Consider the following 65,116-nt stretch of genomic DNA (forward strand, 5'->3'; position numbering starts at 1 on the left):
ATGTGGTTTTACTGCTATTTCAACATTTAGAGTCATCACCAGAAAAATAACACCAGAAAAATAACTTATTTGACAATTTTCACCTGTTTCAAGTACATTTTCACTTTAAATAAGTAGGAAAATCTGCCAGTGGGACAAGATTTATCTTCTCATTACAAGCAATAAAATCTTGTTCCACTGGCAGATTTTTCTACTTATTTCAAGTGAAAATCTACTTGAAACAGGTGAAAATTGTTTTTTTTTCCAATGATGAGTCTTGTTTTAAGTGTAATGAGATTTTTTTTACTAAAATGAGACATTTTAACTAGAAATAAGACAAATATTCTTGTTAAGATTGTGAGTTTTTGCAGTGATCCATTTTACTTATCCTGTGAAGGACAGAGTCATATTGATAAGTTCAGAAACTGTTTTTTATTGTTGTGTTTTGATGTATTTGATGTAAGCCCAGTGGATATTTAAAGCTTACAGAAGGCTGCATTTAACTGCTGCTATGTCATTCCTGCAGTATTTCTGCAGGTGTTTTGGTCACTGCTATTATTTGTAATATATTATATTATATATATTATTATATATTATATTTTACAACTTGAGTACAGCGTGTAACCCAGACGTCCCTCTCCTCCTCCAGGTACAGTCTGGGTTCTCTGGGGGACACGGTGGAGCTGAAAGTGGACCTGCTGTTCCTGTTCCAGAGTCTGCAGGCGGTGTCGGGCGGCGCTGGGCGAGGTCACAGCCTCGTGGACCTACGGTGGGCGACGCTCTTCTCCAGCGAGGAGGAACCGGGTCAAAAGCCCTCGGTGGGGGTCGTCGGGGACACGGAGGGGCCGGCCGGGCCCCTGCCGGCCCTGGACCTGGGCCTGGTCCTGGGCTGCAGTCGGGGGGGACGGGGGGTTCCGTGTGGCGCTGGCGGCGTCCAGCTCTCCCACACACCCTTCATGGTTCTCTACTACAGATGAACGGAGACTTTTCAACCCCCAACCCCATCCTGCCCCTCCCCCTGACAGAAAAGACAAACTTAGGCTACGTCCAGACTGGTACCGTCTCATTCTGTCACATGAAACCTTCGTTAGCCGTCCCAACACTCGTCGTCTGGAAGTCCAGCGAGTGAATGGTGTCGGTTTTTGGCGGGCCGGTGTCGTGCCAAAAAGTGATTTCCTGCCAGAATCAGATTTCTTCTGATTTCTGGCCGCGGGAGCGCGCACAGCAGCCCGTTGAGCAATAGCGCTAAAACGTCAGATTTTCAGATTATGAAGCTCAAGAATGAGATCAAGTCATATTTAGGCAGAAACAACTTTTCATTAACTGTTTTTGGCCTTCAATCAATTTTTGGCAGGTGAAAATGCCTATTTTGTGTTGTAATGGTCCTTTAAAAGAGTTAAAAGCAATCCTGTGAGCTCTAGTGTTTATATTATGAAGCTCAAGAATGAGATCAAATCATATTTAGGCAGAAACAACTTTTCATTAACTGTATTTGGCCTTCAATCAATTTTTGGCAGGTAAAAATACCCATTTTCAGGGGAGAAATCAGATTCTGGCAGGCAATCACTTTTTGGCACGACACCGGGATAGTTGACCGTGTTCATGGTGGAAAATGCAGCAGTTGCTTATAATCTGGTCCAAGACCAGAAGCATTTAGAAAACAGGACATCATTTGCTCTTCCGGGTCCCAGTGTCCATGAACTACGTTTAGAGCTCAAGCCTTGATGATGCTGATCATCAGGGGCCGGATTCACCAATATGTTCTTAAGAATGATCTTAAAAGATGTCTTAAGATCTAAAATTAAGAAGTTTATAAGAAAGTTCTTAAGTGAAATTCCTCAATATTTTCTTAAGAACCGTCTTAAGAACTGTCATTTCTTACGAATTTCTTATTTTTCCTACTTAAGAACTTCTTAAAATATGTCATTGCACGCGCCAACAAACAACATTTATAACCGTCAGTCACTCACTAAACATGGAGAAGGAGAAAAAGATGCAGGAACTTTTCGAGGTTATGGTGGATGAGATTAATGTGTGAAAAAAAAAATACTATTGGGGAAAATTAATAATTAACTACCACGCTAACTAACATGCTAACAAACAGTTAACAGGGTCTTTGAGTAATTAATTACAAAGTATATCCTCAAACTATGACCTACTAGTCTAAACTTGTCTAAAATGTGTTGAAAAAGGTGATATTAGATAATTACCTTTTCACAGAAGACATTTTAAGAGAGGTCAAGGTTCTCTTAAAGTTAAGAAAAAAGTCAAGAACAAATTTGAGAACTTTTATTTCAAGAATACCATTTATTCTTAAGTTTTTTCTTAAGAAGAAACTTAAGAAGAAAGTTGAGAAAATACTTAGAACTTTTTTTGGAGAATATGACTTCTTCTCTTTTTTCTTCTTAAGAAAAAAATGACACTTAAGATTTTTTTTCTTAAGAATGTTTTGTGAATCCGGCCCCTGATCCGGCTTCATAAAACCAGTCTGCAGTAATTAATCCATGGAGCCGTGCTCACGGTGCCCACATGTTATCGTTGTTAAACTGAAACCACACCAGCGTGGACGTAGCCTCGCCAGGAATTGATGCACTTTGTGAAATCTATTAATTTATAAATGTTTTTCATGCTATATTTGTAAATATATATATATATATAAATGTGTAAATACTGAAAGTTTAGTGTCATTCTTTGTTTATTAAAGCTCACCTCGACGGAGGCTTGTGACAAGTGAGTGTCTTTATTTAGTCCAGTTTGTTCAGCTGTGTTACTTATTTCAGATATGTGCCATTTATTTGCACTTTTACAGTTGCTGGGAGAAGCTGACGGAGTGGGGGATAAAGACACCTGAACAAATAGAGCTTTGACATGTTCCTTAACGAAGTTAAACTTCGACTTCTCTGTCAGGGATCGTGGTTGGATCGATGAGACGGCTTTAAAGTACTCAAGTCTCCACTAACACTTGGCCAAAGGCGGTATTTATTAATTAAAGTGTAACCTCAGAGTGTTTCGTCTGCAACTCAAATGCTGGAATCAATAACCAACACCAAGGCAATATGATAAAATAGCACATTTATTAAAAAGAGACAGCATTAATCAGCATTTCCCAACTTTGCAGAAATATGCCACATCTGAGTCAGAAGATCAGGGGTCTCGCTAATATTTCTCATTCCATCAGCCGCTGCCTTCAGCCCTCAAAAGAGCAGGGACGGATCCAGCACACGTGGACCCACAGCATGACAGGACGCACCAAAGCTCACACTCACCGTCTCACGACCACGCGGGGTCTGCTGCCGTGGCGACGGATGAGCCGGAGGATGGTTTGCTGCTCAAATATGTCTCAGTTTGAATAAATCTTCAATCATCTTCAGTTACTTCAGGGGAGGGAGGGGGTAAAAGTACTGTAAATACTTTATTAAGCACTATTTGCGTGTTTTGGCAAAGGAAAGGGGATTTGTGCTAAATCTGATGACTTTTTTTTGTCTTATTAAGAGGGTAAAGGGGGGGAAAAAACAAAATGAAGGCCTATAAGGCGCTGTGTAAGAAATCGGTCAAATTTAGATGAAATGATGGCAAGTCTTTGGTTCTTACATGTGGGGTAGAAAAAACAAAACACCACACTTGCACACAACATAGATCTTCATTCCAATCAGTTCTATTGATGGACAGAGTTCAGGAGGGATTACAGTAATTAAAAAAAACAACAAAAATACAAACAAAACAGTATCTAATTCTTGCAGACCTTTCAAAAGCCGGGGTCAGCGCCAGAACTTTTACTCTTGAGAGCCATTCGATTTGAAATAAAAGGAAAAATGTTTAAAAAAAAAAAAAAAAAAAAAAAAAAAATCAACAAAAAACAAACCCCAAAACGGTCTGCTTTGACGTATACGATTAAGAAAAAAGAGCAATCAAGGCAAATGAGGATGAAGAACAATGTATTCAATAAATCAAGGCAGCAAAGACAAAAAAAAGGAAAAAAAAAACATCAGAAAACACGAGGCAGTGCAAAATGTCACACCAACATCACCTTTTTAAAACTCATTACAGATCCTGAGGAAATAAACTTGCACAAATCAAGCAGATTATAAAACATCTCCAGATTAGCCCCACTCTGATTTAACTTATATATAATAAAAATGGAAGATCTCATAGTTTTCAGACAGAGATCTCATTTATTTGACTTTGTGACGGCCAGCAACTATGGCTACTTTTATATTTAAAAAAAAAAAAAAAAAAAAAAAAAAGAGAAGAAAAAGAGACTTACTCTGTACCTCTGCATCTCTCTCCAGAGAGAAAGGCCACACAGTCTTTCATGTGAGGATATTTAAAAAAACCCAAACAGCTTGGCTACAACACAAAACTGATGAAAGCAAAACTGATGTCACATGAAATCTTTTTTTTTTTTTTTTTTTAGTTTTTTCTTTTTTAATACCACATATACATACACACGCAACTGTTTAGACTTGTAGAGGGGCGGGTGGTCATGCTTTGGTACTTCACTAATTTTTGCATCTATTCAGACCAAAGCAAGGAGGTGCTTATGACTTTAATATGAGTTGTGTTTACAGGGGAAAAAAAAAAAAAAGAAAAAAAAGGCTGAACTCATAAAGTTACAAAAATATTTTCTGGCACAAATGTCTTGCAAAATGTCAAACTGGAAAAGGAGAGTCAAGTAGAGAGGAAGGTTTTCCACAGCACTTGAATGATCAGGTTTGTTTTTCCAGGTACTGTTGTTGTGAAAGTCCCCAGAACTGAGGGACGGGCGGGACCGGGGACGTTAAGACGCGTTTGTGAAACAGGCAAAATTTGAAAAATCCTCATCGGAGTATAGAGCTAAGCACTTAAGGGAGGCAACCTTGATATAGACACAGCGGGTTTCACAAACCCTCGATCAACACACGAGGGACAAAGATGTTTTCACTCCAGATGCAGAAGTCTTTCACCATCCGAAATCTTTGTCTAAAATTAAAAAACAAAATGCACAGCTGAAAAGAGTGAGACAGAACAGAAGAAAAATGCTAAACTGAAGGTAAATTTCTCATTTTCTACTTGGACTAAGGTTGTGCTTTCTGACCTTTAGCTGCATGTGGACGAACATGTGGCACAGACAAAACAGCTGGGGAGGGTTGTGGAACATGTGCATTAACCGGCTAACCGTTTATTTCATTACTGTTGAAGTGGAGCAGAGCATGAGAGAGCAGAAGTCACGGCCCATCGCAGTCGACACACTAATGCGTGGTTTTCTTTAACTCAAACACTCATTAAAGATAAAAATAAAATAAAAAAAACAGGAGAAAAAAATGATTAACTCATTTTTGGGATATCAAAGACAAAACTATACAATCACTAAATCATAAGTCTGTTAACTTTTCAATAAAAATGGACTTTTCCACCTGATGCAGCGCGTCTACCTCCAACCACAGAAGCCAACAGAAAATGTAATTCATGAGCCATTCCTCTAATAATCAGGCAAACGAGTTTTCCATTTTTATACTAAAATAAAAAGGCATTCTTTGGTGAAACAAGAAGGCAAGCTTGCAAGAAAAAAAAAAAAAAAAAAAAAAAGTATGAATCTTAAAAAAAAAAAAAAAAGGGGAAAAAAAAGAAGGCAGAAATCTTTTAAAATACAGTAATACAATGATCCTTACTGGAGAGTAAGCATTTCACAGCACAAATGTTGCCTCCCTCTAAATACAAATGTGAATTACAAAATGGATCCATCCTCAGAAGGAAAGACTAAAAATGGCTTTAAACCTGTTGTAGTTGTTGTTATGGTCCTGAATCGTTATGAGGAAACGACGCCAGAGGCTTTTCCTGATCCCCACACATACCAACGCATCTGTGACGCCCGACCAACTGTACGTTTGATCTAAGGTGACCCGACGGACGACCCGCCAGCCACAGAGCTTCTGTTTTTGTTTTTTAAACCATTTTACGTTAAGCCGGCAGCGGCACGCCAACGAGACGCCAACAGATCTGACGGAAAAGAAAGACAAACGTGTCCAAAATGAGAGGAACAAAAGTTTCAAAACGGAAAATGCTTTCATTACCCATGAACTCACACGTGGTTTCTTTAACCCATTTCAGAGCAGCACCATGTTCAATCTAAAGTGAGCGTTTCTGACCAAATGCTGAGCAGGAGTGTTGAATAGAGAGAGTGCTTCCTTGCTACACCCAGTTAAAAAAAAATAAAGGAAAAAAAAAAAAAGGTTTTCTATAAAACACGGGCCCTGACCAATCCCTCCTGAGCATCTCTTAGCTGCAGAAATGTTGTTTCAACTCATAAACGCGGGCATCTGTAAATGGTGCCCAGCCTCCGAGTGGAAATGACTAACAATGTTCAAAAAGGGTCAGCAGAGGTGGATGCGAAACACATTCAAAGAAGCCCACAGCACACACTTCAAACATCTTTTTCTCACAACAGCAGCGTTTGTTTCATCTGGCAGTGGCTTTCCAAAGAGTACGCGGCTGTTTTTCCTCCTGCGTTGTCCTGATTCTGCCCGAGCCGTCAGCCGTCTCACCGTGGTGTTTGCTGTAACCCGTCCTGCTGTTGCCACCTTGAACCTCTTCTGCCCCCGTTCTCCCCCGCTCTCTCAAAGTCAAAGTTCCCCCTCAAAGTCCGTCTCAAAGCTCCTGGCGACCCCTCTACAGCTGTCAGTTGGAGCTCACAGCCGGCAGAGGCAGAACAGTGTGGGGATAAAGACCCCGAACGCCACCAGGATGGGGAACATGAGGCTGCTGTTGTCAGCGGCGTAAGGGTTCGGTGTTCGTGGGCCCGACTGGACCCGGGGCTTAGAGGCCGCCGAGACCTTTTTCTTCCCGCCTTCCTCGCCTCCTTCAGGTTCTTCTTCATCTACCTCCTCTTCCTCTGGTTTCTCCAAACCAGGGTGTGGCTGCAGCTTTGGCACGTCTGAAAAGCAAAAATGTTTAAAAAAGGTAAAACAACACCAATAGTTTTAGTTAACTCTCATATTCTTCAGCTACAATAATGTACTCAATACAGGACTGTCTCAGAAAATTAGAATATTGTGATAAAGTTCTTTATTTTCTGTAATGCAATTAAAAAAACAAAAATGTCATACATTCTGGATTCATTAAAAAAATCAACTGAAATATTGCAAGCCTTTTATTATTTTAATATTGCTGATTATGGCTTACAGTTTAAGATTCCCAGAATATTCTAATTTTTTGAGATAGGATATTTGAGTTTTCTTAAACTGTAAGCCATGATCAGCAATATTAAAATAATAAAAGGCTTGCAATATTTCAGTTGATTTGTAATGAATCCAGAATGTATGACATTTTTGCATTACAGAAAATAAAGGACTTTACCACAATATTCTAATTTTCTGAGACAGTCCTGTATATTGTGAGCTGGAAGGTGTGTTTGTGATGCAGCACTCACCTTCTAAAGTCCCCTTCATAACATAGAGAGCGCAGACCTTGGGGTTGTCATAGTAACCCTGAAACGATGAACGGTATCGGTCATCAGTGCCAAATGTAAGAAAACTGAGCCTTTACTGACTTTACTGTGGTAGAGGGAGCTCTGTGTGTGTGTGTGTGTGTGTGTGTGTGTGTGTGTGTGTGTGTGTGTGTGTGTCTCTCTCTCTCTCTCTCTCTCTCTCTCTCTCTCTTGTGGCTCAAGTGCACATCAGCGTACTACTAATGATAATACATTTTATTTATAACCCACTTTTCATTTAAAACAAATCTCAAAGTGCTACAGGATTAAAAAGCACGAACACACATACATAGAAATGAAAATGCGCACATATGCAAGTAAAGGCCTTCTTGAAGGGATCGGTCTTCAAGGCCTTTTTACAGCAGCTACAGCCTGTGGGGCCTTCACATCTTCAGGGAGGGAGTTCACTAGGTTTGGGGCGGAAAGCTCCATCTCTCATAGTCTGCAACTTAGGCCCCGTTTACACGTAGCAAAAACGGTGGCGTTTTCAGAAACGTCACCACACTGCAAAAACTCAGTCTTAACAAGAATATTTGTCTTATTTCTAGTTAAAAGTTTCATTTTTAGTAAAAAAATAAAAAAAAAAACTCATTACGCTTAAAACAAGACTCATCACTGGAAAAAAGTGAAAATTTACTTGAAACAGGTGAAAATTGTCAAATAAGTTATTTATCTGGTAATGACTCTTGTTTTAAGTGTAATGAGATTTTTTGAAAAAAATGAGACATTTTAACTTGAAATAAGACAAATATTCCTGGTAGGATTTTGAGTTTTTGCACTGTGTTTACAATTTGTTTGGTCAACAGTCACAGTCAATATTTTCTTGTATTTTACCCGTTTTATATTCTAAAGTCGCACTTAAAAGTAACTCCACTTCTCTGTCACTCCAAACTAAAGACTCTCGTTCATCTTGGAAGTAACCGGAAGTTACTCGTGTCATTTGTTGATGTTTTTTCCAGGATTCTGATTGGGTAGCATGACTTTATCTTCTCGTTACACTGCCCCCTGTAGGTTTGGCTGGAGATTTTGAAAACGATCTTGTATAATTGATGGAATTTTTCAAAACGTAGAGGGGGAAATATCCGTTTTTGTAAATACCCGGCTACGTGTAAAAGTGGCCTTAGAACTGGGGGTGTGCAGGAGGTCGCCGTTTTCAGAGTGGAGGTTTTGACATGACCGTTGTTGCCTGATAGCAGTAGTTGATGTAGTCTGTAGTTTTGTCACTTCCTTCCCTATACGTTCAACAACACTCGCCACAATTTCCCTGCTGTCAGCACTATTTCCATAGCCGTTGTTGAGCTATCATTGAGTATTAAAATGTGGTTTCTGATAAAAGTGAAATGAAGCAGTATTTTCAGGTGACTGATTAAAAAAAAAAAAAAAAGGGACAAAATGCACGTGGAAGGAAGACTGCACAGGACCTGGCGTAACATTTGAGCCCATCCCAGAAGCAGAAACGAAAGTGCTTCTTCCTCAGAAGAGGCTCAGAGGAAACGGTCCAGGAAGAGATCAGAACACACACAACCTCCCAGGCTGGTTTTAAACTCTGCATACGGTGAACCGCACACGATGAGTAGTATTACAACAGAAAAAATGGATGAAAGCAAGAAAATAACTACAATAAACTCACTGGGGGACAAAGAAAGGATATAATTTCTCTGTAACGTGAAAGTTTCCGACTCGGAATACCTTTAGGGCTGCAACGATTCCTCGAGCAACTCCTAATCCGCATCTGTTTAAACGCATTGGTTCCGAATGTGAAGTTTCACCATTTAAAAAGGTGGCGTTTGAGAACATTTCTTATTTTATTTTGATATTTTATTTATTATTATTTCTCAGGAAATGTTAAGTTTGATTGTATTTATTTTTATTGGAAAATGTAACACCATTTACTATTTGGCATAATATGTAAATGAATGTAAATTATTTGTATGATGTGTTGTTTTTTATTGTATATTTATAATTGGACATTAATTAAGCAAAAGTAAGTTTTATCAGATTAATCGATGGAATATTCAATAAAATAATTGATTACCAATATTCGATAGCTGCAGCCCTAAATATCTTATAACATCATTTAAGATGAGGAATAAAACTCTTAAAAAGAAAAAAACCCCATAGAAATGTGATCTTGATTTCAGAAATGTAGCTAACAAACAAATAACTTTCTAAGAACGATTGTTGAATTGATTGCCAGGTGCAGCAAGACTGATCATTTTAGATAATCCGCAAATCACAGTCAGTCAGTCCATAAATAGACAAACACACAAGCAAATAAAAGCTACAAAAGTACCAAACCACATTGTGATACTGCTAATACGGTCCACATCTGGTGACAAAGAGCGTCAAAGAGAAGCACCGATGCCGGTTCATTTGTAGGAAATACATTTGAAGTTTTTAATGACACGTTTGCTGCTGCAGGTTCATGTGAGAGGATGCTGAACAAAAGAATGACTGGAGTTCATCTCAGTTATTTCGTGCTCATCTGTCTGATGCACACGGCTCTGACGACTCTACTTGGTCATGATATCTTGTATTATTGCCATCAAGTTCTTCTCTACCTCAGTGGTGCTGAATTACAATAAATCCTCAGTGAATCAGGATTCTTTTAAAAACAAAAACAAGCCGATTTCATCGTTATCTAAACACTCAAATACTTCAGGACACGGTGGAGTTTTCGGTCGTAAACGTAATTGTGAGACCTAAGAGGATTTTGACAGCAGGTGCAGCAACTGCCGACAGAAACAAAAGTAACATTTATTTATAGAGCACCTTTCACAGACAACGTGCTTTACAATAAAAACCAGATAGCAATAGATGAAAACAATGAGGAAAAAAACTGCATAAAACCTCACTAACATCTGAATATAAATGTTTTCAGCTGTTTTTCTTAACTGTCATCTGAGACTGTAAAACAAGAGGTGGCAGAGCGTTCCAGTCTCAGTGCCTCCATCCCAAAAGCCCGACCAGACCAGCAGCAATCTCTGCTCAGATGAGCTCAAAAAAGGACAGTAAGAGCACACAAGGCCCAGAGACATACGGGGGGGACCATACCATTTAGAGCTTTTAACGTTATAATGAGAATGTTATAACCAGTACTGGAGTTGAGGGAGGAATGAGGGGGGGATGGCATCCCCCCTGAAATAAAAACGGTCAAAATCATCCCCCCTGTAAAACTGCCATCCCCCCTTTCCATCCATTATGTCATTTCATCAATGAATGTGGTTTTACTGCTATTTCAACATTTAGAGTCACCACCAGAAAAATAACTTATTTGACAATTTTCACCTGTTTTAAGTAAATTTTCACTTGAAATAAGTAGAAAAATCTGCCAGTGGGACAAGATTTATCTTCTTATTACAAGCAAATAATCTTGTTCCACTGACAGATTTTTCTACTAATTTCAAGTGAAAATCTACTTGAAACAGGTGAAAATTGTTGTTTTTTTCCAGTGATGAGTCTTGTTTTAAGTGTAATGAGATTGTTTTACTAAAATTAGATTTTAACTAGAAATAAGACAAATATTCTTGTTAAGATTTTGAGATTTTGCAGTGATCTATTTTACTTATCCTGTGAAGGACAGAGTCATATTGATACGTTCATAAAACAGTTTTTTATTGTTGTGTTGATGTATTTGATGTAAGCCCAGTGGATATTTAAAGCTTACAGAAGGCTGCATTTAACTGCTGCTATGTCATTCCTGCAGTATTTCTGCAGGTGTTTTGGTCAGTGCTATTATTTGTAATATATATTATTTGTGATCAGTACAAATTATCTGTCCCCATATGATAAAATCCACCACCCCCACTGATTTTTTTTTACAACTCGAGTACTGATTATAACTGGTCCTAAAACGGACCAGAAGCCAGGGGAAGAGTTTTTAAAAATCAGAGTAAAGCGGCCTCTCTTCCTGGAGCTGAATAAAAAGTGTGCAGCAGCAGCGTTTTGAACAGACTGTAGCTAATTCAGGGAACTTTAGTACAGACAGGTAAAAAGAGAATCACAGTCATCCGGCCTTGAAGAAACAAAAGCATGAATAATCATCCTCATATCCGCTTCAGAAACATGTTTTCATTCTGCAACGTTTCCTAGTTGGAAAAAAGCTGAGCGTGGTTATCCAAGGACAGAACTTTCCAGAATGACCCCAAGCTTACGCAAACTAGATTTTATAAATGCTCCAACAGACCCAAAGAGTGTAAAATAAACTGATGCTGCCCCTCAAACTGCAACATTATTAAAGCTCTCCATGCTGCATTTAGTGTAGAGTGGGTGAACCCTGCCATCTAGCTGCGTAGCTGATAACTACCGACCTCTGCAGGACTTGTGCAGCCTACTTTAGATGCAGAGGAATATTAAGAGGAAGGACTGAATTAATTTAAGAGATGTGAGACATGGCACTGCAGATCTTGGAGCAGCTACAGACCGGCTCAGAACCAGATTTGATTGGTCGTTTGAGTGCCAGCGCTTTTGTGCCCCAGTTAATAAGGCGCAGCATCTGCATGTGGTCAAGCGGCCGTATGTGAGAATCACATGGTGGATTAACTTTGTGGGACATACTGATGGAGAGTTAACGATCTCCAACAACTCAAGCCTCATTTTTTAAAATCCAGTGAGTTTTAAAGCCCTCAGAGACATTTGTGATGCAATGCTGCAAAAGTTCATCACGGCCAACTGACCAACTCTCTCCGTGCTGGTAACCATGCCGACAGCGTTCTTGGCAGGAGATGCCCATAAAGTGGCGGTGCAAGTTAAGCTTTCTAATAATGTGTTCAATAGAAGGAAGAGGAACATTTATCATCAACAGATCTCACACATAAGCATGTGAGAATCAGTGTTGGAGCAGAAAACACTCAGTATCGTCATTGAAACTTTACTTTATACATACAGGACTGTCTCAGAAAATTAGAATATTGTGATAAAGTTCTTTATTTTCTGTAATGCAATTAAAAAAAACTAAAATGTCATACATTCTGGATTAATTACAAATCAACTGAAAGATTGCAAGCCTTTTATTATTTTAATATTGCTGATTATGGTTTACAGTTTAAGATTAAGATTCCAAGAACATTACATTTTTTTGAGATAGGATATTTGAGTTTTCTTAAGCTGTAAGCTTAAGAAAACTGATTAAAATAATAAAAATAAATAAAAAGGCTTGCAATATTTCAGTTGATTTGTAATTAATCCAGAATGTATGACATTTTTGCATTACAGAAAATAAAGGATTTTATCACAATATTCTAATTTTCTGAGACAGTCCTGTATTCCTTACGAGTTGTTCTGATAGTATTGGAAATACTCACAGATACAGCTGAAACAAAAAAGGTATCTGGAAGTATTTACTTCTATGCACCGTCTGATACCCTATTTTTCTTTTCTTTTTTTTATTTAAAAAACAGAATCCAAATTAAATTTTTCTTTGTTGATCTTAAAAAAAAAAAAAACACAGCACAGTGTGCTAACTAACAGAGGAGCAGGCATTTACAGCTTTATGATGGACATTTGGAGCTCCGAGATAAAAATGTCTTTATTTTACACTTTTGTGGCTGCAATTTAAGCTTAATTCCTGTAGTATTTAATTTAAAATATATTATTTATATAGAAAAACGACCGTGCATGCTCAAACTCAGTCCTGTTGAAAATGTTAAGATCACCGATCCACGGAACTAGTTTTTGGAGTTTGAGAGGAGGTTTGACAGCCACCAAGCTGCACACACACACAGATTCCCTGCAGGGATTCAAACCAGACACTTTCTTACTGGGAGGTGACATCACCAACCACGACACTACTGTTCTGCTCATAATGAAAACCACATTGAAGACATCCCATTACCAGATGAATTTAGTTTGGGGGATAAGACATTTCCAGATAAGACACTCCAAAACATGAATGCCAGCATTTCCTGGCCAAAGTCCCAGTGAGCAGCAGTTCTATCTAAGAGCACTAAAAGTGACAGGAGAGGCCTCTTAGTGACAGCGTAGTTAAACGCTGCTGCACGTGATGAGTAAACGTGCAGATTTCACAAGGAACAGAAACTGTTGCGCCCCATTTCTTTGCTCTGTATGCGGAGCTAATTGCAGATTCATGTTTTAGTGATACACAAGGGCAACATTAATAATCCTGATCGGTCAGAAAGAGAGAATATACAGGACTGTCTCAGAAAATTAGAATATTGTGATAAAGTTCTTTATTTTCTGTAATGCAATTAAAAAAAACAAAAATGTCATACATTCTGGATTCATTACAAATCAACTGAAATATTGCAAGCCTTTTATTATTTTAATATTGCTGATTATGGCTTACATTTTAAGATTCCCAGAATATTCAAATTTTTTTAGATAGGATATTTGAGTTTTCTTAAGCTGTAAGCCATGATCAGCAATATTAAAATAATAAAAGGCTTGCAATATTTCAGTTGATATGTAATGAATCCAGAATGTATGACATTTTTGCAACATTTTTGTTAGAAAATCACAATATTCTAATTTTCTGAGACAGTCCTGTAATTATATTTACCAAAAATACAATTTTCTTTACAGTATTTAAATATATAATATGTATCCATATAAATATGATATCCCTCAATCGTTCCTTCAGATCCACTGATGGTGGCGATGCATGAGGAGAAATTTACTCCCATCCCCATCTCTCCTTTAATGCTGTGTTTGGGACATTTGGGGCAGCAACATTTAAGGTGTGGTCGGGCGTCTCCAAGCCAATGAGATGACTGAAGATTACAGCCCAGCGTACATTTTATTAGGGGGGGGGGGGGGGGGGGCCCTGCTACCTGCCCCCCAAACAGAATCACCCACTTCCCCAACGAAGGTCCAGCTAAATCCCTCTAACAACCATCCTGTCATGCCTCCGCACTTATGTATCCATACCTCCAAGACCAGTTACGATACCCAGAAAATTCAAAAACTACCGGAAGTGAAAGAGGCCATGAACAGGGTTAGATGGGGGGGAGCGGTGGAGACGGTTGAAGGGAAACACTGAAAGGAAAAACTGTAAAGCAGAGAAATAGAGCTTTGGGTGCATTTATGAGTCTTTACAGCACCACCAGGACTCCTGAAGTGCAATCACAGACGAAATTTACCAGCATGTCACACGTTTTTACAGCCTATGGTCACACATTTGTAACGTTAGGTTCTCACTTCCATTACTCCTCAAAGGTTGGTGCAAATCAAAAATGTAAAAAGGATTTCTGAATGCAGTAAACAGAGAGCTTCTCAAACATGTACCGTACGAATCACATCATGGTGATAATCAGGCCTCTCAAAAAAAAAAAAACAAGCATGTTTTTGGTTTTGTGTTTACAATTTTCTCTGCCGTCTGTGTCGCTCACAGTGAAGCTCTGTCCCGATAAGCTCAGAAAGACGCATGTGCTCACAGGTGAAACGCTCACCAGCAGACGGAGAAAATATGAGGCATAAACCACCTGAAGAACAGAAACTCAAATACCTGAACTTTAAGCTTTTATTAAGCTGCTATATTAACCCCGTGTATTTAAAAGAAACATGAACGTCATTATCCCTTTAAGAAGTGTCACGAGTTCCCACCAACTTTCAACTAAAGCTAATTGCAACCCTAACAATGATTGCTTTCATTAAAAGAAAGAAAAACAGTGCTTGTGTCAGTGTGCATCTGATGACGATTTATAAAAATAATTTGTTCTAAGTCACAGATCAAATTACTTTGACTTTCTGTAGATGATCTGAAAAAAAAGTCAAATATTTAACCTTACCAAGTTTTTCAGGGACAGTATTTCTCAACTGCTGCTGCAGATACTTTAAGACAGCACATTATTTCATAGAGACATTGAGTTATGTTTAATGCAGCTTGTTTGTTTCACACTGTTGCAAGTCACTTTGGTTAAAAGCGCCTGATAGATGTGATTTAATAAGCAAATAAAAAACAAAAACCGTTGGGACAGCAACTGAACATCCAGTTTGTTCAGGTTAGACACAATGAGCACCTGTTTTGATAAGCTCTGACGGGGGTGTGTCACTAAACAAAGAACATGGAATGACAACAGATAACGTATCTACCAACGGCAACGTAAAAAAAAATGAGCACAACTCACCTTTACAAACTCCACCGTGAGCTTGCCGTTGAAAGTGGACACCTCTCCCTGCACGCTCAGCTTCCCTCGTCTAATAGAGAAGGGCACGATTTCATCGTGAGCAGTACTGTGACCCACTTGATCAAAGATATCCAGGTCCCTTACCACTACGTGGCCATTAAGGCGGACATCAAACACCTAGAGGGACACATTTCCAAATTAATAGTCAGAAAAGCAGCTGGATTAACACCCAATGCAGTGGCATCTTGATGCAATGTAAGGCAAAGTTGAACACGGCATGTGCTTCAAAGAGCAAGTGTAGTTTTCATATCATGTGAATTTGAAGTCTGAATAACTTTAAATTATGAAAAATAAAAAGTGACAGCATTTCCATTCACATTTAGCTGTAGAAATATGCAGAAACCTTTATCAAATATACAGAATATGCTTCAATAAATTGGGATCGGTTCAGAAAGAAGGTTAAACAAACTGAGTTAATGCTTTCATAACTCGGTTTAATTTGAGAGTTCATTTAAAACGAATATACAGGACTGTCTCAGAAAATTATAATATTGTGATAAAGTTCTTTATTTTCTGTAATGCAATTAAAAAAAAACAAAAATGTCATACATTCTGGATTCATTACAAATCAATTGAAATATTGCAAGCCTTTTATTATTTTAATATTGCTGATTATGGCTAAAAGTTTAAGATTAAGATTCCCAGAATATTCTAATTTTTTTAGATAGGATATTTGAGTTTTCTTAAGATATAAGCCATAATCAACAATATTAAAATAATAAAAGGCTTGCAATATTTCAGTTGATTTGTAATGAATCTAGAATGTACGACATTTTTGTTTTTGTAATTGCATTACAGAAAATCACAATATTCTAATTTTCTGAGACAGTCCTGTATGGCAAAGTTGTACACGGCATGTGCTTAAAAGAGCAAGCGTAGTTTTCATATCATATGTGAATTTGAGGTCTGAATAACTTTAAATGATGAAAAATAAAAAAATACAGCATTTCCATTCACATTTAACTGTAGAAAAATGCAGAAACCTTTATCAAATATACAGAAAATATGCTTCACTTGAAAAAAAAAAAAAAGAAAAAAGAAATCGGGATTGGTTCAGAAAGAAGGTTAAACAAACTGAGTTAATGCTTTCATAACTCAGATACTTTAACTTGAAAATAGTTGGTACTGAAATGAAGTAATACTCCAAGGCTGCAGAAGCATAAAGACAGCCCCATCTAACTAAATATTCTGGTTTTAGAGTGCATGTGTATATTTTTTCATGCTTTATGTATTTAAAAGTAGTTAAATTATAATAGCAGCCATTCCCAAGGTACCTTGGGAGGCCATTTTTATGAGGTTAAGAAAAGAGCTCACAAATCTCAACATGAGAAAGTTTACGGTTTGAAATCTGGGGCTGGGTAGGTTTTCTCAGCTCAGAGTACATTGTTAACATACTTAAGTTAAGATTCATGTCCACCAAAACTGAGTTTCGCTGATTTCAGGTTCAAAATAAATCAAAGTTTGCACATAGCCTGCTTTCTGAAACGAACAACCCCATATTAAATAAATGGCATACCTTTTGCTGCGACTGTGCAAAGTAAACCTCTGAAAATTTCAGGACTAATATATAGTCTCCTTCATCACGAATGGGAATATCGTATCCAAAAGTGTCTTCATTATAGCGCTCTGTCTGGTACAAGATCTGGTCCTCTGGACTGGAGCGTAGTATCGGCAGACGCACCCCATAATCAGATGCTACAAAGGAGAAAAAGCTCAATTAGAACTTGTGTTCACATTGGCCTAGAATGACCTTGAGATTACCTGCAGTAATTGAACATTTACACCCCAACATCTGTGTTTTGTGCTGTCCATTTGCATGCTACAAGAAGAGTCTGTGTTTAAGTATAATGTGCAGATATTAATCCCTGGATGTGTCATCGAGGTCTTGCGTTTTATCAAAAGATTACCATTTAATTAACATAACATTTGAATAGGGAAATGCCTGATCGTACACGCTACACCTGAACTCGAGTTTTAACATTTTAACAGGTGACAAAAGCTGAAGCTGACATTAATGCCTAATGCTTGAGTTGTCATGGTAAGAGGAAACTAAACAGTAGCTTTGCAGCATCAAGACTAGTGTTTGAGCTTGATGAAAGATAGTAGCAGCATCATGCAATAAGAAACTTTCTATCTCATCCATCTCAGTGTTGCTCCCCTGCTGCTTTGGACCTTAATCTCTATGTGAAACTTAATGTTGACTGATTTCTTTATTTTTATCTGCCAAAAATATAATTAGTCTATACGACACAGATACAAGCTTAAGTTATTCTATAATATCACACCATCTACTGCAGCTGCCACATTTACCCTGGGAAAGAGGCAGAAGAGGCGACCTAGTGCATTCTTTCAAAAAAAGACCCGTCTGAAAATCATTGACCAAGATGGACATTAACGCAGGATTTTAGATCATCCCATGACCTCTGTGTTTGCGGAAATAGAGTATGTGTTTGCGGTGGACTTTTTTAAACTTTACAAATTCCAGGCTGGATTATCATCACAGATGTCTCCCATAATTATTACAAATGAGATCCTGAGATAAAAATAGAGTCCATTGTGAATATTGTGTACGTAGCTTACACGATTTCTTAAACATTCCCACAACCAATGACCTTTCCCTGAAGCTGAGGGAAAACCGGTAAATGATTACACGTTTACAATTCAGCTTACAATAAACCCATCTCTGTAACTCGTGGCTCAGGTTGATCTCTTCTTCACCTGCTTCCTTTGCATGCTGAGAGGCGGGGCTTCACCTGCTTCCTTTTTTGCTATTATCAAATTTGCTTTTTTTTTAGTTTGTTCCCCCCCCCCCGAAGTTCTACGCTTAACCCATTTTTGTATTTGCGCGGTATGGTACAGTATGGCAGCATGGTATGGCGCACTTCCTGTTCAGCTCAAAAACAAAATTTACAGCTTAATCAAAGTGGCAATGAAGATAACTGAGACCCCTCCCATATCTTACATTCTGAGTACGAGTCCCTGCCTTCCAGGAAACAGTTCAGAGCCAGTAAATGTAAGAGCAATCGTTACAAGCTCTCTTTTCTCCCCACCTCCCTGTCCTTATTAACTAAACTTCTTGTCCTCCCTTTCGAGGGTAGAGTCCCCACCGAGACAGGTAGGGGACAGGAGCAGATTTGATCTGCTGTAACTGCTGCTGACTGATCCAGTAGTAGTCAGTCCTTGTTTTTATGTCTTTACTACTATGCTGCTAATGAGGAAATAGCTTGTTTTTATTCTTGCTCTTTTCGTACTTTACCAAATAATGAAATGAGGTTCCAGGATAGATGCAATTTTTGCCTATAGGGTATGTGCAATGTCGTTCACTGCTGCTTGGTTTCTTACTAATTTTATTCTGGTATTGAGTCTGATATCTAAAGCTGTCTGTATGTGTTGATTTTATGCAGTACTCGAGTTGAGGGGGGATGAGGGGGGATGGCATCCCCCCCTGAAATAAATACGGTCAAAATCATCCCCCCATCCATCCCTTATGTCATTTCATCAATGAATGTGGTTTTACTGCTATTTCAACATTTAGAGTCATCACCAGAAAAATAACACCAGAAAAATAACTTATTTGACAATTTTCACCTGTTTCAAGTACATTTTCGCTTGAAATAAGTAGGAAAATCTGCCAGTGGGACAATATTTATCTTCTCATTACAAGCAAAAAAAATCTTGTTCCACTGGCAGATTTTTCTACTTATTTCGAGTGAAAATCTACTTGAAACAGGTGAAAATGGTTGTTTTTTTCCAGTGATGAGTCTTGTTTTAAGTGTAATGAGATTTTATTTACTAAAATGAGACATTTTAACTAGAAATAAGACAAATATTCTTGTTAAGATTGTGAGTTTTTGCAGTGATCCATTTTACTTATCCTGTGAAGGACAGAGTCATATTGATAAGTTCAGAAAACTGTTTTTTATTGTTGTGTTTTGATGTATTTGATGTAAGCCCAGTGGATATTTAAAGCTTACAGAAGCCTGCATTTAACTGCTGCTATGTCATTCCTGCAGTATTTCTGCAGGTGTTTTGGTCAGTGCTATTATTTGTAATATATTATATTATTTGTAATCAATATAATATGACATATCTGTCCCCATATGATAAAATCCACCATCCCCCCTGATTTTTTTTTTTTTTTTTTTACAACTCGAGTACTGGCTATATGCATGTATTTGATTCCTAAAACTAATTTCCCTAGTGGACATTAAAGTATAACTTTACTTTTGCTTCACCTGCTTCCTGTGCAGGCTGAGGGGCGGGGCTGCAGCCCTCTGTGCTGACTCCTCGTTAGATTGTGGGAGATGCGGAAGAACCAGCGTGCTGATGTTTCCGTTTGAAGCGTGTGGTTATTCTGAATGCTGATTTATGTGATGCACAGACATGCAGCACATCCCATAAGTGCAGCCCTTACCTTTCCCCAGTTTCCCCTCCAGCGGGTCCTTTTTGAAGTGAATGCCGTGCACGTCCACATGCGACTCCCCGCCGGCGTTCACGGCCCAGATGACCCGCTCTGCGAGGCCGGTCTCCCCGCCGTCCGCCTGCAGCAGCCCCAGCGCCGCTGCGAGCAGCCCGGCCACCAGCCGCGCCGCGACCCGCTGCATCTCCGCTCCGCCGCCAAAGCCCTCTGCAACACGAACAGCGGGGACTTAGTGAATAAAAATAAAAAAGAGACACAGCCAGCGTGTCTCAGTGACAAGAAACGTGATACCCTGAAGTGTAAAGGCTGATTTATGGTTCCACGTTAAACCGACGCCGTAGGTTCTTCCCCGCTGCTGCGATACGTCAACGTCGCCGCCATATTGGATGTGGCAAGACTGCGCTGAAAACTAATACAAGTAAACTGACTTATTTTCATAAAGCGCCTTTCTACAAAGACATTTACGTTTTACGTTGCATTTATTCATTCACACACGCACTAATATACTTGGGAAACAGTTAGGCACCAAATATAATATATTTAATTTTCTCAGATGGTAAAAATAAGAACTTTATTGATCCCAGGTAGGAGTAATTCATCCCCCCCCCCCCCCCCCCTCATAAAAATAAGAAAAATAGATAAACATATTTTCTCATCAACAAAGCATATTTTACATTAACATATTTAAAATTTTTCAAGTAACAAAATAACATATTTGAACCATTTTTCAGATTTTTTCAGTTATTTTATTGCCTGAAAAATGGTGCAAATATGTTATTTTGTTATTTGAAAAATGTAAAATATGTTTTGTTGATGAGAAAATATGTTTCTCTATTTTTCTTATTTTTGTGAGGGGATATGAGGACAGGACTGTCTCAGAAAATTAGAATATTGTGATTTTCCGTAATGCAATTACAAAAACTAAAATGTCATACATTCTGGATTCATTACAAATCAACTGAAATATTGCAAGCCTTTTATTATTTTAATATTGCTGATTATGGTTTACAGCTTAAGAAGAAATATCCTATCTCAAAAAATTTGAATATTCTGGGAATCTTAATCTTAAACTGTAAACCATAATCAGCAATATTAAAATAATAAAAGGCCTGCAATATTTCAGTTGATTTGTAATGAATCCAGAATGTATGACATTTGTTTTTGTTTTTTTTTAAATTGCATTACAGAAAATAAGGAATTTATCACAATATTTTAATTTTCTGAGACAGTCCTGTATATTGTTTTTCGCCACTACCTTGTTCTCTATAGCTGATATAACATGAATTACTCCTGTGTGGGATCAATAAAGTTCTTATTTTTGCCATCTGAGAAAATTAAATATATTATATTTGGTGCCTAAACTGTTTCCCAAGTATATTAGTGCGTGTGTGAATGAATAAATGAGACGTAAAACGTAAATTTCTTTGTAGAAAGGCGCTTTATGAAAATAAGTAGGGCTGGGGATCGATTCAAATATCAAGAATCGATTCGATTCCGATTCTTAAGATTCAGAATTGATTATCAAGATTTGATTCGATCCGATTCGATTCCGATATTGATTTTGGTTAGTGTTATTAAAACTGTTTTTTGAGCTGTTGCATGAATTATATGACTGTAGTTATGCAACATATTACTACTAGTATTATATTGAGATTAAACAGCAAGTATTGGCAGCTAATGATGCTGTAAGGACCAATCAGCTCCCAGAATGCTGATAGAACTGCTTTCAGAAACATCGTGGGTCAGAATTATCAAACAGATCCAGGGAGGAAACAGACGGATGAAATCGGTTTTATTTTTTCCCACATTCCGTTTTTATTTGTTCCATTTTCGGTCTATTTTGGTTTTTAATTTTTGAGCATTTGGTTTTTAGCATTTTTTGCAAATGTAACCCCAAGACAGTATATAAAGTAATGAAATATAGACAATTTATGCAATTATAACCTAACACTTTAATGTTTTCATACCTTTAAACATATTTAAAGGCAAAAACATGGCACCAGTTCATCTCGTGTCCAACAAAACCTTCCTTTTTTGGGAATAAACAAAAAAAAATAACCAAAAGTTGTAATGTAATGATGAAAAAAAAAATACATAAATAAATAAAATAAAAAAAAAAATCGATCTTTAGACATATGAATCGATTTTTAGGAATTAATATGAGAATCGATTTAGAATTGGGAAATCGATTTTTTCAACACAGGCCTCATTTACTTGTATTAGTTTACAGCGCAGTCTTGCCACATCCAATATGGCGGCGACGTTGACGTATCGCAGCAGCTCCATGCGGCGTCTACGTATATAACGTCTATGAGGTACGCGTCGACGCGCACCCTACGCCGTAGCCTCTGCGTCGGTGTAACGCGGAACCAAAAATCAGCCTTTAGCCGCAGCGGCTAACACCGGGCAGCGTTTTTCACACTAATGCAAGGCGCGGGCACAGTTAAGTCATATTATAAGTGCACCCTTTTTACGACACACATCAGCTCGAGAAAATAACGGCAGGTGCAGAGTAATTATCCTTAAATAAGGTCGGGTTGTTAGCCTGACAGCTAACTTACCTGTCTGACCAGAAAACCCTGCTCAATGAGAACGTTTCCTACCTGCTTTTTCACACAAATACCGTCAGCCAATGGCTTGTCGGTGATGTGTCAGCCCGTATTTACACCTGCCCAGTCAGATCGGGACGCGGGGGGATGTGTTTGAGGCTGCAGTCCGCTGACTTTCATTCAATGTTTTCACATTTCTTCTGCCACTTTGCAGGGGGCGGGACATGCGGCGCTACCTAACCTGACAGCCCCCCCCCGGCCGATGATTGACAGCCGCCCCGACCAATGGGGGACGTACTGGTCAAAACGTCACTCTTCACATCACCGACCAATCACGTTCTGCCTTGTTTCAACTGAGGGAGAAGAATCATTTCCTTGAACTTTTTAAACGAATGTATTTTATCAAATTTTTTCGTCTGAAGATATCTGCCGTTATTCCTACTGCTGCAATCAGACGTGGATCAACTAAAACTGAAATTAAATTCGTTAATAACCCCAGAGGTTAACAGAAAAGGGGTTAATCCAACAATATAGAAACAAAAATGAGTACATAATTTTTTTGCAAACTGAGTTGGTTAAAGTGAATAATGTGGGCATACCTGTTTAATCCAGATCTTTCTGGGGAGTGTTTGACTAATCATTTACAGCTTTTCACGAATTGCATTTGCTTAATTATCATACTCTCCAATTATGACTTTATTATACTATATGCTTCATTATCTCTCTCACTATATATACATATTTATATGAAGTACATATAGTTCATAGAGCATCACTACACGTGTTCTTTAAGAAAGTATCACATCCCCCTTTTTTTCTGTTATGGTATGACCCGGGTGTTGTCCAATCAGGAGTGTCCAACGCAACACACGCACAGTGTGCTTGAGAATTAACCAGAAAAAAAAAATACAAAGAAAAAACCAAAATGAGTGAAGATTGTTATCATTGCAATTACTCAAAATGAATGCAGTTATCATGTTTCCACAAAGTAGATGTTTTTTCAAAAGCATACTGTATGTGCAAATATCACTAAGGTCCATGTGTGCATGTGTTTGCAACAATCCCAAAATAGTTTTTTGGTTGTAAGCATCCTCTTGCATTTCACATTTTAATAATAACTTAATTTACACTTTTTTTTACATTTTACTTTTTTTTTTTAAATTTAACAGGAAGGTGGCTGCATTTAGGGGAAATTCTTCTTTGTACCTTTATAGAGTGTACCTTTATAGAATATTTTATGTCATGTGATATTACTTGAAACATCTCTACTAGAAAAAGCCATCATTCAAATCTTTCGGTCCACACAGGAACACAGCAGGGTTGCAATAGCCGGCCATTTGCATCTAGAGTCCTGTGCAATGACAGATCTGCAGTGTTGGTGCAGGTAATTGCTCAGCTTGCAGTTTTTTCAGCGACACACATGAATAATATATATTAAAGGGGGTTTGTCCTTAACACATGCAGTGGCAGCACTTTGTGCCATATTAGTATTCTGACATAATCTTTTGTAGTGACACACATTTTCTGCAATCCTCCACAGCAACTAAAAGCAACAATAAAACAACTCAAATTTAGACTTTTATTTATTTATTTTTTACAATTAACTTGGTGAAATAAATATTCTATTCATTTATTTTTGGGGAGAAAATGCAAATGTGCATACTAAATTGAATAAAAGTCTGTCTTTGGCATGCATAAAAATGTCTTTGACAGCACAGACATGTGGAACATCGTCCCACACACTCACCGGCGGCTTCATTAGGTACCTGTACACCTCACCAGTACAGAGGGAAAGATTCAACGAGGCGCTGATCTCACTGTCATGTTTAAGAAACCAGTTTGAGATGATCTGAGTTGTGTGACATGGCATATCATCCTGCTGGAAGTAGTTTGTAGTTTTCAGAGGATAAAGGGATGGGCATGGAGAGCAACAACAGTGAGGCAGGCTGCAACATTTAAACTTTACTCAACTTTGTGCCAAGAAAATATCCCCCACACCCTCACACCACCACTAACCTGCACTGCTACTGTAAAATGCCAAGCTTTCATGTCGTCTCGGCCAAATTCCAGATAGTTTTTAGCTGACGGGAATGACACCCATGGCTGGAGCCCATTTGCTTTGGTGTTTGTTGTCTTATGCACTTATAGGCAGTACTTGAGTTGTAAAAGAAAAATCAGGGGGGGATGGTGGATTTTATCATATGAGGACAGATAATTTGTGCTGATTACAAATAATATAATATATTATAAATAATAGCACTGACCAAAACACCTGCAGAAATACTGCAGGAATGACATAGCAGCAGTTAAATGCAGCCTTCTGTAAGCTTTAAATATCCACTGGGCTTACATCAAATACATCAAAACACAAAAATAAAAAACAGTTTTCTGAACTTATCAATATGACTCTGTCCTTCACAGGATAAGTAATAATGGATCACTGCAAAAACTCAAAATCTTAACAAGAATATTTGTCTTATTTCTAGTTAAAATGTCTCATTTTAGTAAAAAAAATCTCATTACACTTAAAACAAGACTCATCACTGGAAAAAAAACAACAATTTCCACCTGTTTCAAGTAGATTTTCACTTGAAATAAGTAGAAAAATCTGCAAGTGGAACAAGATTTTTTTGCTTGTAAGAAGATAAATCTTGTCCCACTGGCAGATTTTCCTACTTATTTCAAGTGAAAATTAACTTGAAACAGGTGAAAATGGTCAAATAAGTTATTTTTCTGCTGTTATTTTTCTGGTGATGACTCTAAATGTTGAAATAGCAGTAAAACCACATTCATTGATGAAATGACATAAGGGATGGAAAGGGGGGATGGCAGTTTTACAGGGGGGATGATTTTGACTGTTTTTATTTCAGGGGGGGATGCCATCCCCCCTCATCCTCCCTCATCCCCCCCTCAACTCCAGTACTGTATATAGGTTGTGTTAGCAGATATCAGATAGCAGTCATCTGCATATTTTGGGTTTTACCAGTGTTATTGTCGCCTTTCTATCATCTAGAGCCAGTTTGGTCTTTCTCATCTGACATCTTTTTAACAGCATATCCCGTAAACTCGAGGAATGGTTGTGCATTCAAAATCCCAGTAGATCATTCATTTCTGACAGCCCCGTCACAACTACAGTGACATATGAAGTCACAGTTCTTGCTCCTTCTGATGCTCAGTGTGAACTGAACTGAACTGAACTGAACTGAACTGAACTGGCTCATTAGATATTTGCATCAGCGTGCACTTGAAAAGGCACAGCTAATGAAGTGACCAGTGAGTGAATACAATCATAACAACAGCACACAGTACAGATACAACATAGTTAGATCCACTGTAAGTACAAATCATATTTGTCATTCCTTCTGTGTATCTTCATGTAGAGTAAACAGATTTTTTAGTACTTTCAGGTTTGGGTAGTTATACGTGTAAGCACTGAAAGACTTAAGGTCTGGTGATTCATTAATGCTACAAGCCTTGCTCGTCAGTGTCAGTGAGCACTTTGGGTTTATGGATATAGACTTTAAGAGGGCTGAACATCTTCCTTCAGTAAATACTCTGTTGCCCTTGATATGGAGTGAACAGTACTCGAGTTGTAAAAAGAAATCAGGGGGGATGGTGGATTTTATCATATGGGGACAGATAATTTGTGCTGATTACAAATAATATAATATATTACAAATAATAGCAGTGACCAAAACACCTGCAGAAATACTGCAGGAATGACATAGCAGCAGTTAAATGCAGCCTTCTGTAAGCTTTAAATATCCACTGGGCTTACATCAAATACATCAAAACACAACAATAAAAAACAGTTTTCTGAAGTAAGTAAAATGGATCACTGCAAAAACTCAAAATCCCAACAAGAATATTTGTCTTATTTCTAGTCAAAATGTCTCATTTTAGTAAAATAAATCTCATTACACTTAAAACAAGACTCATCACTGGAAAAAACAACAATTTTCACTTGTTTCAAGTAGATTTTCACTTAAAATAAGTAGAAAAATCTGCCAGTGGAACAAGATTTTTTTGCTTGTAATGAGAAGATACATTTTGTCCCACTGGCAGATTTTTCTACTTATTTCAAGTGAAAATGTACTTGAAACAGGTAAAAATGTTCAAATAAGTTATTTTTCTGGTGTTATTTTACTGGTGATGACTCTAAATGTTGAAATAGCAGTAAAACCACATTCATTGATGAAATGACATAAGGGATGGAAAGGGGGGATGGCAGTTTTACAGGGGGGATGATTTTAACTGTTTTTTTTTGCAGGGGGGGGTGCCATCCCCCCTCATCCCCCCTCAACTCGAGTACTGGGAGTGAACAACAAATAGGAAAATCATTTCAGAGGTTTTTTTCTTTGCTGCAGGTCAGACAGTGACGCTTTTCATTGGACTGGACGGTGAAAACGTACACACGGACGGTCACACATTTACATTACATTTGTGATATTTCCACACGGTTTCCTCTGTGATGCACAGCTGTCACACAGAGGCGCTTCCATATACGACTTCTAGCACGTACGATGTGAGTATATAGTGAAACATTCAACAGTGTTGATCTTTTACATCTTTCCTACATCGAGTCTCTTATTTTGACGCTGTTTAACAACAAAAACAACATTTTGCAAGACGCTTAATGAAACTGTGTCGAGGATGAGACGGGACATCAATAGTTGATCCACACAGGAAGTTCGTTTGTGAGCATTAAAGTGCAAAAAAGAAAACAGAAACAGAAATAATGCAGTCCTTACCCATGCTACAGAAAATTCTGCCTCAGTTAAACAAGAGATTCTTTTTTTTTGTTTGTTTAGGAAGAACAGTTATTGATGTAAAGTAAGAGGTGACTCCTTGCTCCATGACATTCAATGGGTTTTAATTCCAGTGTCGTTTAGACGTGGATGGCTCAGAGGATCTTGGTTTGTCCTTGGCTGTATGTGGTTTTGAGTGAAGAAGGACATCACTTCACATTCAGGAACGATCATTTTCATGATCTTAGCGAGACATCATTCTTACAAACTCTGTTGAAAGAGAGGTGAAAGATGATGAATACGTCAGTGTGCTATTCTCCACAGCAAATCTCAAGTATAGTCAAAAGGTTTGTACAATATAGCAGATGGAAATACATTTCCTTGTAAACAGTATGAATGCAAGCAGTACTCGAGTTGTAGAAAAAAGTCAGGGGGGATGGTGGATTTTATCATATGGGGACAGATAATTTGTGCTGATTACAAATAATATAATATATTACAAATAATAGCACTGACGAAAACACCTGCAGAAATACTGCAGGAATGACATAGCAGCAGTTAAATGCAGCCTTCTGTAAGCTTTAAATATCCACTGGGCTTAGATCAAATACATCAAAACACAACAATAAAAAACAGTTTTCTGAACTTATCAATATGAATATATATAAAATGTCTCATTTTAGTAAAAAAATCTCATTACACTTAAAACAAGACTCATCACTGGAAAAAACAACAATTTTCACCTGTTTCAAGTAGATTTTCACTTGAAATAAGTAGAAAAATCTGCCAGTGGAACAAGATTTCTTTGCTTGTAATAAGAAGATAAATCTTGTCCCACTGGCAGATTTTCCTACTTATTTCAAGTGAAAATTTACTTGAAACAGGTGAAAATTGTCAAATAAGTTATTTTTCTGGTGATGACTCTAAATGTTGAAATAGCAGTAAAACCACATTCATTGATGAAATGACATAAGGGATGGGATAGGGGGGGTTGGCAGTTTTACTGGGTGGATGATTTGGACCGTTTTTATTTATTTTATATATACCTGAACGCAAGGTATATATATATATATATATATATATATATATATATATATATATATATATATATATATATATATATATATATATATATATATATATATATATATATATATATTTTTTTTTTTTTTTTTTTTTTTTTTTTTTTTTTTTTCTGTTGGGAGGTATTACTTGTTGGCCTGTCCAGTACCTGCACTCTCTACTCTCAACCATGCCTCTGTAATCTTTGCAGACTGGGATTTTGTATTCTCCACAAATGCATCGATGTCTCCAGAAAAGATGTGGCATTAAGGGGTAGTTGTTGGTCTAAAGTCTCACTGCACTACTTGTCTGCTACCTTCGCCAAAGGCACTGAAACAACTCCACACCATCACAGAGCCTGGCGTTTGGACGTGTTGCTGGTAGTCTGTTATGCCTTTGAGGAGTACAATGCCCACATTAATTTGACCACACCTCACTTTTCCACTGTGTAACTTTCCATCCAAGCCCAGAAACTTTAATGCCACTTCTCATCAAAGCTAACAAAAGGCTTTTTTTTTTTTTTTACATCTAAGTATTAGGTGGCATTTGCAGGGCCTTGGGAAGATAATCTGACCTGAGAGTGCTACAAGGGAACAAGTTTTCTTACTTTCTCAATCAGGGGCGTAATGCATATTATCCCAACCAGGGGGCCACTTATCATCAACTGTAGCTCCATACTATAATACTATTTAAATGTTTCACTAATGTGCAACATACCGTGTGTGCAGTCTGCCCTCAGACTGCACACAAATACATTGTTAGTTAGTTAATATTTAGTTAGTTAATATTTATTTCGGTCAATCACAAACATAAAAATCAACAAACAAGATAACACAGGTTTTTCCCTGGTCAACATTGTGATTATTTTGACCGAAAAAGTCTGGGCTTGAAGCATAAAGCTTATCTTGCCCACCTTTTAACATGATAGAATATACAAAAAGAACAAATGAAGTATCATAAGTCTACACAAAATAATAATAATAATAGTAATAATAATAATAATGATAATAATAATGATAGCTCTGAAAACAGAAAGTGAAAAGATGCTAAGGAAACCGACAAAACCAATTTAAGTTGTCATTTTATCTCATGCATGTGTGTATTTTTCTTTGTTTGCTTATTGTGCTCCTATACATGTGTCCATTACCTTTGCTTTGATTAATATCTTGTATGCTTTTATTGAGTTTGCTAGTTTAAGGTCGTTGTGTAATGAGTTCCACAGTTTTACTCCTAAAACGGATATACATCTGCCCTTTGTATTTGTTCAAGGCTTGTTGAATTGTTTAACAATGTCATTAACTGTAGAAGAAGAAATCTTCTAATCCCTTTAAGTTTTCTCTCTGAGGAACAATTTTTCCAAACATTGCAATGATTTTTTTTCATGCATTTGTTATTAAGGGGGAGATCCTCTCCCCATCTTTGCTGCTCACACTCTCAGGTTTTCACGTTGATTTGTCCCTTATATCAACTTTAAAATCACTTTTAGCATCACCTGTTTGAAATGACATCCATTGTTAACTATTTTTTTCTTCAACCTACTTAATAGTGCTAATTTGCCCTGAGACAGAAAGATGGGTGTATGATAAAAAATACAATAAAGCTGCTGAGAAAAAGGCATCAAGTATCTTGGGTTCATACTGTCTGCAAAGACACACAAGTCTATGGGCAGAAATATGTGCCACTAGAAACTGAATTAGAATAATTTATATTTGAATTTGAATTGTTCAACTTGAATAATTACATAAAAAAACTGAATCTGAATCACATAATTTGAATTTGTATTGTTTAATTTGAATCATTGCATTGAAAAACTCACAATTCTCACAATTCAAATTCAGTTCTTGCAATTCAATTTCAATTCTACTGTGCCAGACATCCGGGTCTTCCGGAGGAACAGCAATCGAGTGCAGATACATAGAACTCCTTTTTACGTAGCCTACTATAACCTCTATTTTCTTTCAACGATATAAACGACCAATGGGAGCTAGATATTTCGAAATAAGATATTTTCTCCAATCTGTGTAAAAAGCGCAATTGAAATTGAATTGTGAGAACTGAATGTAGATTCAGTTTTTCAATGCAATGATTCAAATTAAACAATACAAATTCAAATTATGTGATTCAGATTCAGTTTTTTAATGCAATTATTCAAGTTGAGCAATTCAAATTCAAATATAAATTATTCAAATTCAGTTTCTAGTGGCACATATTTCTGCCCATACAAGTCAAAGTGAATTTCAGCATCTGTGGTATTTATCGTTTTTTTTATTTACATTTTCTCTTATCGTCCCTTTCTTTTTCTGATTTCGGGTTGGAATTTGGGAAAGCTCTCACCTTCAAAGTCAACAAGTCCATCACCATTCAAGTCAACTTCTCTTAGGATATCTTCCACTTCTTTAAGCCCAACCTGGAAAAACACAACGAACAAAAAAAATCCCATCAGCAGTTGCAAGAGCAGCCCCATTGATCGCTCTCTCCAATCAAACTCTTACTTGGTGGCCCAGCAGCTTCCTCATTGCATCTCGGAGCTCAGATGTGCTAATGGCACCATCTCCGTTTGTGTCAAACTGAGAACAACGAACAAGAGAGAAACAATGAAAAATTACACAGAAAGGACTGTAAAAAAAACTATTTATGATCCAAATTTCAATACAGACACCCTTACCTCCCTAAAGGCCTCTTTTAACTCCTTTATTCCAATCATGTCTGCAGTTTCAGCGAGGAGTTTGGGGCCCATTAACTCCACAAAGTCCTCAAAGTCAACATGACCTCCCACTTCAGGGAAAAAGATTTTTGAAAAAAAAAAGAACTTCAGAAAAGGTCTTGGACACAGTTACGCACATGGCATGTAAATGTGTACGCTTACGGTTCATGTTTATCTGCTGACCCAGTTCAATCAGCTCCATCTCGGTGGGCATGTACCCCATCGTTCTCATGCAGTTCCCCAGATCTTTGCAGCTGATGAAGCCGTCTTTGTCTTTGTCGAACTCTTTGAAAGCATCCCGCAGCTCTGTTAGAACAGCCATTACTCTATTAGTTACTGATCTGCATGGCTCTTCTTGTACCTACATTTTGACACACTTAGTGGATTTCATTTCACATTGATTATGGAAACCACTTTCATATGGAGGATTTTTTGTGCCAAAATTAAATAAATAAATACATCATTAATTAATTAAAATGGGAATGAAATATATATAACCAATGAGGTGTTTGGAATCCGCACACTGAGTTTGACGAGTGAAACTGACAGTTTTACATTTCATGATTCACACGCAGCAACACAAAATCATTAATTAAATGTGTCATTAATTAATTAAATGCTGAAATAATATATATTTTTTTAACTTAAAATGAGTTGTATTTCAATTAATTAAAGACATATTTAATTCTAATTTTAATTAATTAATGACACATTTAATTAATTAATGATATATTTCATTCCCATTTTAATTAATTAATGATGTATTTATTTATTTAATTTTGGCACAAAAAATCCTCCATACTTTCATACTTGGTGGAGGTATTTTAAAATACATTTTCTTCGACAAATTGACTTTATTAAGCAACAAAACATCAAGAACCAAGGAAAGAAGGTCTTACCATCCATTTCCTCTGGACGCAGCTCTCTGTCCTGTAAAGACATGACATGTATTGATCAGTACCAACTGGAATTTTCAGCACATAAACTAAGAGTAAATATCATTTAACATGTTTTTTTCTGCTTATGAGCTGTGTGGAAACATACGCTAACAAAGCTGTGACTCAAGTGGTGCCCGCATTTAAACCAGTTATCCAGCTCTTCTGAAATCCTCGGCCGTCTCGTGGCCGCAAGCTAAAAGTACAACATGATGACAATCACAAAACTTTAAAGGATAAACAGGCTTATAATCCTATCACGCAGGACTGGGAACTGTAACTCTGGAGTTCCCAGAAGAATGCAACTGTTTCCAGATTTATTTTTCTCCCCTTGCTTGCTTGGAATGAATGCAACCTTTAAAGGGCAGGAGGAGAGAGAGGCAGACACATCCCAGAGCCTGAGGGGTTAACAGCAGGAGCATAAACACAGAGTGCTGACGTCAGGCCAGGAGAACCATTGAACCAGGACCACTGACGCAGAAAACACACTTGTCAGTCCATCACTGCTGTTTCAGCCGTCCACCTGCTGGCATTCTGTTGCACCTTTGGTTTTGTGGTCTTTCATTTATTTGTTGTGTATACAGGACTGTCTCAGAAAATTTGAATATTGTGATGAAGTTCTTTATTTTCTGTAATGCAATTAAAAAAACAACAATGTCATACATTCTGGATTCATTACAAATCAACTGAAATATTGCAAGCCTTTTATTATTTTAATATTGCTGATTATGGCTTACAGTTTAAGATTAAGATTCCCAGAATATTCTAATTTTTTGAGATAGGATATTTGAGTTTTCAAATAGCATAACTGCGGATGCTGCACCGATCCGTCTGTCAATCTCCCGCTCCATCAATCCCTCACTCGTGAACAAGACCCCGAGATACTTGAACTCCTCCACCTGAGGCAGGACTTCCCCACCCACCCGGAGAAGGCACGCCACCCTTTCCCGATGGAGAACCATGGCCTCAGTTTTGGAGGTGCTGATTCTCATCCCTGCCGCGTCGCACTCTGCCGCAAACCGCCCCAGCACATACTATTATTATTATTATTATTATTATTATTATTATTATTATTAATAATAATATTAAACACTTTAACCAGACTAGTCAAATATATACGCTCAAATTAATTTACAAGGTCATGTGTTTATTAGCTACCTAAAGAATACAAAACATTCTTAAAATGTCTCAAAAGAAAAATCAAAATGACAAACAAAAATAACTACTGAAAAAGAAAGTCTCTCTGCTTGGTTTCACCCAATAATTAAATCAATGACATCACCAATGTTATAAAGTTATAAAATGTTAGGTCAGACCTCCCGAACGTTATACCTGACTCAGAGAAAGGACAAGAACAAACAGTAAGTATAATAAATACAATACAATACAATAACCTGAAACTAAATAAACATATTTTAAACTAACATTGTGTGTTTGCTTTTATTTACCTAATGCTTTGTTATTGTGTTCAATGTTCCCACAAACAACAATAGTTGGTGAAGCAATTCCAAACAATAACAGATTAAAGAACTGCACAGCTAACAATGTAATGTGAGGGATGAAGTGACAAGTGGTGATTAAATAGATCACCTACTTTGTCACAATTGCCCTTCATCAGCATGCATTAGTGACTTGTTGGAGAGTCACTTACAACTGCTGCTTCACCAGCATCAGCAATTACACTGGCAGGTCCCCGCTTGAATCGGGACACTTTTGTAAAACAGTCCTTAAAGTCTCCAAGAGTATTTTATTTTCTAAATAAATGTCAAATAAACATTTTTCTGTACGGTGGCCAACAAGGGCCAAACGCACTGCAACGGCCTAATGCGTCTCAGTTAAGGAAAACGGCTTCAAGTACAGAAACTATTCAAATTCACAAACTCAAAATGAGGTACAAAGAGGAACGTGGTGCAAATGAAAAAACGTGCTGCAAAAAACAAAGACAAATGCAGCATCATCAAACGCGCTGCAAATAGAGAAACGATGCAAAGCACAAAACGATATAAAACAAGAAACCATCTTCAAAAGAAAAAACGCTTCATAACCGGTCACTACAACCGGAAGTGCTCCAAACCTGCAGGGGGCGCTCTCGGCCGAGACCGAACAGCTGACTGAATCACAGTGTTTACATCCATTATTATTGAATTTTATAATTTCCCTTTGCCCGTTCCTTTTTATTTAACAATTTCCAGTACATACAGTGAAGGGAAAAGTATTTGCCCCCTTACAGATTTCTTTTTTCCTTCTGTCTTTGACACACTGAAATGTTTCAGAGCCTTAACCAAATTCTAGTATCACACAAAGATAACCTGAGGAGACAGAAAATGCAGTTGACACATATCTTTCTGGAAAGGGTTATAAATCCTTTAAAAAGCTTTGGGGCTCCAGCCAACCAGTGAAGGGCTTTATCCACAAATGAAGAATGGAGCAGTGGTGAACCTTCCCAGGAATGGCCGGCCTCCCAAAATGACTCCTGGAGCACATTGATGACTCACCCAGGAGGACACAAAAGAACCCAGAACGTCTACAGAACTGCAGGCCTCAATATCCTCAGTTAAGGTCAGTGTTCAAGAGTCAAATAACAAGACTGAGCAGAAATGGCATCCATGGGGAAAGTCCCAAGGAGAAAAACCACCGGTGACCAAAAAGAACGCAAAAATCCATCTCACATCCGCCCAAAAAAACTTCTTGATTACCAAGACTTTGGAAAAATATGTGGATAGATGGGACAAAACTGGAACTGTGTTGGAAGGTGGCATAAAGGGCCAATCCCAATACACCCCCTACTTTCTACCATTAGCCCTCACTCACTACCACTAGCCCTAAAAATGAGTAGGGCCCTTGTAATCTTCCCTGGGGATTGGGACACCACTTGCTACGTCACTGCGTGGTTTACGTTCGGGTACGTAAGCGACTGCGTAGTTACGTTTGCACAAACGTCACACCATATCAGGAAGCCCAGAGCTAAAAGCTGTTTTAATTTCACCTGTAGCGCTGTTAATATGCCACTTTATTAAGTTTTAATATTTTTTCAGGCGTAAAAATAACTGTTAAGATCCCCAACCTGGGCTCAGTTTATCCAAATAACGCCTGTTAAGAAATTTGATCCGATGTTTTCGGGGGATATCAAGAGCCGCCGGCTCGGGGGCTGATTTATGGTTCTGCGTTAAATCGACGCAGAACCATAAATCAGCCTTTATTCTTGCGAGATCTGAAAAGACTTCGCAACAACGAGCAAACGAGTGATTATGTACATTCACTGAGTGAATATTATGAAAGTAAAATATATATTTCTCGCTAGAAATGTAATCAAAACGCATTTTTATGCAGAAACTAACTCAAAACATTGATTTTATTCACTAAAAAATAAGAAATGTCCGCCATGTTTTTTTGTTTGATTCAGTCTGCAAATGATGACGTAAAGCATTCTGGGAAATTTCTCTGGCCCTCGGTCAGCAAGTCAGCATCTGAAATCCCTCGCTCTGTAGGGTTAGATTGATTCACACTAACCCTCGTTATGTCCACTAGCCCTAGATGCAAAGAGGAATTGGGACACCACTACCCTCACGGGAACGCGCAAAATTTAGGGGTAGTGCTGAAAAGTAGGGATAGGGGGTGAATTGGGACTGGCCCTAAGACTAGCACAGCATTCCAGCAAAGAGCATCGTGTGATGGTCTGGAGCTTCTTTGCTACTTCGGGACCAGGACAACTTGCTGTAATTGAATGAATTCAACTCTGGGAAATTGTGAAAGACAATGTCTGACCATCAGCTCACGACCTTCATCTCAAGTGCGGTTGGATTAGCAGGACAATTATCTGAAGCACACCAGACAAGCCACCTTTGAATAGTTACAAAAAAAAGTTAAGTCAAAATCTGGACTGAAATCCGATGGAGATGCCTTATTATGACCTTAAATAGGCTCCTCATGCTCAAAAAGATTCTAGTGGTTCAAATAAAACAATTCTGCCAGGAAGAGGGGGGCAGCATTCCTCCACAGTGATGTGAAACACTCATTGCTAGTTATCAGAAATACTTTACTGCAGTTGTTGTGGCCACGGGTAGAAGTTAGAACCACCAGTCATTTCAATTTAATAAATCTAATCCCATTAAAAACTGCATTTGTGTTTACTGAGGTTATCTTTTTTTGGGGTTAAAATGTGTTGGATGATTTAAAACATGTTAGTGTGACTATAAAGGAAAATAGAATACGTGCAAGGGGGTGAAATGTATTTTTACAGCACTGTAGGGAAGAAAAAAAGTGAATATTCATACAGAAATTAAAATAACACTAGACACCATCCAGGTGTATTTTAATAAATGGGATACTACAGAAACTCAAGTCTCTGCTTACTTCTGAGCCAGAGCAGCTCTGCACCAAACTGTGAGAATCAAAACAATTCCACGTCTCCTGCCCACTGCTAGTCCAGCAATAACAGGCTTAGATGTCATACATTTGTTTAAATGACTCCAATTGATGAATGGCTTGAGTTTTGCTTGTGAAGGCATCAGTGTTTCAACGGTTATATTGGGTTTAGTGGATGCCAAACATCATCACTCATCTGCTGAGAATCCTCAGTACAAGTAGCCAGCACTTCCTTGGTTTTGTAGTCGTTCCAGATTCTTGACATCATTTTGTCCAATTCCTTTTCTGAATTAGTGCTCTGATGGACTGAAGTGCTCTGATGTGTCAGTGATAAGTTGCTCAGCAACCTTATTATTATTGACTTCACCACACCAGCAAGTCACAACATACTAACTAAATCACTGGGTCATACTGAAAATACCAAGGATCTACCGGCTCATGACCTGTGCCTCCGTTCAGTTAGACCACCTTAGCACTGTATCAGGGCCTCCACTTCCTGTCTGAAACACGCACATGCACTCACAGTATCCCATAAATCTGGACCGATGACAGATTTTTAGACTTAAAGGAGCTTGAGGCAGGATTTATGAAAAAAATTCGTATACGTTTTAAGTTTTCTAGTAATAATGTCAGATGAAGCGTTCCAAACCAAAAAGAGTGAGCCCTCTAGCGTATCTCTCCGTTGCCTTGAACAGGCTGTGTGCTGCAAAATGCGCTGCAATTCTGGACCGGAATTTCCCGCGCTGTCCTGCGGATGTGACGTCACATGACGCTGCATGCGCGTTCTCCCCGTTCTCCCGTGCCGGCTTCGCTGTTGGCTGCAGTACCACGACGGTTGTCGTGGCGCTAATGAGTCTCATTTCTTATTCTTGCCTCAAGCTCCTTTAAAGGAGCATGAAGCTCCTCTTAAGAAATGAGACTCTCTAGCGCCACCCTTCAACACGACGGCCGTTGGGGGTACTGCAGCCAGCAGTGAAGCCGGCACGGGAGAACGGGGAGAACGTGCATGTAGCGTCATGTGACGTCACATCCGCAGGACAGCGCGGGAAATTCCAGCCCGGAATTGCAGCACATTTTGCAGCACACAGCCTGTTCAAAGCAACGGAGAGATACACTAGAGGGCTCATTCTTTTGGGTTTGGAACGCTTCATCTGACATTATTACTAGAAAACTTAAAACGTATACACATTTTTTTCATAAATCCTGCCTCAATCCTGCCTCATGCTCCTTTAAGTAGCTTTAAACGAAGCAGGGGCGTCAATTGGGTATGGCAAGGTACGGCAGCCGCCGCATCTTGGCTTCAGGGGAAAATGTAAAGATAGATAGATAGATAGATAGATAGATAGATAGATAGATAGATAGATAGATAGATAGATAGATAGATAGATAGATAGATAGATAGATAGATAGATAGATAGATAGATAGTTAGATAGATAGATAGATTTATTATAGTACCCTTGGGTAAATTTGGTTCACAGTGAGTGCCTCCTCATACAATACAATCTAAAACCATCCACTCAACAACAAAGGATAAGATAAAGTGACAACAGTGCTTTGGCTAAAAGAACAAAGAACAAGAAGGACGGCCCCAAGATAGGAATCAAAATAAGTTAAAACATCACTATTTCACTATTTAAAACATCACAAACTTGGGCACATCTTTACCCAAGTTTGTGTAAATGTTTGTTTTTTCAATACATTTATGGAATTACTCTGTGTCTATTTGTATTGATTATTCTATTATTTAATACATATAAAATAACTACAAATGCAAATCAGAACAACATGATTGATTTCACTAGGTGTTATCTTTCCCAACACTTATCACCCCATATCTTGAAATGTGATGTCCCAGCGTCCCTGACGAAAATCATCAATCTCGTTGTTAGCGCGCTTTGCAGTGTTACTAACTTACAAAAATGAAAAGGAAGCAGGTAACCCGGCAATTTTTTTTCGTCAAGTGATAACTCTGCTGTCCATGGTGCAGAAAACGGATGCGTATTGCGTAATCAACACGTTAAAGTGTAGTGTTCGTAGTTATGTTAGCAGGATGTGAGTGAGACTGCATTTGAAAAATGACCACGCAGATAAGCTACATAGCAGACTTCTGTGATGAGTATTTACTGGGCATGTGACTCGTAACCTTGCCATACCTTAGCTTTGACTGAATTGACGCCACTGAAACGAAGTAACAAAGCAGTGTTTTATCAGAGTTTATGAGTTGGTGATCACTTCAGACACACAGGTAAATGTTCTCATGCAGACATAACCCAATACCTACATTCTCCCCTTTAAAGGCACTTATTCCTCTTATTCAAATTACCAAGGTAATCAGTAAATATTTGTGTAAATAAGGATGCATTATATAGATGGTATTGTTATTAGTTTGTTGGCTACTCCATGCAGGTCACGTGAGAGCTTCTCACAGGTTGTAAACAGAGCAGATTTATTTATTTTCATTAAAACTTTTCTCGGAATTCTGAGATAATGAACTTGTTAATTCAGAAAAACAGAGCAGATTTTTTTTTTCTCAAGTGAATGCAATATGCTTCCGTAACTTTGAAAGTCCACATCTTTTTGGAAAGAAAAAAATATTTTTAAAAATTTTTTTTTTATAAATAGTATGTAAACTTTTGGTTGCAAATCTGCCCTCTCAATTCTGTGATACAATTTTGTTTCCTATACTTACCATATAAGTATTAAACATGGGTGTTCTACAGGTGTGTGTACAAGACAAACAGTGACTACGTTTACATGCAGTCAAAATTCGGATTATTGCTAATATTCCGGTTACTGAAACATTTGGAATATTCCGTTTACATGGTAATTAATCATTTGGGATATCTGGATCAAACCAGCGACGCACGGAGAACGTGATGACGCAATTACCGTCATTTCTGCTTCTTCTTCCTGTATCCAAATTCAAAACAAATGCTGCTTCGCGCAACTTTTCTCTCACCTTCTTGTAAATCTGGCTATCCCGGTACTTTCTACCGTCTACAAATGCAGAAATGTTCATATCCTTCATTACATTTATGCAGCGATTAGTCTCCTCCTGGTCTTGGTTTCTCCGTGTTTATAAGAACTTCCTGGACTCAAAAGACCAGGATTCCTTGTGAACAGAGCATGAGCAGAAAACAAATTCATGTTCCGTGTGATGGGGATATTCTGTTTGGCGTTTACATGAACGAATATTCGGGTTTTAAAATGAGTAACCCAGGGGTCATATTCGGGTTTTTAAAAACCTGAATATGAGCAAATTCGGGTTATTCAAAGGGGTTATTGGTGTTTACATGGCCGTGCAAATTCGGATTATTGCTAATATTCGGGTTTTAAAAGGGTTATTGACTGCATGTAAACGCAGTCAGTGTGAACAATTTGAAAACGAGGCAGAAAGGCAGACTCTAACAGCATGTCTACAGAACAGCGTGTCGCCAACTTTCCACTCATAATTCATAACAGTTTACTTGCCACTTGCACGGACTGGCACTTCACACCTTCACAATGTCTCAGGAAGAGTAAACACACTCAGAAGCAGAAGAGAGACAAGCCAAAGCAGCAGCGAACATGTTGCAAAAGATCTGGAATGACGACATGAAGGCACATTTTCTTCAACTCATTACACAACAAACTAGTGCTTGTGCACAACAGAAAGTCTGCCAAAGTCTAAAACCGTTTACTTAATTCAAGTTTCATCTAATAAAGGAAGAAGAAAACGTCAGAATCTAAATCTACTCTAATCTAGTTTAAATGTAATTGGTACTGATTATATTCTTTTTTTTCCTTTTTTTTATTTGCACCATAAAAGAGAAAAACAAAAACAACAATTAACAGACAAAAGTAATATGTGCGGGAGAGGTTAAAAAACCCTGTACGGGCTTATAAAAAGCACCTCCCCAAGGAAATAAAAGAATTGACAAATAAATCAACAACAACAATAATACTGGTATTCACAAAATAAACAAGGAGCAGGGAACGCAAAAAACAAAAACATGATAGTATGTAGGGTAATAATCCACATCTAGCATATTGTAAAATAAACGTTTAAGAGTCTTGATTTAACAGAATATTTTATATTTATATTTATATTGAACTTATAAAAATGTTCTAAAACCTATTTACTTATGTTTGCAGGACAATCAATAATTATAAGGATAATAAAAAAGAAGAACTGTGTAAAACTTACTGAATTATAAACAAACTTACAGAGAAAATGACTCTTAAATGTAGTTTCATGTACCGGGGTCAGTTTCCCCCCAAAACAAAACACTTCATAAAATCTGAGAAATTGTGGTGTAAAACACACATAGGACAGTCTTACCGCTCTCTTACCGCTCTCCAAGCAGTTTCCCACTCCAAAGGAGAAAAGGGGCATTAAAAAGGACCATGAGGACTTTTTCGTTGTTAGGTTTACAGTTTGGGATTTGAAAGGAAGAAAAATTCTACTTTCACCAAGACCCATGAAGCCTGAGGTGTAAAACTGAGTCCAGGGCGGAAGGAAAAACAGTAAACCACAGCGTGCTGTACTTTCTGGAGTAAATAACAGTTGAGCAACAAAGAGCGAGACAGAGAGACAGAGCGAGGGAGGTGGAGGGGGGGACAGGAGAGAAAGCAAATGAGGGAGGCATGTGGACAAGGGAAGGAAACAGAATAATGCCTATTAAAGGAGAAGGGACATCTCAAAGCTAATTCATGCAACTGTCAGGCCGACCAGACAGTTGGTTGGTCTGTAAACAGTGATGACACTTCAGCGCACATTCAGCAAACATGTGAGAAATGAAAGAGCCTTTAGGTTTCACGCAAAAAAAAAAGTACATTAATGATAAAACGTACAACTTGCCGACAATCCAGGTTGCATATAGTCATACTGTTTTTCTTGCTAATGAAAATCAGCACACAAAAAGACACTCTTATGATCTATTTCCATCCATTCCCTTTCCCTCCTCACCAGTACAGTTGTAAAAATCAAAATCAGGGGGGATGGTGGATTTTATCATATGGGGACAGATAATTTGTGCTGATTACAAATAATATAATATATTACAAATAATAGCACTGACCAAAACACCTGCAGAAATACTGCAGGAATGACATAGCAGCAGTTAAATGCAGCCTTCTGTAAGCTTTAAATATCCACTGGGCTTACATCAAATACATCAAAACACAACAATAAAAAACAGTTTTCTGAACTTATCTACGGAGCCTGTAAGAGCTCAAGTGAAGAAAAAAAAGTAACTTCGTGGCCACGTTAAAGTTAATCGAGAGCACGTTATGTGTCATCGTGAGCACAATTTATTAAAGCGTGGGTACGATTAACAAAGCGTGCACACATTTTGGAAAATTGCGCGCACAATATATCATAAAATCATGAGTACGATTTACTTACCCTTGATCAAAATGTAATAAACGTGCGCACGTTATATATTCAATTGTGCTGTAATGCGTCCCTTATCATAAAGTCATTAAGATCCTTTAAACATGGATCTCCTAAGAATTTACCATGGGTTAGGCATGGCGCAAAAAGAAATGCTGGCAACTCTAGCCACCCAACATGGTAAAGTGATCAGTCTAGCCACTTTAAAAAGAATGCTTAGAGCAAGTAATCTCCGCCGTCGGAATTATGATGATCTAGGTCTCATCATTGATTTTATTTTGGGCCAACTCCAAGGCCCAGGAAGCCGCTCAACTGACGCTCCTCCCAACGAGCTCCGACAGACCGCCACACGTATGCGCACACTCACAACTTCCGTGCTTACCCCGCCCCTACCTGCTCTCTACCCACACATTAAATTGATTAAATCGTGTTCATGATTTAATAACTCGTGAGCACGTTATATTAACTCGTGCGCACAATTTAATTTGCACACGAGTTAATAGAACGTGCACACGAGTTAATACGTGCACACGAGTTAATTAAATGTGCTCACGTTTTATTAAATCGCGCGAACGAGTTAATAAAACGTGTGCTCAATTCTGTCAACATTAAAAATATATTGCATGATCTTTCACAGGCTCCGTAGTTATCAATATGACTCTGTCCTTCATAGGATAAGTAAAATGGATCACTGCAAAAACTCAAAGTCTAACAAGAATATTTGTCTTATTTCTGGTTAAAATGTCTCATTTTAGTAAAAAAAATCTCATTACACTTAAAACAAGACTCATCACTGGAAAAAACAACAATTTTCACCTGTTTCAAGTAGATTTTCACTTGAAATAAGTAGAAAAGTCTGCCAGTGGAACAAGATTTTTTTGCTTGTAATAAGAAGATAAATCTTGTCCCACTGGCAGATTTTCCTACGTATTTCAAGTGAAAATTTACTTGAAACAGGTGAAAAGTTATTTTTCTGGTGATGACTCTAAATGTTGAAATAGCAGTAAAACCACATTCATTGATGAAATGACATAAGGGATGGAAAGGGGGGATGGCAGTTTTATAGGGGGGGTGATTTGGACCGTTTTTATTTCATGGGGGATGCCATCCCCCCTCATCCTCCCTCAACTCCAGTACTGCTCCTCACCCCCTTTCACGTGATCAAGCACTAAAAAGCAATTAAAGGATTTGCAACCTTATAAATGCATTTAAATTTGCATGTGACACTTCACATTTTCTGCACCTGCCCTTATTGTTGTTGTGGTTGGGTTGGTTTTGCCTTAAACAGTTCCATGGCACACACATCATCCTCTGCCCTCTGCAGGCAAGGACAAGGTCACTCCGACCTACGATGCACCACCCACGTCAGACCACAAGCTGCCACTGCAGCTACGTCACATCCACAGACAGTTAATGAGAATCTGGCTTCATTCATGACAGGTTTCCTGCCTACAGCCACAGCAGCATTTCTCCGAATGCCGCCATGAAACCGCCGGTTACATCTCTGCCTGTCGCTTAACTCCTCACTGTCAATATGCCTCAGCAAAGTCAATTTTCAGGTCACACAGATGTTGTCAGTGCGCTGCTCACAGACTGACTCACTGGTTATTTGTAGCTATGGCTTTTATAGGCTCCTGTAAGTACTGAAAGACGTGTTAGAGAGGAAGCAGTCCACACTTCCATAATGAGGATATTTTAATCACTGAGTGCTATTTTATTAGCAGCATATCACTTCCTGATCAACAATATCAGCAGTGTGAGCAGCATTGCATTGCATTGCAAGGATGATCAATTATACAATATGACAAACCAGATAAGAAAGTGAGTACAGGACTGTCTCAGAAAATTAGAATATTGTGATAAAGTTCTTTATTTTCTGTAATGCAATTAAAAAAACAAAAATGTCATACATTCTGGATTCATTACAAATCAACTGAAATATTGCAAGCCTTTTATTATTTTAATATTGCTGATTATGGCTTACAGTTTAAGATTAAGATTCCCAGAATATTCAAATTTTTTGAGATAGGATATTTGAGTTTTCTTAAGCTGTAAGCCATTATCAGCAATATTAAAATAATAAAAGGGTTGCAATATTTCCGTTGATTTGTAATGAATCCAGAATGTATGACCTTTTTGTTTTTGTAATTGCATTACAGAAAATCACAATATTCTAATTTTCTGATACAGTCCTGTAAAAGAGAATATTTTATTTTCATAAATAGATTTCCAGCTCAAAATAGCGCCTCCGTCATCGGCAGGAACATGAGTGTGATTACCTTCAAACACAATCACTGCAGTGTTGCTGAGTGAGGGATGTGGGAACATGAACATAGCCCCCGAGCACATCTTTACATCTGACCAAACATCAGAGATGTCCTGCCTCTCTGGTGCTGGAACATTGTATTTGCTGCAGTACATCCACTTAAAAGGAAAGCTGCCTGATTGAGAACATCTGTAGGAGGTAGCAGTAGCACTGGATTTACAAATTACATAAGAAGTGGATGCCTGGACGAGGCTTTTCCCTCCACAGTGTGTGTCCAGTGATGTATGTGTTTGGAGACGGTGTCACACAGTGTGTCAGGGGGTATTGATTTACGGCAGGGAGCCAGCGAGGGCCACAGTTTACCACTTTTTTCTGCATTAAGGTTTAGAGGCCAAGACTGATCAAAAGGAGATTTTTAAATAAGCTACTGGAAGATTCTGTATCTTAAGGTGGAGTTTCAGTCAGTCAACCCTCATTACCAAAACAAACATACAATACAACCAGGTTATCTTATCATTTATACTAATTAGGATTAAAAACATGGCTGTCACAACCTGGACACATCAGTAATCAAATTAATCTCAACCACAAATATTGTGCTTGATCCACTTAAAAAAAATAAGTCAACTTTTTGCATGAGATTATTATGTAGATCAAGAAATACTCGTCTTTGTATAAACTACTTAATTTTTTGTATGTAAATAATACATTTTGCAAGTACAGTCAACTTGTGTTAAGTTTACTTTATTTACCAAAATTAAGTTGACTTTACTTGCAAATTAATTTTGTACATACTAAAAATTAAGTTGTTTATACAAAGACTAGTCTTTCTTGATCTACATAAAAATCTCATGCGAAAAAGATGCCTTAATTTTTTAAAAGTAGATCAAGCAAGATATTTTTTACTGTGGTTGTTCTACTTAAACAAATAAAGCATGTTTCATCTACGCGTTGGTCAATCTGCCCAATAGATTAAAATTGTTAAAGGAAAAGTAAATAGAACAAGATCATTGCTTGTTGTTTGTGTATAAATGAAAAGATTGCCTGGGATTCACATAAATACTGCTGGTTAAGGAAACAAAATGCACAATGTCTTGTTTTTTGAACAAATGCAGATTAAGTTCAAAACTAGATGTATTCATGTAAAGCAACAAACTTAATTTTTAATTGTTAATATCAAAGATTTAAATATGTTATATTATATATATGCAGAGGTTTCAAGTAATGAAGTACAAATACTTCGTTACCTTCCTTAAGTAGAAATTTTGGTTATCTATACTTCACTGTATTTTGTTTTCAGACGACTTTTTACTTTTACTCCTTACATTTTCACACAATTATCTGTACTTTTTACTCCTTACATTTTAAAAACAGCCTCGTTACTATTTCATTTCGGCCTTTAAATAAAAACTATCCAGTTAAATTGCTCCATCCGGATAGAGTGAATTTGGTTGTGGTTGTTTCAGATGTTCTTGTCCAGTTTTGTTCTTACATCCGTTCCCTCAGATTCCTGCAACTAAACTTGGATGTACATTCCAATAAAGGTTAGGATAAATGATAACATGCCTCTGAAGTTTGACTTTTTGCACCATTACAATACTTATAGGCAACTAGTCATCATATCTCCTGCTCTCTGAAACACATGTTAATGCTCAATAGTACACATATATGCTTCTTTAATATATTTGCATTATTCTAAGATGCATTCATTTTCAATGGCTTTTGTCCTTAATGGCTTTTTTCCCCCTTACATTACTTTTACTTTTATACTTTAAGTAGTTTTGAAACCAGTACTTTTATACTTTTACTTGAGTAAAAAACTTGAGTTGATACTTCAACTTCTACAGGAGTATTTTTAAACTCTAGTATCTATACTTCTACCTGAGTAATGAATGTGAATACTTTTGACACCTCTGCTTACCTGTCCAAACAGTGTGTTAAGGATGGTCCTTAAATGGATATCGGTTGCAGAAGAAACCGCGCTGGACCTGCGTGAGCGCCGGGACGACCTGCTGGACGGCGGGACCAGCGAGCAGGTGGACGTGGACGCGCTGCTGACCTCCTGACCCCGGGCCAGGCCGCGCCGCCGCCCCCGGGGGTCGACCAGGGGCGTCCGCTCATCCGTGCTGTCCGACAGGGAAGGCACCCTCGGTAGCGGGCGGCTGTGCGAGTGACAACCTGCAGGCACGGCGGCCGGCGGGCGGCCCCCCCGGGGCGGGGGCTTCCTGCGGTGATGGTGGCGGTGCGTCGGCCTGGGGGTCTGGCTGTGCTCCCACTCTAGAACACACCAATCCATTATTCATTAAATCCAAAATAATAAAATTGTTCAATATTGCAGTTAAGGATTGCACAAATAATATAGTCTAGGCAGAATTTCTGAAAATGTGCTTATTTAAAGTGCTGAAGGCATTTTGTGAATATTTATAATATACATTTCTAGGGGTATTAAGGGGTGCTGAATCCAAATCTGCTGTATATGAAGCTCAAAAATGTCCCAAAATGCCTCAAAATTGAGAAATCCAACATGGCCGCCACCGCCAGGCTGAAATCTATTTTTCATTATATCTTTTTGACTAAACAAGGTACAAACATGAATTAAAACTTTTTTTAAAAACTTTTGTAAGTTTTCCTACATGGGCAATTCGATGCCATATTCAGATGTGAGATGTAATGTGAAGAAACTGCTTAGATATAGCAACAATAGTTGTTTTTAACCATGAATAATTACTCAGTTATTATTATTATTAGGCTACTTTTACTTACTTTGTATTTTGTTTTGAGGTAAAATGTATCAAAAGTGCTGGAATGGAACCTTTGCCATCCCCAATATCACCCCACCCCACCCCCCAAGTTTAGCCTTTCTCACACTTCTCAGAAGTATATATATATATATATATATATATATATATATATATATATATATATATATATATATATATATATATATATATATATATATATATATATATATATATATATATATATATATATATATATATATATATATATATAAAAATTATAATTGCTCTGGTAAAGTTTTTTTTTGATAAAGTAAAACTTGCTGTTTTATTTTTTCTTATTTTCATTTTCAAGCAAAATTGAAATAGAAACAAGGGGTAGGACCCAATACGTTTTTTACTTCCTCCTACTCCTTTTCGGGCATGAAAGTTTATTTCCCTTTGATTTTGTTTAATGACTGTTTATTTGTATTCTTTTTGGTTTTTGTGTAATTATTATTATTATTATTTTTTTGCATGCTCGAAAATAAAGATTTCAATCAATCACTCCCTCACTCACTCACCTGCCTCCGCGTTATTCGGCTCCGACGGGACGGGTACTTGGTCGTGGGGGGGGGCACGTGACCTGCACTTGTTACTACCATCCTGGCTGCTGACGAGGGAGGGATGACACAGGGGTCTGTGGGCGCTCACGTCGCCCTCGGCCGCCCACAGAGACCTTTCCCCCTTGTTGCTGCCGTGAAGTGCAGCATCAGCACCAGCATCAGCACCAGCATCACCACCGTGGTGGTGATGCTGGTGCTGGTGCTGATGCTGATGCTGCTGGTGCTGATGCTGATGCTGCTGATGCTGATGCTGATGCTGATGCTGGTGCTGATGCTGATGCTGCTGCTGGTGCTGGTGCTGGTGCTGATGCTGACGTCTCCGGCTCTCTGCCGGTTGCTCGGGGAGGTGTGTCGGTCTCCTCGCGGACGAAGATGAAGATTTCAGGAGCGAGGTGGTGGACTCAGATTTCTGAAAGGATGCGCTCATTGCGGCGGGTCGGATGTACAGTAGTCTGCTGCCTGCCAGGGGTCGCTCAACGACATCCTCTCCTCCGCATTGCCCCAAACGTGTCCTTCAGAGCAACCTTAGCCTTTTAAAATTGGAGGTATAGACCTGCACCGCCGACGGGAGCATGTGCGGCCGCGCGGCCGGAGCGCGCTCCCGCGTCTCCGCGGCGCGTCACCTGTTCATTATGGTATTCATTAATGTTCCTGTAGACACCGTGGCTGTGACGGCACAGGACGCTCCCAAACGCTCACAAACGCTCCAAATACTCCCAAATGTGATCAAATACTGTACAAACGGCCTTATTTTTAAAATACCACCATGGTTTTATTAATATAGGTGCGCCTGCGCACGCATCGAGACGGGCCGGTTGCCATGCGCTGTTGTTTACTGAAGCGTACTATTAAATACTTACCTGCTGTACTCTACTGCCCTAACTTTTTACCTCTTACCTCTATTTTACCTCTTTTCTTATCATTTTATTTCATTTTATTTGTTATTTAAGCGTACTCTTAAAATTAAATATGAGATGTACGTTAAACGAGGTGCTCTACGTTAAACGTTAAAAAATGGTTGAATTGTAACAGTGGTGTCGCTTTCATTTTTTCTAACATTATTAGCTGATTATATGTGTAGTGGGCTGGCATCAGTATTTGATTTTAGAATGAATTTTGAGTGTATGTCTCACAGACTATGAGCTGAGGAATATTGAAAATTGCGAGTGTATTTCCCACAGATATGAGCTGATGAATATTTCAAATTATTAAATTTTGAGTGTATTTCTCCCAAACTATAAGTTGTGGAATATTACTTTTTTAAACATAATATTAAGATAATTTAAGGCAACTGTAAGTGTAATTTTTATTTTATATAAACTTAAAACATTTAAAAATATCACTAAAATATTTTTGGGTAATCAGTTACAAAATGAATTTTGAGTTCTGTGAACTTATTAGGATTTACAGTGTGCCCTTAGTTTTCAGCAACTTGTGCTTTTTATTATTTTACCTTCTTTTCTCATAATTTTATTATATTTTATTTGTTATTTACTGTCTAATTATGTCTTGCCGCTTTTAATGTGTATGTAAAGCACTTTGAATGACCTTGTGTTGAATTGTGCTATAGTCTATAAATAAACTTGCCTTGCCTTGTTCACCGCAGCACCCCAATATTTCTCCATCATGTCAGCTTGTCCTTGTCAACTGAAAGGCTGATATCTTGGATCATTAAACAATAGCATTTAATGACGTGTAATTCAAAGATTCTGTTTGACTCTCTTCTACTACTACTACTACTACTACTACTACTACTACTACTACTACTAATGTCATTTAGCAGACGCTTTTATCCAAAGCTCATGTGGATAAAAGGGATAATACATATTGTAACAAGAAGAATAAGAATAAGAATAAGATTTATTGGCCAGAACATGCCAGACAGGGAATTCTTCTTTGGTTGTTTCGCTCATTGAACCCAGATTTAAATAATTGCAAACAGTTATAGACAAATGGCTCTTATTAACATATATACAATTTAAAAAAGTGAAAGGTGCAGCAGAACTGTGCTCACCGGTGTTGTGCCACAGAGGGGATGCTGGTTCAGTTATCAAAGAGTTATTAATGATTGTCGAAGGACAATCATTAATAATTAATAAAGTAGATTATTTATCAAATTGAATTATCAAAATGAATTAATCAAGACGGGGCACCACCTGCACACCTGCCCGTGATTAGCCTCACCTTTATGAAACCTATTCCCCCAAACTCCATACACCACCTACTGGGAAAAAATGGCACTACAACAATTCACATCCCCACACAAGTTATTAAATGGGGAGCACAAACCAATACAAAATTGGCTCTATCAATGTTTATGTAAAAACTGCTGGGTGGTTTATGTTCTGGGTTACTGGAAAGATCCTAGAGACAAATTATGTTGTAATAGACGCGATATAAATAAAATTGAATTGAATTGAATTTAAAATACAAATCATTTGAATATTTGATTCACCTTTTAGAAATGTCTTTATTTTATTTTAACAGGATCATATGTGTCACAGTTCTCAGTAATATCAGGAACGGCAGTGGACTGGGACACAAAGTCATACACTCACTCACCCCCACTCATACACTCAGTACTGGAGTTGAGGGGGGGGGTGGCATCCCCCCTCATCCCCCCCTGAAATAAAAACGGTCAAAATCATCCCCCCTGTAAAACTGCCATCCCCCCTTTCCATCCCTTATGTCATTTCATCAATGAATGTGGTTTTACTGCTATTTCAACATTTAGAATCATCACCAGAAAAATAACACCAGAAAAATCATTTATTTGACAATTTTCACCTGTTTCAAGTAAATTTTCACTTGAAATAAGTAGGAAAATCTGCCAGTGGGACAAGATTTATCTTCTTATTACAAGCAAAAAAATCTTGTTCCACTGGCAGATTTTCCTACTTATTTCAAGTGAAAATCTACTTGAAACAGGTGAAAATTGTTGTTTTTTCCAGTGATGAGTCTTGTTTTAAGTGTAATGAGATTTTTTTTACTAAAATGAGACATTTTAACTAGAAATAAGACAAATATTCTTGTTAAGATTTTGAGTTTTTGCAGTGCTCCATTTTACTTATCCTGTGAAGGACAGAGTCATATTGATAAGTTCAGAAAACTGTTTTTTATTGTGTGTTTTGATGTATTTGATGTAAGCCCAGTGGATATTTAAAGCTTACAGAAGGCTGCATTTAACTGCTGCTATGTCATTCCTGCAGTATTTCTGCAGGTGTTTTGGTCACTGCTATTATTTGTAATATATTATATTATTTGTAATCAGCACAAATTATCTGTCCCCATATGATAAAATCCACCATCCCCCCTGATTTTTTATTACAAATCGAGTACTGCATACACTGCACACACATGCTCACACTGGAGCAGGTGCTGCACATCCACAAACCCATAACACCCATATGGATAAGTCATCACTAAAAGCTCAATATTCTGTATCAAATGTATATTTAAACGGCATTAACACATAAGCCACCAGTCCAGTGCTTTTCTCTTCATCATTGATCAAAAGTCATTGCAGTCACTGCTCCCGATGGCCAGTCCGGGCCTGTGGTGAATAATTTATGTCCCCACTTTCTGGCACTCTTTGGAAATGTCTCTATACCGTGCGCAGGAGGCTGTCAGAAAGTGGTGATCTCTTTTTTGCAACTTGATTCTCTTGTGGCCTGGAGCCGACTCTTTGGCAGCGTTGATATACTGGTGTGGAGATGCCGTAGCATTAATTGAGTGGTTGAGAAGTTGCAGAGGCAGCAGTCGGCTCATGATGAGGAGAGGTAATAGTAGGACATGGACAGTCTGTGACTGTTGATAGGGTGAAATCTTTATGCTCAAACACCTCTATTAGAGGGACAAATTCCAGTGAGTGTAATCCAGACTGGATTTGTCAGCGTTTCTGTCAAGGGATATATCGTGGCAATAATTCCAGGCACATCATAAATGCACAGTCTGTGATGTTTACCATCCAGACATAATAGGCTGTGAACAGTTTGGTGGCAAAGATGATATTACAACACAATTTCCCGTGATAAAAGGATGGGAGTTGCGATTGTCCATTCAAAGGAGAGATGATCCCTATTTAGCGTGTTTACAGCTTCTGCATATGTTTGAAGAAATCAATAAAGTGTTTCTCCTTTATCCACCTTGATGTATTTGCCTCTGCTCTGCAGCCTGGCAGTCCATTGAGGAAGAAGTGAAATGCACCCTTGCAAAAATAAAATAGGGTGGAAAGTACAAGAGCACAAGCAAGGGTGATGAGAGAACCTAATTTCAGCAGAGATCACTGAACCCACCCGCTTATATCCACACCTGACCAGTGCTGACATCTTCCTCATCATATGTCAGATATCGGAGGTGTCAAGTAACAAAGTACAAATACTTTGTTACTTTACTTAAGTAGAAATTTTGGTCATCTATACTTCACTGGAGTAATTATTTTTCAGACGACTTTTTACTTTTACTCCTTACATTTTCACACAATTATCTGTACTTTTTACTCCTTACATTTTAAAAACAGCCTCGTTACTCTATTTCATTTCAGCCTTTAATAAAAACTATCCAGTTAAATTGCTCCATCCGGATAGAGTGAATTTGGTTGTGGTTGTTTCAGATGTTCTTGTCCAGTTTTGTTCTTACATCCGTTCCCTCAGATTCCTGCAACTAAACTTGGATGTACATTCCAATAAAGGTTAGGATAAATGATAACATGCCTCTGAAGTTTGACTTTTTGCACCATTACAATACTTATAGGCAACTAGTCATCATATCTGCTGCTCTCTGAAACACATGTTAATGCTCAATAGTACACATATATGCTTCTTTAATATATTTGCATTATACTAAGATGCATTAATTTTCAATGGCTTTTGTCCTTAATGGCTTTTTTCCCCCTTACATTACTTTTACTTTTATACTTTAAGTAGTTTTGAAACTAGTACTTTTATACTTTTACTTGAGTGAAAAACTTGAGTTGATACTTCAACTTCTACAGGAGTATTTTTAAACTCTAGTATCTATACTTCTACCTGAGTAATGAATGTGAATACTGAAGACACCTCTGTCAGATATAAGGAACCTGCACCTTGTCATTATGGTGTAATTTCCTCTTAAAAAGGCATATGTGTGATATGATATGTGAGGTATAAAATGAATAAGTTAAGTGCTGTAAGAGCAACTCAAAGTCAAAGCTGTTGTATGGGAAACTATTGGACGCAGACTGGCCGGTATCTGGGAGAGTGAAAAAGATGGATTGACTCAAGTGTTCTTCAGAAGTTTGAAAACTTAGAAATATTGGTGACAGAAATAGACTTAGAAAATCGAACAAAGGCGTGGAACTCCAAGCAGAAAGCCGACTGTCACTGATCCATCATCTTCAAACTGGCCCAGAAAATCCACATCATCATCACTACTGTGCCTCTATATTCTTAAAGAAATCCCCAACATTACTTTTGTTGAAGAATAATGTTGGGTTGAGCGGTATAATTAAGTCTTTTGCCGTATTCCTTATAATTCTCTTCCGGTTCTTCAACTGTCTCACTTCCTCTATCATAATCTCAGCTGGGTCTTCTCTCTCATCCTTTCTTATCTTGAATGTTGCTTGACCCTTTTGAACAAAACAAAATAAAAAGATTTAAAATGTTTTCAAATGCAAATTATTGTTCAATGATAATAAAAGTAACTGCAACAAACAGAACAATCATGTTACTGGTCTGTAAGAACATGTTTTTTTTTTTCTTTAATCAACCATACTGGAAAAAAGTGTACAAATCTACCCAAACAATATTAGGACACAGCTGTAAACTGGAAGGTTGTTAATATTTTAAACATTGGTCATAAGAAGCTTTCAAAAAGGTAACTTATGTCTCCCTCAATTGCACATAATATATTTTTTGTCTCTACCCATGACAGTTCTAGAAAGGATTGGGTGAGAGGGATACTTTTTACTTTGGCACCCAAAAAAATGAAAAAGCTGTACTCCCAAAGTGAAAGACCTGCAGTGGTTTTGCAATTACTGTTTGATTTAATCAAGAGGACAGTCCTGGCAGTCCACTTTAGTGGTCTGGATATTAATATTTCAACCTAGCCCGTGATCCAGCCAGCTCAAGTCTCCCAAATACGGCTGATTCAGACTGGCAGAAATTAAAATACTTTCTATTCGGAACACTTCAGCCAACTAATCCACTGTTAAGTGATAGATATTAGACCGCATTTCTGCAAACAGGCTCTAAAGTGTCTGCAGTAACGTAAATCCATGCTGCAGAATTGTCTTTTGATCACATTTAACAACTGTTTAATAGCAGCAGCCTGCATTAGTAATTACACACTGTGTAGTAATGTTTCCGTGTTTAAACAAACTGTCTTTTTTTCTGCTTGATTCCTTTATGTGTTCAGATTGTTTGGGTCAGATTATTTATGATCTGCGATTCTCTATTCCAGTACAGTCATTGTGCTGGTTATTTGGAGATCTTTGTTTCTTTAATCAGGCTTTTAACTGACTCATTTAACATTTAGCTCTTAAATTTCTTATGCTCACCCTTATTTTTATTGGATCTTACTGCTCTGTTTTATATTTAGTTTATCCTTTTTTATCATATTTTATTTTTGTTTAATCTCATGTTTTATCTAAATATTTTAGTCGTTATTTATGGTCTATTTTATACATTCTACTGTCTTATTCTTTTAGTATTTAATGTCTTGCTTTTTAGACATACTTTTAGGATTTTATGTTATGTTATACTCTTTTAAACTCCTTTAGTGTATTTTATCCTGCTTTCTTGTAGCTTTTATCTCCGGTGTTTCCTCATGGGGAGCCTCCATGCTGGGAGTGACTCTGTCCTGCAGGGGGTGGTTCTGGGGGTGGTTCTGGCCTGGATGGTTGTGGAGCTCTGCACCACGGCTTCACCGCTGTGGTGTGGACTCCTCTATCCGTCCGGGCTGGGATGGTCTCTGTGGGCCCCCCCCCTTGTAGCTGCGGGCTATGGGACCTCCTGACGTGGACGGCTCCCTGTTACCGTTTCCTCACCTGGATCCTCTGTGCCTAGCCATGTCTGCACCGTGTGTCTGTGTGTGTGTCTGTGTGTGTAACTTGGGTGAATTGTAGTGTGCTTGTGTCTGCGGGGAGGGGGGAGGGGGGAGGGGGGCAGGGCATTAATAAGTTTTATGTTTATTTGTTTTATGTTAAACACTTTGTGTTGCATTATTTGTATGAGAAGTGCTATATAAATAAAGTTTGATTTGATTTGATTTGATTTTGAAATCCGGCCTCGCTGTGTTTCTTTAAACTAGTATGAAAGTTGTACTTCCTTTATTATTTCACAGAGCTTTTTTCCCCTCCCTTTTTTTTTGTCATTTCTTATTTATTCTTCTCAATTATTCTATTTTATGTCATTTCTGTCTTTGCTCTCTATCTTGTCCTTATCTCTGATCACGATATTTTATTACTGGTACTAGGAATGGGCAATATTTTACAATAAACCGTCAAAAAAATTTGCGGTAAAAACGATACATTCCCGTTGATGACGTTTTTGTGTAAAGCCGGATTTATGGTTCTACGTTAAATCCACGCACAACGTACGTGAAGGAAAGAAGGAAGGAAGGAAGGAAGGAAGGAAGGAAGGAAGGAAGGAAGGAAGGAAGGAAGGAGGGAAAGATATGAGCCTGAAAGAAAGAAAGAAAGAAAGAAAGAAAGAAAGAAAGAAAGAAAGAAAGAAAGAAAGAAAGAAAGAAGGATAAATCTCCGTTGATGAGGTTTTTGTGTAACAAACATGGCGGATCTGAGTCATTACAGTTTTGCAGTACAGGTGGACTCATTTAATTGTTTTTGTATGTAGTTTGGTGTAGTTTAGTAGCATTTAGTATTCTTTTAGAGCAGTGTTTTGGGGGCTCCAAAGACTGAATGTGGTGATAGATTTAAAGTTACAAAGGTGGAGTTGAATTGGTATTTTTTTTATCGTCATTTTTATCGTTATCGGGATAAATGCCAGAAATTATCGTGATACATTTTTTAGTCCATACCGCCCATCCCTAACCGGTACTACTTTCCTCACCATGAGCTCCACCCGCCTCATTCATTATTGTAACTTCGGATTGAGTTTGCTGTTTATTTTTGAGCTGGCATCCAGAGATGTCCGATCTTTGGGTGCTGCGTTCACAGCCTGACAACAACTGAACTGACAGACATCGGACGCAACCTTGGCAGGTACTGTAACACAGGTGAACTCTCTTGGTAGACAACATCAACAAAAACTCCAAGAAAACAGTTCAATATCCCAAGTCAATATCACAGTAACATGTTGGGATCACACGTTCTGTTATTAGAGCACGGTGATTCCACCTCCCGTACTCTTACCATCTGTCTGTCTTTCAGTCGGTGTTGTCTGTAAAGAGGAGATGTTGGGAGTTGATACTCACAACCATTTCAACAATTCAGTATCTGGACTGCAGCGACGCTCCTTCATGTTAACTAGAGGTGTCAAGTAACAAAGTACAAATACTCCATTACCTTACTTAAGTAGAAATTTTGGTTTTCTATACTTCACTGGAGTAATTATTTTTCAGACGACTTTTTACTTTTACTCCTTACATTTTCACGCAATTATCTGTACTTTTTACTCCTTACATTTTAAAAACACCCTCGTTACTCTATTTCATTTGGGCCTTTAATAAAAACTATCCAGTTAAATTGCTCCATCCGGATAGAGTGAATTTGGTTGTGGTTGTTTCAGATGTTCTTGTCCAGTTTTGTTCTTACATCCGTTCCCTCAGATTCCTGCAACTAAACTTGGATGTACATTCCAATAAAGGTTAGGATAAATGATAACATGCCTCTGAAGTTTGACTTTTTGCACCATTACAATACTTATAGGCAACTAGTCATCATATCTCCTGCTCTCTGAAACACATGTTAATGCTCAATAGTACACATATATGCTTCTTTAATATATTTGCATTATACTAAGATGCATTCATTTTCAATGGCTTTTGTCCTTAATGGCTTTTTCCCCCCTTACATTACTTTTACTTTTATACTTTAAGTAGTTTGAAACCAGTACTTTTATACTTTTACGTGAGTAAAAAACTTGAGTTGATACTTCAACTTCTACAGGAGTATTTTTAAACTCTAGTATCTATACTAATGAATGTGAATACTTTTGAGACCTCTGATGTTAACTCTTGTTGATGGGCATTGCTTCTCCCTGCTCCCTTTTACTCCTACAATCGGCAGTTTCAAGCTCAAAATGTGTCTTTACAGCCATGTCATGATGAAACAATAGTCACATACCAGCAGTCCAGGTTTGTCTTCATCTGTGTTATCTGTAATCTCAGATTCCCTATGACAATACAGAGAAGAAACCGTTTAAACCTTCGACTCCTTGCTCTCCGATTTACTCCTGCTCACCTAAACATCTCCTCTTCAAAGCATCTGGATTTCAGCATCACTCGGTCAGTTAAAAATCATCCATACGCCACTTTTCTGTGTTCTTGCACGTATAAACAGATCGTGGAACATGCCAATAACGTTTCTCTATTTTCAACCAGTTTTGGTCTGTATTTGGGTTCTTTGATAATAAAAATAATACATTTTATTTATAGGGCGCCTTTCATGGCACTCAAGGTCGCCGTACAACAATAAATACAGTCAATAAATAATTAAAACAGACTCATAAAATATAAACAGACTGCACGTTCCCCACAACGCGCCAAAGACAATAACATCTCAAAAAATAACATTTGGACTAAAAGGTTTTGAATATGAAGAGATTGATTTGTGGCTGGAATACCTTACCTTAATGTACAGGCAGATATTTACTTAAAGACTAAACAATAACCCATATGAATATTGTACAGGACTGTCTCAGAAAATTAGAATATTGTGATTTTCTGTAATGCAATTACAAAAACAAAAATGTCATACATTCTGGATTCATTACAAATCAACTGAAATATTGCAAGCCTTTTATTATTTAAATATTTCTGATCATGGTTTACAGCTTAAGAAAACTCAAATATCCTATCTCAAAAAATTTGAATATTCTGGGAATCTTAATCTTAAACTGTAAGATATAATCAGCAATATTAAAATAATAAAAGGCTTGCAATATTTCAGTTGATTTGTAATGAATCCAGAATGTATGACATTTTTGTTTTTTTTTTTTAAATTGCATTACAGAAAATAAAGAACTTTATCACAATATTCTAATTTTCTGAGACAGTCCTGTATAATGATGAGTCAGTCCACTATTGATATTTGACATGATGATATTATCCTTAGAGGTTTATTGTCTCAGGCTTCATATTCCCTGGAGGCAACACAGACCTGACAAGAAATAATGAATGTGATATTAAGATAAAAGAACGCTGACCATATTTGTGTATGTATTTTCCACCTGCCTGTGATGCTACGAGACAATTAGATCTGGATATAAACGTAGTAGCATCACTTCTTTAGTCCGCCTCTTCATATACGTCTACATTACCTCTCTCAGACTGCTGAGAAAAGCCTTGCGGGGGAATAAAGTCCTCTGTAGAGAAACCACTCCAGTATCGATTACGCACCATTACAGTAATGCAAGTGTATAATCAATAGTTTCCACAGACATCTTTATTCTGCTGAAAGTGCTGCCTTCAGCAGAGAGCGGTGGTAAAACGTGTTACACAGGGATCTGGATTCAAGATCTGCAATCTGTGGAAAAGTAAAAACTCTGACACCAGCAAGGCTTTAATAAGATACTTGACTGTTTATTAAATGTACAGAAATACTGTTCAAAATCCACACAAGAATGTGCTGGAGAAAAGAAAAAATATCTTCAATTCAAATGTAAACAAAATGGTTTCATCCATCATACAGTGTCTATAAAGCTGATGCTTCGGGAACTGTTTTACTGATTTTGTAAACAGCGTTTAAGTAAGTGATCCACACCTTTGTAAACATTAGAAATAAATAGATGGGAATCTCTGAATCGCAGTGGACGAGTAAAGCAGCAGAGGATTGGTTTTCACTACCTTTTAGACTGTGCAGTACAGTTTATTCATGAAGTGCTATCGAGGAATTGAGGATTGTGACTTTCATATCAGATACCGTACAGATCTGCAAAAATTACAGTGACTGGAAGGAAAGAAAACATCACAGAACGACAGAGAGCATACTTCAGAAACATTTCACGGAATAATCTGTCAAAAAACTATGTTCATGGTTGAGTTTTCTTTTGTTTTTTAAATCGGAGAATGACTCGCAATCACTTTAGCTATAAATCAAGACAACACAATAGTTAAAGCATTAAAGACAATCAGTTCAAAACATCTCGGACCATTCAGGATGATTTTTTTTTCTGTTCAACCTTTTATCTACAGAAATACAAACCTGATATCAAATGCAACCAAATTACAATAATTTATGAAATTTACCAAAAACTTCTCATATGCAGCGTCACAGCACAGGCCGACTCACACAATTTGCCCTTGACATGTGCTTATCTAACCGTGAGACTGGTTTTCACCGGGAAGCTTAATCAACTACCACACTGTAGGAACATCAGTTGCCTTTTGTAAACATTCAACTCCTTATCAACATTGGACCTCAGTTATCCCACCACAAGTTGCTTTTTAGTTCATTACAGACAAGAAAACTTTCACCGACCAGTTTGATTAGAATAAGATTTGTTTGAAAGTTGTCCGTTTGGTCAGGATTCAAGAATCCAGACAGTGATTTATCCAGCTCTGCGTGAACAGGATCTGGCGCTGCTTACGTACGATTCCAAGTCCCCAAAAAAGTTGGAACGTTGCGTAAAATGTAAATAATGGTGAAATTCAATGATCTAGTTCAGTGGTCCTCAACCTTTTTTCAGTGATGTTCCCCCTGTGAAATATTTTTTCAACCAAGTACCCCCTAACCAGCGCAAAGCACTTTTGGTTGTAAAAAAAAAGACCTAAAACAGAGCACTGTGCCATCAGTAACTGATTTATTAAACATAAAAATATTGCTGCTATGCTTCAACCACAACTCCATCATTGGTCCAAGTGATTGACAGGTGAAGCCAGGTGATTGACAGGTTAGGTGGAACCATCCTGGTGTGGGGGATACTGTTAGGTTAATCAACCTTTTTGAACAAGTTTGTACTTATGAAACCATTAGAATCAGAATCAAGTCAGTTTAGGAGAGCTGACTGTTTGTTCACATGCTTATCACATGTTAAAAGATGAGGGCAGCCCTTCCTGTGTTCCGTCAGGGTTTTGGGCTGTCCCACAAATACCCCATTATCAGTTGAACCATCTGTTCAAAACCTCCAACAAAGGTCCTGTTTTTAGTTGACCCCTTGACCCTTTGTGTTTTTTAAAGACGTCTGTTGCTCTGACATTCCAGATTAGTTGCTTATTAACTGAAAAGTCTTAGGTGTGACCTTTTTAACCATCATCTGATACCATGTCTGTTCTCCATCTGTTCATTGTCCATTATCTATACACTGACAGTCTGTTTACCAAATATCCATTCCTGTCGGTCATTCCTGTCACCGGTTTCTCAAATAAATACCTCCTGCAAAGAGGGACCCAGCAAGCATTTGTCGAGAGCATCCGAGAGGGCCATGTTGCTCTGCAAGCTCCGACTATGCTTCCCTTCTGCAGAAGGCCTGAAAATCATTTCTAACAGTCTCTGTCTTTCCTAAGTTATTAATTTATGTATGTTGATTTAGGAACCCAACAATACTCTGCGGTTTTAGGATAATAAGTTGAATAGCCTACTCCTGAAGATAAAATTCATTTTATGAATTTAGACTTATATTTTCCTTAATTATTTATGAAATATTTATTTTTAAAGGATTTTTGCATGGATGCTACTTTTTAAATATATGTATATTATAAAATCTCACGTACCCCCTGTAGTGCCTTCACGTACCCCCAGGGGTACGCGTACCCCCATTTGAGAACCACTGATCTAGAAATCTCATGATTTTATACACTGAGAGTGAGACATTTAACCATTTAATAGTAAATATGATCTCATTTTGAACTTGAGGCAGCAACAGGTTTTTAAAAAGTTGCAACGTGAACAGCAAAAGGCTAAATAAACAAGCGGTACTAACAGGAAACACCCGGGGGAACGTCTTGAAACGCATTGATCTGATTGGTGGCCACAGTGGTGTGGTGGTTACGCCACGGCCTCACAGTCTGTGTGGTATCGGCATGTTCTCTCCTTGCGTGGGTTTTTCTCCCGCATGTCCAAGAAACATCCTTGTTCAATTATAACACGCTTTGGACAAAAGCTGCTGCTATCACCTATTACGTAAACATTTTTTAAAAAAAGTATCTAAGAAGTAAAGACACGGAGAGGTTTGTCATTCTATGAAAATTATTGTGAAAAACTTCTATCCACTTCTATCTTCCTCATCATAAAAGTATGTGTATATGATGTGAAAGTATATGACTCTGAATGTCTCACCATCTTTAGGTCATTGTATCAAAAGAAAAAACTAAAGAGATAATCTAGGGGAATCTCTGTCCACACGAGACGGTGCTGAAATACTGGAGCCCCATGGTCTTGTAATGACGGTCACTAAATGGGATCAGTACTTCCAGAAATTAACGCTAAGATCATCACTTTCAGAGGCCCCTACTTGTGGAATTCACTCAATAAATCTCTTAAATCATCACCATCCTTGCCAATATTCAAAAAACATTTAAAGAACTTTCTTATTGTTTCATCTTTGTAGTGTTCATTATTTGATCTGAGTTACATTTTCTATTGTGTTTTTTTTTTTTTTTTTTACTCCCCCGTGTGTAGCTTTTGTTTTGTTTTTTATTCATATATGGAAAGGATTTTATATAAGCCACCAGGCTTCTTCCTTTCCTTGCATATTATTTCATTGTTTTTTCATTTTTTGTTCAATTTGTCTTATATTGCTAAATAAATAAACTAAACTAATCACAGTCTGCTGTCTCGCCCAGGAGTTTTGGTGCTGAACTGACCCGCCTGCGGTCCAGACATTCATCATTATTGAAGAATGGGACAACATTCCGCTGTGTTGTGCACTGCTGTTTAAAGAAAAGCGGATGCTACACTTTTTGAGATGAATTGCTGCTATAAAATCAAAATGAATGAATACTTTCCATCAAATGGTAAAATGTTTCACCTTCAAATTTTGATCTTTTCTATTTTCTGCCTAATTTCTAGTAAATAAAATATAGATTTAAGAGCTTTGAAAGTCATTATATTCTGTTTTATTCCCAGTTTACACAGCATCCCAACTTGTTTGTAATCATTTATACTTGAAACTTTGATTGGGGCTTTATTCCCTCGTCACATAGGCCAATGAGAAGGAAACAGCAGTTCCTCGCTGTGAGTGTTCATTTCTGCATGTACGTGTGCAATAAAAGCCAACATAACAGCTGACAGCATTTGGACATTCTGACATCAGGTGGATCACTCATTCATAAAAATGATTAAATCCCTACAATCGATTGTGTGTTTTTGAAATGAAAATCTCGCAGTCTTCCTGACAACCTGAACCTAAATTCAACTGGACAGCGCCTGTTTTGTTTGAGAAAACTGTCCACTTTTAACATTTCCAGGACCATGCTGATCTTGTTTTATCGTGCTTTAATAGAATCAGTTTTATCTTTCTGTCTTGCTTCATGGTTTGGAAATGCGTCCCCTTAAAAACAAAAACTGTTTAAACCAAATTGTGAAATGGTCGAGCAAGCTGATTGGTGAGTCTCAGCTTCAGCCAGAATCCCTGTTTTCTAAACAGTTACAGAGGATAGCTGGCTCTATTTTAAAAGACAACTCCCACCCCCTTAAATGTGAGTTTCAGCTGCTCCCATCAGGTCGGAGGTTCAGGGTACCTGCTTGTAAAACTAAACGTTACAAAAACAGCTTTGTACCAGCAGCCATCAGTGCCATTAATAAGTGAGGGAACTGCAACATAACTTTGTATTTATGTTTTGTATTGTTTCCTTTATCTTGTTTTTATGAAAAGGCAAATTTTTTTTATCCTTTTGCTTGGTTTTAATATTTTAGTGTTTTTATTTACTGATGTTTTTAACTTATCTGGATTCTTATCTTGGGGCCGTCCTTCTTTTTCTTTGTTCTTTTAGCCAAAGCTGTTGTCAGTTTATATTATCCTGTGTTGTTGAGTGTATGGTTTTAGATTGTATAAGGAGGCACTCACTGTGAACCAAATTTACCCAAGGGTACTATAATAAATCTATCTATCTATCTATCTATGTCGAGCGGTAAAAAAAAAAAAACCAAATCACCTTTGGAAACAATAACAGGTGCTACACGACGTCATGTCACTGTTTCTTCATCAACTGGAAGAACGCATCGCCATGGCAACCAGCTACACTATTCGCTGGCATGTTAAGAGTCCTTCTTCTATGTTTATGTTATATACTTTGCTCTGTATTGTACGGCTGAACTGTTTTAAGTGATGATGCAAAGATCTGAGCTGCACGTAAAATCCAATCAGTATGGCTCGCAAAAATGGCTCAAATTTTAAAAGTTCACCTATATCCATGTAAACTTTCAGAAATGTAAAAAAGAAAATGGAAAAAGACAAGATGCTCAATGAAAGAATGTAGAATAATGTACATTTTACGTCACTCTAACCACTGGTTATGCCAATTTATGTAGGTAAACTTCCAAAGAAATTAAGTTTTATTATGTTGAAGTAGGTTTAATGAGAACACATGTGTTATGCCAGGTATCACTGCTAAAAGATACAGTGCAGCTGATAAGAGAGGCCCAATGTTGGTCATTCGCTTTTAAGTGTTTTGAGCAATACTAAACGAGCTGGAGAATATGTACACAGTGAAGGTGAAAGCTGGTCTGGAGGCAGAAAAAAAGTCGCTCCCCAATCCTACAGACTTCCTTAACGCCACCTGTCTCTTACTTGCACACGGTTTCTCGCTCGCAGCTACTTCCCATCCTTGTCCTCTAAACGGCCGGGAGTAAAAATGTAGTCCAAGGCTTGTCTCTCAGCAGCGGCGACGTTGGGGTGCCACAGGTCCACCATGAACACCACCCTGGGCCCGTCTTCTGGGCTGCCTGCAGAAACGTTAAGGACTCTGAGACGAAGATTTTTCCTTAACTATTAAAAGTATTGCACATTTTCAGGTCAATGACTACGCTTACATGCAGTCAAAATTCGGGGTTATTGCTAATATTCCGGTTACTGAAACATTCAGAATATTCCGTTTACATGGTAAGTAATCATTCGGGATATCTGGATCAAACCAGCGACGCACGGAGAACATCATGACGCAATTACCGTCATATCCGCTTCTTCTTCCTGTATCCAAATTCAAAACAAATGCTGCTTCGCGCAACTTTTCGCTCACCTTCTTGTAAATCTTGCTATCCAGTACTTTCTACCGTCTACAAATGCAGAAATGTTCATATCCTTCATTACATTTACAGGACTGTCTCAGAAAATCAGAATATTGTGATAAAGTTCTTTATTTTCTGTAATGCAATTAAAAAAACAAAAATGTCATACATTCTGGATTCATTACAAATCAATTAAAATATTGCAAGCCTTTTATTATTGTAATATTGCTGATTATGGTTTACAGTTTAAGATTAAGATTCCCAGAATATTCAAATTTTTCGAGATAGGATATTTGAGTTTTCTTAAGCTGTAAGCCATGATCAGCAATATTAAAATAATAAAAGGCTTGCAATATTTCAGTTGATTTATAATGAATCCAGAATGTATGACGTTTTTGTTTTTGTAATTGCATTACAGAAAATCACAATATTCAAATTTTCTGAGACAGTCCTGTATAAAATGATAAGTCTCCTCCTCACTCCAAAAGTGTGGCCTGGTCTTGCGTTTCTCCGTGTTTATAAGAACTTCCTGGACTCAAAAGACCAGGATTCCTTGTGAACAGAGCATGCGCAGAAAACAAATTCATGTTTCGTTTGATGGGGATATTCCATTTGGCGTTTACATGACCCAATATTCGGGTTTTAAAAGGAGTAACCCAGGGGTCATATTGGGGTTTTTAAAAACCTGAATATGAGCAAATTCGGGTTATTCAAAGGGGTTATTGGTGTTTACATGGCCGCGCAAATTCGGGTTATTGCCAATATTCGGGTTTTAAAAGGGTTATTGACTGCATGTAGACGCAGTCATTCCTTCATGGAATAAATAAGGGCAACCATGCAAAAAAATATTGTGTCTTAATCCAGTCTTACCCTCATGGAAAGCCCTGTGGAGGAAGGAGTCATCAAAGAGGAGACAGCTGCCCTCAGACCAGCACTGTGGCTCTCCACCAACAACCAGCTCACAGGACGGAGGCACTCTGAGACCTAGAAGAGGGAAATGAGGACGTAATTCCACGTGGTCTTGCAGGTTCCTGAGAGGATCTGCATGCATCTCATCCACACGTCTAACACCGTGTCCTAACTGCATGCGACGCGAGCGAGCGACAGCGACAAAAACAATTCCATTGCTTTATTTTCTATTGGACTGTCCTAACTGGCTGCGAGTGACGCAGCGCTGCACAGCGTACCGTTTTGAGCTGAACATTTGTCGGACGCCCTGCTTCTATTTTCTTGAAAGCCGGTTGAAGGCGCTGTAGGAAACAGTCATTTCAATACAAGAAACTCAATAAAGTGGCAGCTGCTGGAGGGGAGATTGCCAGGGAGCTGGAAGTTTCAGATAAGATAATAAGATATAATAATGAGTGAGTATATAATAATAATATAATAATAGGATAATATTTCTTTCTGCCACTTTGAGGTTTTTGTAGTGAAATGAGGAGG

At 37.9% G+C, this 65,116-nt stretch overlaps 2 protein-coding genes across 3 annotated transcripts; both read right to left on the reverse strand.

The window, feature by feature from the left end:
- Positions 1–3,036: 3,036 nt before the first annotated feature.
- On the reverse strand, positions 3,037–22,746 carry LOC133451393 (malectin-like). The gene is made up of 6 exons (XM_061730402.1): positions 22,609–22,746; positions 20,000–20,212; positions 17,102–17,280; positions 15,526–15,702; positions 7,385–7,442; positions 3,037–6,889 (listed from the first exon to the last, which is right to left on the reverse strand). The coding sequence occupies exons 2-6, from the start codon at positions 20,187–20,189 to the stop codon at positions 6,645–6,647; spliced, it is 849 nt and encodes a 282-aa protein (XP_061586386.1). The 5' UTR covers positions 20,190–20,212; positions 22,609–22,746; the 3' UTR covers positions 3,037–6,644.
- A 2,528-nt stretch (positions 22,747–25,274) lies between these two features.
- On the reverse strand, positions 25,275–47,913 carry LOC133450912 (calcium-binding protein 1-like). Of its 2 annotated transcripts, XM_061729811.1 has the most exons (9): positions 47,621–47,913; positions 47,311–47,500; positions 45,931–46,286; positions 31,968–31,998; positions 31,231–31,374; positions 31,030–31,139; positions 30,857–30,931; positions 30,699–30,771; positions 25,275–27,572 (listed from the first exon to the last, which is right to left on the reverse strand). In XM_061729811.1, exons 1-9 carry the CDS (start codon positions 47,777–47,779, stop codon positions 27,547–27,549), a joined length of 1,164 nt encoding a protein of 387 aa, XP_061585795.1. In that variant the 5' UTR covers positions 47,780–47,913; the 3' UTR covers positions 25,275–27,546. The 2 variants fall into 2 exon arrangements, with proteins under 2 accessions (XP_061585795.1, XP_061585794.1); XM_061729810.1 differs by lacking the exons at positions 45,931–46,286; positions 47,311–47,500; positions 47,621–47,913 and adding an exon at positions 40,691–40,875.
- Positions 47,914–65,116: the final 17,203 nt, after the last annotated feature.

The sequence above is a fragment of the Cololabis saira genome, chromosome 9 (genome assembly GCF_033807715.1).
Source record: "Cololabis saira isolate AMF1-May2022 chromosome 9, fColSai1.1, whole genome shotgun sequence".
Classification (NCBI taxonomy): domain Eukaryota; kingdom Metazoa; phylum Chordata; class Actinopteri; order Beloniformes; family Belonidae; genus Cololabis; species Cololabis saira.

Excerpts from the sequence above, each read along its gene's own strand:
- LOC133450912 (XM_061729811.1), bottom strand. The coding sequence starts at position 47,779 with ATGAGCGCATCCTTTCAGAAATCTGAGTCCACCACCTCGCTCCTGAAA. Across the intron at positions 31,140-31,230 it reads TCAGCAGATAAACATGAACC|TGGGAGGTCATGTTGACTTT; the intron begins GTAAGCGTACAC and ends TTTTCCCTGAAG. Across the intron at positions 27,573-30,698 it reads TGGACTTGTTGACTTTGAAG|AGTTTGTAAGAATGATGTCT; the intron begins GTGAGAGCTTTC and ends CTCTTTCAACAG.
- LOC133451393 (XM_061730402.1), bottom strand. The coding sequence starts at position 20,189 with ATGCAGCGGGTCGCGGCGCGGCTGGTGGCCGGGCTGCTCGCAGCGGCG. Across the intron at positions 17,281-19,999 it reads GGAGGGGAAACTGGGGAAAG|CATCTGATTATGGGGTGCGT; the intron begins GTAAGGGCTGCA and ends TCTCCTTTGTAG. Across the intron at positions 15,703-17,101 it reads TTGCACAGTCGCAGCAAAAG|GTGTTTGATGTCCGCCTTAA; the intron begins GTATGCCATTTA and ends GTGTCCCTCTAG.